General features: G+C 38.1%; 1 protein-coding gene and 2 pseudogenes across 1 annotated transcript; all 3 read left to right on the top strand.

Moving 5' to 3' along the window:
* The first annotated feature begins 22979 nt into the window (after positions 1–22979).
* On the top strand, positions 22980–25112 carry LOC100671423 (olfactory receptor 5V1-like; annotated as a pseudogene).
* Positions 25113–39283: 14171 nt separating this feature from the next.
* LOC100671137 (olfactory receptor 12D3-like) lies at positions 39284–40231 on the top strand. Its single transcript, XM_064295977.1, has one exon. The coding sequence runs from the start codon at positions 39284–39286 to the stop codon at positions 40229–40231; it is 948 nt and encodes a 315-aa protein (XP_064152047.1).
* Positions 40232–43739: 3508 nt separating this feature from the next.
* LOC111749424 (olfactory receptor 5V1-like) lies at positions 43740–54062 on the top strand (annotated as a pseudogene).
* Positions 54063–71347: the final 17285 nt, after the last annotated feature.

Raw genomic sequence — 71347 nt, 5'->3', positions numbered from 1 at the left:
AAAAAAGCACAGACAGAAGAATACAGAATATTCTGTTGTAGATAGGAATAGAAAGTACTGTGAGTTCTAACCTAAATATAATAATAGCCCCAGAAGTAGGGAAAAAAAAGAAATTTAAACAATATTTGGAGCAAGGTTGCATAGTGGTTAAAAGCACAGCTACTATCGGCTGCTAATCAAAAAGGTGGCAGTTCAAGTCCACCAGATGCTCCTTGGAAACCTTTTGGGGCAGTTCTACTCTGTCATAAAGGGTCGCTATGGGTCAGAATTGACTCGATGGTAGTGGCTTCAGTTTTTGTTTTTTAAGCAATATTTGAAAATTTCCAAAACTGAAAAAATAATCCATTCTTCAAAAATCCCAACCAATCCTAGGCATAACAAATAACAAATCCCATTCATAGACAAATTATTTTGAAATTTCAGAAAACCAGAACCAAAGTAAATTTAAAAATAAAGAACCATGTTAAGCTTCAAAAACAATCTTTTTCAACAGTAACAATAGAATACAATCCATAAGAGAGTAAAATGATATCTTCAATGCGTGAAAGAAAATAACTGAGTCTAGAATTGTATACCTAGCAAAATGTTCTTCAAGAATGAAGTTTAAATAAAGACAATTTCAGAGAAAGAAAAATTCATACTTTTCACCACAAGCAGATTTACATTAAAGAAAGTATTGGAGGGCAGAATAAAAATGATCACAGATGGAAGATTTGCAGGAAGCAATGATGAGAATTGACAATTATGAATATGTGCATAAATAAGGGAAGTTTAGTGCATAAAACAGCAATAAAGATAATATTTTGTGAAGGCTGAGTATTCATGGGATTCTTATCTTTACAATAGCTTAAAAGTGAGGAGGGGTTAAGTTAAATCAGAGAGTCCTGATGGAAACCCTGGTGAAGTAGTGGTTAAGAGTTCAGCTGCTAACCAAAAGTTTGGCAGTTCAAATCTACCAGGCACTCCTCGGAAACCCTATGGGACAGGTCTACTCTGTCCTCTAGGGTCACTAGGAGTCAGAATTGGCTCGACAGAAAAGGCAAGATTTTTTCTGGTGGTGCAGTGGATAAGGGCTCGGCTGCTAACAAAAAGGTCAACAATTCGAATCCACTAGCCGCCCCTTTGAAACTGTATGAGGAAGTTCTACCCTGTCCTATAGGATCACTATGAGTCAGAATCTACTGGACTACAATTTTTTTTTTTTTTACGTATTTTTAAGGAGCCATGGTGATGCAATAGTTAAGAGCTTGGCTGCTAACCAAAAGGTTGATGGTTTGAACTTACCAGCCACTTCATGGGAGAAAGATGTGGCAGTCTGCTTCTGTAAAGATGTACAGGCTTGAAAACCCTATGGGACAGTTCTACTCTGTCCTATAGTGTCACTGTGAGTCAGAATCAACTTAACGGCAATGAATTTTTTTATTTTTAAGGTGTTTTTATTGAAGGAGGGTAAAATACCAACATTAGATCTTCATTAGTCAAGGATGCAATTTATCATTTCAGGCATAACAACCAAGAGACTAGCTAACTAGTATATAACTTCCAAACTGATAGAGATTAAAAAAAAAAAAGAAGAAGAAAAAATAAATAATACAGAATCAATCAAAGGAAAATTAACACAGGGGAGGAAAGAAATACAGGATATGAGGCAAGTAAAAAAATATAAAAGAAGATAGTAGATCAAATATTTCAGTTCTTTATTGCTGTTGTTGAAAATATACACAGCAAAATATACACAAATTCAACAATTACTGCATGTAAAATTCAGTGATATTGATTACATTTTTCAAGTTGTGCAACCATTCTCACCCCCCCTTTTTTTGAATTATTCCTCTACCATTAATATAAACTCACCGCCTCCTAAGCTTCCTATCCAACATTTCCACTGCTCTTGTCAATTTGATGTCATACAGGTAGTTCGGAGAAGAGCAAAAAGCTCAAGGCAGATATTTGTTACTAATTAAGCTAAACTATTGTTTGGTTTAAAGTCAGTCCTTACTTTAAACGTAAATGACCTTCAATTAAAAGGCCAACGTCGTCAGACTGGAATAGAAGGAAAAGAAAGAAACAAAAATCCAAAACAACAAACACCCATATGCTGTTTATAAGACACACATCCAAAACGTAAAGGCACAGAAAGCTTGAATGTAAAAGCATGGAAAAGTTATATCATGCAAACACTAACAAGAAGATATCTTGTGTATCTATATTTATACTATACAAAATAGTTTTTTAGGCTAAAAGGTATTACCAGAGAGGAAGAGGTTTGCGTAAAATTGATATGTGTTTCAATGTGCCTGGAAGAAGAAACAATTCTAAATTTGTATGCACTTGCTATTAGGTGGCCTCAAAGTATATAAAGAAATGATTTGCATAACCAAAATGAGAAATATACAAATTCATCATCATATGGTGAAATTATTACACTTCTCTCAGTAACTGATAAAATAAGCAGATTAAAATCAATAAAGACTCATATTTGAACAACACCATTATTACAACTGAATTAGTGGTCATCATAGGACCACTAGTGCAGAATATGTGTTTTTCAAATCCTACGCGGAACATTTGTAAAAATTGACTATAAATCGTATCAGGAAAATGTCTTGGTAAGTGAAAAGGATTGAAATTAAGTTAGTAATCAATAAAAAAAAGGTAATGAAAACAAAACAAAACCATATTGTCTTAGTCATCCAGTGCTGCCATAACAGAAATACCACAAGTATGGCTTTAACAGATAGAAATTTATTTCCTCAAAGAAAAGCAGGCTGAAAATTCATGTTCAAGGCGTCAGCTCCAGTGGAAGGTTTTCTCCCTCTATCAGCTCTGGAAGAAGATCTTGGTCCTCAATCTTCCCATGGTTGAGGAGCTTCTCAGGTGTAGGGACCCCAAGTTCAAAGGACACACTCTGCTCCTGGTGCTGCTTTCATGGTGGTATGGGGTCCCCAACTCTCTGCGTGCTTCCCTTTCCTTTTATCTCTTGAGAGATAAAAGGTGGTGCAGACCACGCCCAAAGGGAAACTCCCTTTACCTTGGATCAGGGAGGTGACCTGAGTCAGGGTAGTGTTACAATCCTACCCTAATCCTCTTAACATAGAATTACAATCACAAGATGAAGGACAACCACACAGTACTGGGAATCATGGCCTAACTAAGTTGACACATATTTTTGGGGAAACACAATTCAATTCGTGCGGCATATATTTATTAGGGAATTAACAGCTATACTAATAAACAACACATGGATCAATAAATATCATATTGGAAATTAAGAAGCATTTTGACATTAAAGATAAATTATAAAATTTCTCACTTTTGGGATTCTGCTAAAGCCATGTCTGTGAGGAATTTATAGCTTTCAATGCTATATTAGAGAGAAAGAAAGACTTAAAATTAATGATCTAAATATCCATCTCAAGAAATTAGAAAAAAGAAAGAAAAACAAATCTAAAGATTAAAGTAAAGAATTTTAAACAATAAAGATAAGAGCGCGAATTAATAAACTATGAAGCAAACATACAATAGTGAAGATTTACAAAGCGAAGTGTTGGTTCTTTAAAAAGTTAATAACATTTACAATTCCAGGCAATATTGATCAATTATAACGAGAGAAGGCACAAAAAATCAAAAAATGAAGAAAGCACTACCTCTAAAGATTCTCTTGACGTAAAATATGAATTGGTGTCAGGAGACTCAGAGATGCAGGGTCGTCTACGTTGGGTAATACCAGTGCTCATGGTAGTAGAAATGGAGGCACACAGTATTATTGAAGCCACTGGGCTGGTAAAGTTATCCTCACTCCTCTTTCTTTTCTTCCCTCTGCACATGCAGTGGCTGGTGAGATGACCAAAGAACAGATTGCAAGATTCATCTCTGTCAAAAATGATGATATCACTATAAAACAAACAATCAACCAAAACCCAGTTGCTGTTGAGTTGGTTCCAACTCATGTCAGAGTAGGACTGTACTCATTTTGGAAGCAGATCACCAGGCTTTTCTTCTGAAGCACCTTTGGGTGACCAACATTTCAGTTAATAGTCAAGCACTTAACTGTTTGCACCACCCAGGGACTCCATGATGACACTATTACAACAAAGGAAATTTGAACTTTCATACACTCTCTCTGTCGGAAACCGGCAAAAGTATACTTATAGCCAAAGAGGTGAACCTACCATTGATTTGACAGAATGTTTACCATGATGGCTAGAAAATAAAAAATGCAAAGTGAAAAAAAAATCCATGAGAATTTCTGTGGTTCTGAAAAGGGTCATAATGTTTAGATACTGCTGAGGCACAACTACATCACAAATGACAAATTTAGGGGCTGAAGGAGAAGAACAAGCAAATAGAAAGGCAGGTGTTATGGATTTTATTGTGTTCCCCAAAATTGTGTGTCAACTTCGTTAGGCCATGATTCCCAGTATTGTGTGATTGTCTACCATTTTGTAATCTGATATGGTTTTCCTATGTGTTGTAAATCCTACCTCTATGATGTTAATGAGGTAGGATTAGTGGAAGTTATATTAATGAAGCAGAATTCAATCTACAAGATTAAATTGTGTTTTAAATCAGTCTCTTTTACGATATAAAAGAGAAAAGTGAGCAGAGAGACATGGGGCTTCATACCACCAAGAAATAAGAGCCAGGAGAATAGCGTGTCCTTTGGATCTGGGGTCACTGAGCTGGGAAGATCCTCAGCTGGCAAAGATTGATGACAAGGACCTTGCCCCAGAACTGACAGAGAGGAAGCTTTCCTCTAGAGCTGGCACCCTGAATTTGGACTTCTTGCCTCCTAAGTTGTGAGAGAATAAATTTCTCCTTGTTCAAGCCATTTACTTGTGGTATTTATGCTATAGCAGGACTATATAACTAAGACAACAGGTATTGATTGAAATGGACAAGGCAGCTATGAAGAATTAGCAGAGATGATGATTTGAAAAGTCACACTTTCAACTCCTTCTCCTCTCCACTAAAATAAAATTAAATCTTTTACTTATCTCTTGCAAAATTAATTCTGGTCCAAACATACAAACTACCTGCATGTATTGTTTGGCCAACTCATAGAGACCCTATAAGGCCAACTCATAGAGACCCTATAAGAGTAGAACTGCCCCGTAGGGTTTCCAAGGCTGTGAAGTCCTTGTGGAAGCAGACTGCCACATCTTTCTCTCACAGAACAGCTGGTGGATTTGAACCACTGACCTTTCAGTTAGCAGCCTAACGCTTTAACCACTGTGCCACCAGGAGTTCCTTATCCCCAAATGATCAAACTACAATGAGTATTACACTACTTAAGTGTAAGAAAGTACTTAGAGAACCCCTTAAATTTATATTTGTAAATAATTACTTTTTGAGCTGCCCTGTTTTTCATTCCTACAATTTGACAGTTGAGCACAATAGAACAGTTTTAATAAAAATTAAAAAAGAAAAAAAACTCTTTGAATGGGTTGTAATTTAATTTGTGGTATAAGTTTTCACATATGCTTCACTAAAAAAAAATGGTTTAGGACCAAGATGATATAAAGTAAAATGAATGTAACCTTTTTTTTTTTTTTTTTGGCAGAGTAGCTCTTTTATATCTCAGTGTGCCTGGCCCAATAATGATAGTTTCTAAGCTTGGCTGGCATGCCCATAAGGAATCCTCGTGGTACAGTAGTTAAAGTGGTTGGCTGCTAACCAAAAAGTTGGCAGTTCAAACTCACCAGCTGCTCCCTGGGAGAAAGATGTTGCAATCTGCTTCCATAAAGATTTACAGCCTTGACTGAGGGCTGTGGGGACAATGGTTTTGGGGAACATCTAGCTCAATTGACAAAACATAGTTTATAAAGAAAATGTTCTACATTCAACTTTGGTGAGTAGTGTCCAGGGTTTTAAAAGCCTATGAGTGGTCATCTCCCCCACGTGTCTGTCAGTTTGTTGTACTGTGGGGGCTTGTGTGTTGCTGTGATGCTGGAAGATATGCCACCGGTATTCAGATACCAGCAGGGTCACCCACGGAGGACAGGTTTCAGCTGAGCTTCCAGACTAAGACAGACTAGGAAGAAGGACCTGGCAGCCTACTTCTGAAAAGGATTAATCAGTGAAAGCCTTATGAATAGCAGAGGAACATTGTCTGATATAGTGCTGGAAGATGAGCCCCCCAGGTCGGAAGGCACTCAAAAGATGACTGTGGAAGAGCTGCCTCCTCAAAGTAGAGTCGACCTAAATGACGTGGATGGAGTAAAGCTTTCGGGACCTTCATTTGCTGATGTGGCATGACTCAAAATGAGAAGAAACAGCTGCAAACATCCATTAATAATCGGCACCTGGAATGTAAGAAGTATTAATCTAGGAAAATTGCAAAATCGTCAGAAATGAAATGGAACACATAAACATCAATATCCTAGGCATTAGTGAGCTGAAATGGACTGGTATTGGCCATTTTGAATTGGACAATCATATAGTCTACTATGCTGGGAATGACAACTTGAAGAGGAATGGCATTGCATTCACCGTCAAAGAGAACGTTTCAAAATCTATCCTGAAGTACAACGCTGTCAGTGATAGGATAATATCCATACGCCTACAAGAAAGACTAATTAATACGAGTATTATTCAAATTTACGCACCAACCAGTAGGGCCAAAGATGAAGAAATAGGACATTTTTATCAGCTGCTGCAGTCTGAAATTGCAATCAAGATGCACTGATAATTACTGGTGACTGGAATGGGAAAGTTGGAAACAAAGAAGGATGAGTAGTTGGAAAATATGGCCTTGGTGATAGCAAAGTTGGAAACAAAGAAGGATGAGTAGTTGGAAAATATGGCCTTGGTGATAGCAACAACACCGGAAATTGAGTGATAGAATTTTGCAAGACGAACAACTTCTTCATTGCAAATATCTTCTTTCACCAACATAAACGGCGACTATACACATAACCTCGCCAAATGGAACACACAGAAATCAAATTGACTACACCTGTGGAAAAAGACGATGGAAAAGCTCAATATCATTAGTCAGAACAAGGCTAGGGGCCGACTGTAGAACAGACCATCAGTTGCTCATATGTAAGTTCAAGGTGAAACTGAAGAAAAACAGAGCAAGTCCATGAGAGCCAAAATATGACCTTGAGTATACCCTACCTGAATTCAGCGACCATCTCAAGAATAGATTTGACTCATCGAACACCAGTGACCGAAGACCAGAGGAGTTGTGGAATGACATCAAGGACATCATCCATGAAGAAACCAAGACGTCGCTGAAAAGACAGGAAAGAAAGAAAAGACCAAGATGGATGTCAGAGGAGACTCTGAAACTTACTCTTGAGCGTCGAGCAGCTAAAGCAAAAGGAAGAATCGATGAAGTGAAAGAACTGAACGGAAGTTTTCAAAGGCCCTCTCTAGAAGACAAAGTAAAGTATTATAATGACATGTGCAAAGAGCTGGAGATGGAAAACCAAAAGGGAAGAACACGCTCGGCTTTTCTCAAGCTGAAAAAACTGAAGAAAAAATTCAATCCTCGAGTTGCAATAGTAAAGGATTCCATGGGGAAAATATTAAATGACGCAGGAAACATCAAAAGAAGATGGAAGGAATACAAAGAGTCATTCTACCAAAAAGAATTAATCGATATTCAACCATTTCAAGAGGTGGCGTATGATCAGAAACCAATGGTACTGAAGGAAGAAGTCCAAGCTGCTCTGAAGGCATTGGTGAAAAACAAGGCTCCAGGAATTGATGGAATATCAATTGAGATGTTTCCACAAACAGATGCAATGTTGGAGGTGCTCACTCGTCTATGCCAAGAAATATGGAAGACAGCTTCCTGGCCAACTGACAGGAAGAAATCCATCTTTATGCCTATTCCCAAGAAAGGTGATCCAATCGAATGTGCAAATTATAGAACAATATCATTAATATCACACGCAAGCAAAATTTTGCTGAAGATCATTCAAAAACGGCTGCAGCAGTATATCCACAGGGAACTGCCAGAAATTCACGCTGGTTTCAGAAGAGGCCGTGGAACCAGAGATATCATTGCTGATATCATATGGATCCTGGCTGAAAGCAGAGAATACCAGAAGGATGTTTACCTGTGTTTTATTGACTATGCAGAGGCATTCAACTGTGTGGATCATAACAAATTATGGATAACACTGTGAAGAATGGTATCTCCAGAACACTTAATTGTGCTCATGAGGAACTCTTACATAGATCAAGAGGCAGTTGTTAGGACAGAACAAGGGGATATTGTTTGGTTTAAAGTCAGGAAAGGTGTGTGTCAGGGTTGTATTCTTTCACCATACCTATTTAATCTGTATGCTGAACAAATAATACGAGAAGCTGGACTATATGAAGAAGATCAGGGCATCAGGATTGGAGGAAGACTCATTAACAACCTGCATTATGCAGATGACACAACCTTGCTTGCTGCATGTGAAGAGGACTTGAAGCACTTGCTAATGAAGATCAAAGACCACAGCCTTCAGTATGGATGATACCCCAACATAAAGAAAACAAAAATCCTCACAACTGGACCAATGAGCAACATCACGATAAACCGAGAAAAGATTGAAGTAGTCAAGGATTTCATTTTACTTGGATCCACAATCAACAGCCATGGAAGCAGCAGTCAAGAAATCAAAAGACACATTGCATTGGGCAAATCTGCTGCAAAGGACCTCTTCAAAGTATTGAAGAGCAAAGATGTCGCCCTGAAGACTAAGGTGCACCTGACCCAAGCCATGGTATTTTCATTAACGTCATATGCATGTGAAAGCTGGACAATGAATAAGGAAGACTGAAGAAGAGTTGACGCCTTTGAATTGTGGTGTTGGCGAAGAATATTGAATACACCATGGACTGCCAAAAGAACAAACAAATCTGTCTTGGAAGAAGTGTGGCCAGAATGCTCCTTACAGGCAAGAATGGCAAGACTGTGTCCTATATACTTTGGATATGTTGTCAGGAGGGATCAGTCCCTGGAGAAGGACATCATGCTTGGCAGAGTACAGGGTCAGCGGAAAAGAGGAAGACCCTCAACGAGGTGGATTGACACAGTGGCCGCAACAATGAGCTCAACCATAACGATTGTTAAGGATGGCACAGGACCATGCTGTGTTTTGTTCTGTTGTGCATAGGGTCACTATGAGTCAGAACAGACTCAACGGCACCTAACAACAACAACAACATGAGTGGTCATCTAGGATACTCCTCTGATCTCACTCCTTCGGGAGCAAGGAATAATGAAGAAAACTACAGATACAAGGGAAGGATTAGTGCAAAGGACTAATGGACCACATCTACCACGGCCTCCACAAGACTGAGTCCAGTACAACTTGATGGTGCCCGGCTACCACCAATAACTGCTCTGACAGTGACCACAATACAGGGTCCCAGGCAGAGCTGGATAAAAATGTAGAACAAAATGCTAACTCAAAAAGAAAGACCAGACTTGTTGGCCTGACAGAGACTGGAGAAACCCTGAGAGCATGGCCCCCGGGTACACTTTCAGCTCAGTAATGAGGCCACTCCTGAGGTTCACCCTTCAGCCAAAGATTGAACAGGCCATTGGAACAAAACAAGACTAAAGGGGCACACTAGCCATGGGGCAGGGACTTGAAGAGAGAGGGAACAGGACAGGTGGTAATAGGGAACCCAGGGTTGAGAAGGGAAAGTGTTGATATATCGTTTGGTCGTTAACCAGTGTCATAGAACAATGTGTGTACTAACGGATGAGAAACTAGTTTGTTCTGTAAGCCTTCAGCTAAAGTACAATGAAAAATCTAAAAAAAAAAAAAAAGAAGAAGATTTACGGCTTTGAAAAGTCTGTAGGGCAGTTCTACTCTGTCCTAGAGAATTGCTATGAGTTGGAATCGATGACAGTGTGTTTTGGGGTGGAATGCCCATCTAATGTTGGGTTAACATTGCCTGCCATGATCTACAGAGGAAAAGATGTCAGGTCGCTACTGGAACCACACATTTAAAAAAAAATAAACCTCTACTAATGCATCATCTTTGTCGTCTGTTTTAAAAAAGTTTCCTCAATCATGAGTTGGATTCAGCAAAGTAGGCCGTAAACATCAGCTGCCTAGCAACATTGTTGTTCAAGAAATTATAATTTATGTTATTTCCAAATTAATACTATTCTTTTTCCTCAGATAAGGGATATAAACCTAAAAAGATAACAAGTGACTATTATGAATAACTTTGAGAACTCATAAAAATTTAGATAAAAATGACAAATTCATTGAATAAAAAACCCAACTTACAAAACTGACACAAGAAGAAAGAGGAACTTGAACAGTCATATAACAATTAAATGAATTGAATTTGTAATTAACACTATTTCACAAAGAAAGCTCAGAGTGGGAGATGGCTTCCCTGGTGAATTCCATCAAAATTTTAAAAAAGAAATGTCAGTCTTTCCAAAGTCTTTTAGAGGATAGAAAAAGCAAGGAGAATCCTCAAAACAATCAGTGACCTAACCAAAACCAAACCAAACCAAACCAGTTACTGTTGAGTGGATTCAGACTCATGATAACCCTATGTTTGCCAGAGTATAACTGTGCGCCGCAGTGTTTTCAGAATAGTAAAACGTTGAAAGCTTAACTTCTGGCTTGGGTTGAAAGATAAAAATTTCTTAGCCTTTTTTTTTAATTGTAAGAATTTCTGCTATAAACACCTCTGTTCTACAGTATACTGAAGATTGTAGCAAATGAATTAGTACAAAAATAATAACCATCTTAAAGATTAGGTAGGTAATTATGCTAAAATGGTATGAAAATCTAGGATAATTTTAACAATAGGTGAAGAAGACCACTCCAAGGAAAAGTATAAATAATACTGTAAGTAAACTAAAAAGGTATTAAGTGGAGAGAGAAACCATTTTAACGCACTTTAATATTTAACATGATTGAATATGATTCCTATAAAAAATCTCAGCCATTTTGTGGAACCTGAAAATATGATTCTAAATTTTATACAGAAATTCAAAATGCCAAATATAGCTAAGGATACTTTATTGACCAATACCATAGCCACTAATCACATGTTTAAATTTGAATTAAGTAAAAATATTCAGTTCCTTTGTGGCTATGTACACACACCCATTGCCATTGAATCTGTTCTGACTCATGATGACCTCATGTGTGTCTGAGTAGAACTGTGCTCTGTAGGCTTTTCCATGACTGTGGCCTTTCAGAAGCTGATTGTCAAGACTTTCTTCCAAGATGCCTCTGGGTGGATTTGAACTACCAACCTTTCAGTTAGCAGCTGAGCACTTAACTCTTTGCACCACCCAGGCTTAGTCACTATAACTACATTTATTTGGAAGATTTAGAAAATAAACTTATAGGACCCACCAGTTAAATCTGAATATCAAATAAACAGGGAATAATTTTCAGTGTAAATATGTCCCCAAAACTGCATGGGGACATATGTATACTAAAATTTACTTGTTTATCTGCACTTCAAATTTACCTGGTGTCCTGCATTTTATCTGGAAACACTATCAATAACTGATGTGGCCAATGGATATCATATTGGACAGTGAAGATACAGAACATTTCCATCATTGCAGAAATTTCTGTTGGACAGTGGTTCTCTAGGAGAAGAAGATTAAAGAACTTGCTTTACTGAACATCATAACCAACTATACCAAGTCAAACCAGTTGCTGTCGGGTCAATTCCAACTCCTGGTGACCCATGTGTTGCAGAGTACTACTGTACTCCACAAGGTTCTCATAGCTGTGACCTTTTAGAAGCAGATTACGAGGCCTTTCTTCTGAGGCACATCTGGCTCTGTTTGAACTGCGAACCTTTTTGTTATTAAAAAAAAAAAACCTGCTGCCATCAGGTCTATTCAGACTCATAACATCTCCATAGGAGCAGCTGGTGAATTTCAACTGCCGACATTTTGATTGGCAGCCATAGCGTTTAACCACTGCACTACCAGGGCTCCTTTGGTTAGTAGCCAAGAGCTTAAACATTTGCACTACCCAGGGACCCTACAGCCAATTATAAGTGATAGCCTTTCAAAGAGTATAGAAAAGAGAGAGAGAAAGAGGAAAAAACAAGTGATTACACAAAATAAGTAATAAGAAATCTCTAATCTATAGTGAAAGAAGTTGCTTTCTGTTCTATTTCTGATTAATTTCCTAATTTTGTATTAGGATTATTCTTAATTGATGAAGAAAGTTGTTATTATGCACCAAGGAAGGACAGAAAGAGTCCATTCAAAACCTGTCATATGAAAAAAACTAGGTTTAGCTTTAAGGCCACATCCTTCCTCCAAACCAGCCACTGGTCTTTGACAGGATGGACTTGCTACTGGAGCCTCCAATTTTCTTTATGATATCTGAAATTATCACACTTCCCTTTCTCCACACCCATATCAACTACGTCCAAATTGACTATGTTCTCCTGCCTTCATCCCAAAGAGTACAGCACATAGTAACTATACTCCTCAAGAAACCATGAGAGTTCTCAAGCTTTAATAGTAATACAACTTTTTTCACATAATTGATCAGACACATGTGCAACATTAAATTTCAAAAGAAATCTAGAAGGTGTAGCCAAGATGGTAGAAGAGACAAACATTTCCCGCGAGCCCTTTTACAACAAAGTCTGAAAAAACAAGTGAAACAAATATATTTATGACAAGCTAGGAGCTCTGAACATCAAAGGCAAGCTAAGAAAACCAACTGAGAGCAGGGGGAGGAAGAGACAGTTCAGAAGCAGACAGGACTTACTGGACTTGAATCGCAGGGAGCCCTCAGGCACCATTCCTGGGAGGGGTGTCAGTGGGCTGGTACTAGCATTCGGCTGCAGTTTCCTCAGGGAGAAGTAGCCAGGCACACAGCCTACTCACACCTCCAGAACCAGAGAAGAACGGCACTCTAGGCAAAAGTTAAGTACTTGCATATATTTCACTGTACCCCCCGCCCCAAGCCAGCTTCAGTAGCTGAATTCCCTGGGACTGACATAAACCCTGTTGAGCACCTAGAGCCATCCTCCTGGCCTTGGAGAAGGAATAAATTTGCAACTGGGGGAAAAGATAATTTGCCATCTCCACTAACCAAGGAAGCTCAGGACAGAAGTGGCTCCTGTCCAGACATAGAGAATCTGTGGACTTTGAGTACATTTCCCCCTGTATGGACCTGTGTGGGCCTATTTCAGCAGAACAGGCCCTTGTTGGCAGACTCCAACCATTTCAGCTGTGCGGTGGAGAGGCGGGTGTTCGATGTTTGGCATCGCTTTGCCTATTAAACAGGGTCCTCACCTACCCACATCAGGGGCCTAAGGACTGGTGACTCCACTAAGGCCACTTGGCCACCTGGGACAGTGGTCCAAGGATAACTGGTAGCTCCCAGTCCTTACACCCAAAAACATTGGGTGCCCATGGTCTGTCTGCAGAACCCACCCATCTGTATGTTCTAGTGAACAGGGACACGCTTTCCTCAGAGACACATGGGGAGGATTCTTCACCCTCTGCCTTGTTCAGAGTGTGACCTCTGCTGTAATCAGATACCAGTACCTACACCATTCACCCCTGCACCTCTAAGACTGCAGGACAGGGCCTGCACCACACACTTGATGATCAGCTACTTGGATACCTGAGCCAAATTCACACAAGAGAAGTGAATGGACTCCTAGACTGATATACCTGATAACAGCTCTAGCCATCTGGAGACAGGATGTCAGAGCTCCAAAGGTGAAAATAATCAAGCAAGCTCACTCAAGAAACCCATTTCAGCATATTAGAACAAAACAAAGCAAGAAGCTACAACACAGTGAGCAAACACAAAATAAACTAATACAATAACTTATAGATGGCTTGGAGACAACAGTCAATATCAAGTCATATAAAGAAACAGACCATGACCGCCTCAACAAACTCTCAAAACAAAGAATCAAGGGATCTTCAAGACAGCAGTGCCTTCCTGGAATTACCAGAGGCAGAATACAAGCAATTAATATACACAACCCTTTAAGGCATCAGGAAGGAAATGAGGCAATAGGCAGAACAAGCCAAGGAACACACAGATAAAGCAGTTGAAGAAATTAAAAAGATTATTCAGGAACATGATGAAAAATTTAATAAGCTGGAAAAATCCATAGACAGACAGCAATTAGAAATTCAGAAGATTAACAATAAAATTACAGAAGTAGACAACTCAATAGAAAGTCAGAGGAGTAGAATTGAGCAAGTGGAAGGCAGAATTCCTGAACTTGAAGATAAAGCACTTGGCACTAATATATTTGAAGAAAAATCAGATAAAAGAAATTTAAAAATGAAGAAACCTTAAGAATCATGCGGGACTGTATCAAGAGAAATAACCTACGAGTGATTGGAGTACCAGAACAGGGAGGGATAGCAGAAAATACAGAGAGAATTGTTGAAGATCTATTGTCAGAAAACTTCCCTGACATCATGAAAGATGAGAAGATATCTATCCAAGATGCTCATTGAACTCTGCATAAGGTAGATTTTAAAAGAAACTCACTGAGACATATTATAATCAAACTTGCCAAAACCAAAGATAAAGAGAGAATTTTAAGAGCAGGTAGGGATAAATGAAAAGTCACCTACAAAGGAGAGTCAATAAGAATAAGCTTGGATTACTTGGCAGAAACCAAGAAGGCAAGAAGGCAATGGGATGACTTATATACAAGATGAAGGAAAAAAATTGCCAGCCAAGAATCTTATATCCAGCAAAACTGTCTCTCAAATATGAATTTGAAATTAGGACATTCCCAGATAAAGAGAAGTTTACGGAATTCTCAAAAACCTAACCAAAACTACAAGAAATACTAAAGGGAGTTCTTTAGTTAGAAAATCAATAATACCAGGTATCAATCCAAAACTAGAACACTGGGGAGAACAATCAGAAGTCTACCTAGACAAGGAACTCACAGAAATAAATCAAGATTAAAAAAAGCTCAAAAAAGGGAAACAGTGATGTTATTCTGTAAAAGAAGAGAACATTAAAACAATAAAGGTGGACTAAGAAATGTAGTCATAGATCTTCCATACGGAGAGGAAGACCAAGTGATACAAAGAAATAAAAGTTAGGTTAAATTTAGAAAAAATAAGAGTAAGTAATAAGGTAACCACAAAGGAGACAAACTATCCTACACATCAAAATAAAATACAAGAAAAAAAGAGATTCAGCAGAAACAAAAGCAACAACAAAGAATAAGAAGAAAGGACAATAAATAATCTACTCAGCACATAAAAAGATAATCTACTCAGCACATAAAAAGAAACTCTCAGCAACACACAAAAAAAGACATCAAAATGATAGCACTAAATTCGTACCTATCCATAATTACACTGAATGTAAATGAACTAAATGCACCAATAAAGAGACAGAGACTGGCAGAATGGATTAAAAAACACAATCCCTCTATATTCTGCCTACAAGAGACACACCCTAGACTTAGAGACACAAACAAACTAAAACTCAGAGGATGGAAAAAATATATCAAGCAAACAACAATCAAAAAAGAGCAGAAGTGGCAATATTAATTTCTGAAAAAATAGACTTTAAAGTTAAATCTATCATAAAGGATAAGGAAGAATACTATATAATGATTAAAGGGACAATATACCAAGAAGATATAATGATATTAAATATTTAGGGACCCAATGACAGGGCTGCAAAATACATAAAACAAACTGTATCAGCATTGAAAAGTGAGAGAGACAGCTTCACAATAATAATAGGAGACTTCAACACATCACTTTCAGTGAAGGACAGGACATCCAGAAAGAAGCTCAATAAAGACATGGAAGATCTAAATGCCACAATCAACCAACTTGATCTCATAGACATATACAGAACAATCCACCCAACAGCAGCCAAGTGTACTTTCTTTTCTGGTGCACGTGGAACATTCTCTAGGATAGACCACGTGTTAGGTCATAAAGCAGGCCTTAGCAGAATCCAAAACATTGAAGTATTACAAAGCATCTTCTCTGACCATAAGGCCATAAAAGTGGAAATCAATAACAGGAAAAGCACGGAAAAGAAATCAAACACTTGGAAACTGAACAATACCCTGATCAAAAAAGACTGGATTATAGAAGACATTAAGGGTGGAATAAAGAAATTCATAGAATCCAATGAGAATGAAAACACTTCCTATCAGAACCTTTGGGACACAGCAAAAGCAATGTTCAGAGGTCAACTTATAGCAATAAATTGACACATCCAAAAAGAAGAAAGGGCCCAAATTAAAGAATTATCCCTACAACTTGAACAAATAGAAAGAGAACAACAAAAGAAACCCTCAGGCACCAGAAGAAAACAAATAAAAAAAAAATTAGAGCAGATCTAAATGAAATAGAAAACAGAAAAACAATTGAAGGAATTAACAAGACCAAAAGCTGGTTCTTCGAAAAAATCAACAGAATTGATAAACCACTGGCCAAACTGACAAAAGAAAAACAGGAGAGGAAGCAAATAACCCAAATAAGAAATGAGATGGGTGATATTACAACAGACCCAACTGAAATTAAAAGACTTATATCAGATTACTATGAAAAATTTTACTCTAACAAATTTGAAAACTTAGAAGAAATGAATGAATTCCTAGAAACATACTTCCTACCTAAACTAACACAAACAGAGTTAGACTCCAAATAGACCCATAACAAAAGAAGAAATTGAGAAGTTAACTGAGAGAGAGAAAGCCTTCCCCTGGAGCTGGACCCCAACATTTGGGCTTCTAACCTCCTAGACTGTGAGAGGAGAAACTTCTGTTAAAGCCACCTACTTGTGATATTTCTTTTATAGCAGCACTAGATAACTAAAACAGTCCCATTTGACTCCCAAGCACTTCCAGGCCAGGAGATAGTTGTAAAAACCTTTATTTTTCTTTAGTTTTCCAGAGTGTAAACCTTCCTAGATACATGTCATTCAGTAAAGATGGAATTACATTCTTAAATCATTCTGTGGTATTAGGGAGTAAATTGAGTAGAAATAAATGTGGAGGGAGGGAGGAATGAAAGTGATGATGGTGGAGAAATAATCTCTGAATACTTGTATTCTTGATCCAATTTTATTAAAAAAGAGAAAGAAAAAACTTTTTAGGACCCCCACTTCAAAATATTGTGTATCTTACAGAATGTTAAAATATTGTGTTTCCATTCTAGCTGAGGACTCAAAGACTAGAAGCAGATCTATATGTGCCTATTATTTTTATCCAAAAGCAAGGTGGTGGGTCACAACGTTAGATTTAGCTTGCAAAGAAGTGGACCTTTATGGGATTGATAGGTGGTTGAAGAGGATTTCTTTGGTGAGAATTGGTGTGCTGCAAAAGTTTCCCCCACCTCCATAAGGAAATGAGGGTCCTTCCCCTTAACTTAAGCTGAAAGAACCAGTTAGAGAGTTTGATGTCTACCCTGGAGATTTAGACCCCAATGACTGATATGCCCTGACATGACAGGAAAATGAAATAACCAAACCCCTTACAGCTGAGGTGATTCTGACTCAGAACAGCCCTATAGGACAGAGTAGAACTGCCCCACAGCGTTATCCAAGGAGCACCTGGTAGATTTGAACTGTGGACCTTTTGGTTACCAGCCAAAGCTCTTAACCACTGCACTGCCAGGGTTTCCTGACATGGCAGAGCAGCAAGAAATTAGAGGACTGGAGGATGTTTTTCTTTGGTCAGTGTGGGCCAGGAAAGGAAGGGTTCATCTGGAGAAGTTTTGATTCCATACAAGACTTCCTGAAGCAGAGCTATGATGGCAACAGAGCCACTGGAGGACAATCAATGCTCAGGGACTGAGGCAGGAATCAGAAGTGGCAGTCAGGACTTGTGCTCAGTGGTCCCAGTGCGGTGTCTCCATGGCCCTGGGAAGGGTCCCACGAGATGTGTGGATTTCTGCATCCAGAAGGCATTGTCATTGCCCACTCCAATCCCATGCACTGGCCTTCAAGGTTTGAGGAGACCCTTGATGCTCAGCCCCAAGGCCCCTCTCTCAGGGAGATGCAGGCACAGACCCTCCAGAGACTATTACCTGCCACTTTCTTGCATTCATAAAAGCAAACTCACAACAAGGTTTAGATGCCTGAATGGTAACTTCTGCTCTTTTGCTATATCTTCTATCACAGGTTAAATATTTTTTAATCGCTTAGCTATGGTTTCATTGCTCTAGGAGGTATACTTTCTATGCTTTGCACTTTGGATGAGAAACTAAATAAGTGGGAGAGAAAAATGTAATGACTTGTTTGGTTCCTGGGGAAGGGTTAATCAAGCTGTCTGTTCCACGTTCTGGGTGGCAGGGGTAGGCTGAGTGTGTGTGAACCAGGGAGTTTCCCTTATTGCAGGCGATTGTGATATCATTCAGAATGGTCATCAGCTGATTCACTAATTTTTTTTCCTATTTTTCTAAAATAGTATATTTTATTTTTGTTGTTGTTAAAAATATACAACAGGACATGCACCAATCCAACAATTTCTACATGTACAATTCAGTGACGTTGATTACATTCTTCAAGTTGTGCAGCCATTCTCACTCTCTTTCTCTGAGTTGCTCTCCCCCTTAACATAAACTCACCACCCCCTAAGTTTCCTATCTAAACTTTCAAGTTGTCCTTTTGATCTCATAGAGTTATTTTGCTGATTATTGAATAAAAGATAGTGTATTTCTTTCTATATATATATTTTAAGAGAGACTAAAATGCCATTGGATTGCAGAGTATCATAAACACACTTTTGTGTGAGTTTCTAACAAGAATTAGTCATTCATATGACTCTAATATCTTTGTGTTCTAGCTATGGAGCCCTTATTATATTTATTTTATGTATTTGCTATGCAATTTCAGTTATAAGTAAAGGATTGGACAGTATATTTTTGAGGATCATTGCAATTTAGAGTTTCTGCATTTTCCAAGTCCTTTTTTTTAGAACACCCTTTAATAAAGTGGCAGTGAGTCCCTTAGATAGGGTCCCTGGATAACGCAAATGGTTTGCGTCCCTCTGCTGACTGGAAAGTTGGCAGTTTGAACCTACCCAGTAGTGTTGTCAAGAGAGGCCTGGCAGCCTGCTTCTGTAAAGATCACATCCAAAAAAAAACCTATGGCACTCTATTCTACTTTGTAACACATGAAGTCACCATGAGTTAGAATAAGCTCAACAGCAATGGGTTTCATTGCCTTAGAAGGAAGTTTCCTTAGAAGGAAGGCAAACATCCTCCTTCATCTTCTGGGAGTCTTTCCTTCTGGGATCTTCACAGCCATTCTGAAGGTCTTATTATAATGCGAGTCCCTGAAAATATTTTCACTTTTTTCCATTCTATTGTATCAGGTTTTCTGGTGATGGGTAAGGGATGAAAGGGCAGTTTTTCTGTATTTATGTGTGAAGATATCTGTGCCTCACAAAGAGAATTATGCCTCATAGTCTGCTCTGTGTTTGGCACAATGCTATGCCTATGAGAGGCAGCCATCAACTTTGTAGAATTTTAGCAGATATTGTTCTAGATCTGGAGAGAGAAGAATATTTTTTTACTCTTAGTTTCAACGCTTGTTAATTGTGTAATCTTGTGAGATCAGCTGAGCTCTGTAATTTATATGATTGCTATGAGTATAAAGATAATATGTTAGGTGGAAATGCTTTTCCTAAGTTCTACAGCATTATGAGATGTAACAAGGGAAGAAATCTATTTTTTTTCCTGGACAATCTGCTCTAAGTGTTTAACACTACAACAGTAGTGATCCATTACTAAATATTACTCTATTATGTATGCGAGTATTTACTAATCTATTAAGAAATAGATGATTAAACAGGGTAAGTATCCCCAAAGATTTATGACCAAATAGGTGATCCAAGTCACACAAATTGTGTGTTAAGTGCCGTAGCTGAGATCTAAATGAAGGGCTGTAGATTTTTCAGGAAGAAAAAGAGATGTGGGGAAAGATGGCTTTTGAGCTGAGCTTTGAAGAAAATGAAGACTGGCAGGTAGAAAAGGGGCGGGAAGAAATGCATACAAGATGAATTAATATAAATCACTGAAATGATAGAGGGTATTCTTAAAAAAAAAAAAAAATTCTTGTTCCAAGGCAAATAATCTTAGAGGAGTAGGATGGTAATTGTTTAAATTATTTCATCTGGTCACTTTACCACATGACAGCTACCCCGGGGTTGGAACACAGAAAAGTTACGTTTTGAAGGAAAGAGGAAGACTCACAGGGTAGAGGAGACTTGGTTGGCATCCTAGGTGACAAAAGTGTTTTTTTCTCTGAATGCGTGTGAGACACTGCAAAGGGGTGCTGTTTCCTCCTTTACTCTGTTCGGAGGTCTGGCCTGCTGTTACCACCTCACCATCTCCTAATGAGCTGTATTTGTGTTGGGGGACAGTTGTCAGCAGGATAACTTTTCTTATGAAGAATAATCTGGCAAGAAAATTGGATACCCTGTCTTCACAATGTTTATTAATCTTAATACATCCCTTTCCCTGACTTCACACCCAAATTGTATAGATTTTATCTCCTAATATCTCTCAAATGACTTCATTTCTTTTCAACCCAACTCTCACCACTCTAGTCTTAACTACCAAACCATTTTTTGGTGTGAATAACCAAAATAGGGAACTCAGTGGGCTTGTTTTGTCTTGTTCTCTTCCAATTCATTGTCCATACATTTGCCAGAGAAATCTTTTTTAGAATATGAACATCTCACATCCTTGCAATATCTTCCCACTACTATCAGGTCCTCAGTGATTCCAACCCTTCCAGAAAATCCTCCTCTCATTTCTCCCTGCATTCCAGGCTTCTGGGCACCCCTTTAGGGCTCACGTTACATCTGACCTCAGGACATTTGCACAGGCTCTCCTTTTTGTCTGGAAAGTTTTCTGCACCCAACTGACTTTTGCTTAGTTAATTCCTGTTCATTTTTAGGATTATTCAGGTAAAAGACCTAATTTTTAGTAATAATTACCATCAAAGTACTGTGTTAAAGCACCTTGCCATTAAGAGACAAGAACACAAGCCATAAAAGTTTGTAAGTAACTAAAATAATCCAATTTTATGAACCAAAATTATTTTAAAAATCAGAGAAGTATTTAAGAGCATTCTACACCTAATCTTCACTTACCATCTTTCTCATTATCTAATATTTCACATTTACAACAATAGTAGAAAATCTACTATCTATTTTGCACGATAATGACGTATGTCTGGCAGTAGTGAGTGGTGAAGTGTGAGGCAGAAGTAATGCTGGCTGTGATGGTTAAGGTTATGTGTCAACTTGGCTGGACTGTGATTCTCAGTGGCTTGACAGTTATGTAATGATTTAATTTAGCAATTACGTTATGAGTCATGTTATTATGCATCATCCTCCATTTTGTGATCTGATGTAATCATTCCCTTTCTGCATAAAGCTGATTTTCACATAATGACCTGGCCTTTTGTACTTAATCATGTTGATAAGTGAGGAGTGGGTATATTGTTATCAGTTAAGAGAAAGTAAACTTTTAGTCACTCAGTGGATAATATGTTATGCCTGGAGAGGATAAAGCTCTTTCACCTGCTGACTGTGAACCTCTGCCAGATATTTGTATAGCTCAGACTCAGTGTTTTCCTCTAAAAATGAGAATAATATTATTACTGATCTCATAGGATTGATGTAATGAGTAATTAAGATGCTGTCTGGAAAGTCCTCAGAGTTTATCATACCCTTCTCTGTAGCATTTACAGTGATTTGGCCTCACAAACACTGAATCCAGCCATCAGCCAAATGGCTCCTGGGTTTTAAAGACTTATGGTCTACATCAGTAGGTCTCTAATTTTATTGGTATGAGTCTCTTGGAAAATTTATTAAAATACAACTATCCTGACCCAAATTTCAGGAAATCTAATTCAGTATGCTTATGACTGAAGTTCATAATAGCAAAAAGTAATAAATAAGACATTGTAAGTATCAAAAAAAAATTTTTTTTTAAATATCCATCGATAATGGTAGGATATGGTGGCACAGACAATTAAGCACTCAGCCACTAACTGAAAGGTTGGAGGTTCAAGTCCACCCAGAGGGACCTTGGAAGAAAGGCCTGGCAATCTACTTCCAAAAAAGATCACAGCCATTGAAAGCCCTATGGAGTATAGTTCTGCTCTGAAACACATTGGTTGCCATGAGTTGGAATCAACTCAATGGTAACTGGTTTTACTGGTATATGAAAAGTTTTCTGTGTTCATACGAAGAATTGTATATAACTCAAAGATCATGTTTCAGGAGTATATTAATTGCCATTGGAAGTGATGACAATATGGTGCTTAAGGAAGAAGGAGGTTAAAACGTCATGTACATTCTGATCCCCATTTTGAATACATATGCATAGCAAATAGATTAGAAAGACATACACTTAAACATTAGTAGACATTTTCTCTAGTGTAGATGTTAAGGCTTTTTAATGTTCTTATTTTCGTTTCTATATTTTTCAAATATTCTGAAAAAACACTATTAATTTTAATCAGAAAAAAAATCAGACAATAAAGTTGGGAAATACCATCTGCAGTGTGATGGATCAATTTCGTGGGGTCTTTCTAGGCATGGTCTTGTAACTTTCACCCAAGAAATTGGGCAGGTCTGTGCAGATTTGTTAATTGTGGCCAACCAAAGGATCCCACTGGGCTTGAAATGACCCATCCCAGAGGCAGGAAAGAGATGAATCCACCAACACAAAAGAAGAATAGCCAGATCATCCTTTGGACCTGGAGTTCCTGCACTGAGAAGCTCCTGGAACTAGGAGACAGTGAGAGAGAACTGTAACAGTAAAGGCAGTGAGAAGTGGCAGCAGAGACCCAATAGCAGAGATTTGAGAGCAGGAGACAGTGCAGTGGGCTTTCTGGCCAATGGAGAGAGAAAGCTGAGTGCTTTTGGGCAGAGGCATAGCACCAGAGAGAGGCATGTTTGCGAGCAGCGCTGGGAAGATGCTCTCCTGATGGAAGAACTGTATCCTTAAGTGTTTTTGAGCCTGAATTATGACTTGATACTTCCCTAATAAAACTGATTATCGTGAGTATGGTCCGTAATTCATTGCAATGAATTATTGAACCCAGCAGAGAAGTAGAGTGCCAGAGAAGGAATGGTTAGTGTCAGAATTAGTAAAGATGGCAGAAAGAGGAGGCATGTTTGACCTCTGCCTCATAGGAATCAGCCCTGAGCTGTTGATCTTGAGTCTCCTTCTCCCTTGGGAAGTTAGAAGAGGTCATACAGTGCCCCCATGCCATTTTTACACCATTTAAATATGAACCTACCATATCTCTCAAAACAACTTTACTCTAAAGCACTCTGTGGTCATGGGGCGAAAAAAAAACTCTCCCGTAATTTTTGTTTTTCTAACAATTTAGGAATTGGAAAAGTCATACGTAAAGAATGAACTCAGAATTTACATGTAAACTCCAAAACCGTTGCAGTCAAGTTGATTCTGACTCACTGCAACCCTATAGGACAGATTAGAACTGCCCCCATAGGGTTTCCAAGGAGCACCTGGTAGATTCCAACTGCTGACTTTTTGGTTAGCAGCTGTAGCTCTTTAACCACTATGACACCAGGATTTCTTTAATTTTCAAGGATAGTTGAGATATTAGATCATGTTGAGTTCATGACATTCTGTTTGGCCCAATTCTCTTTGCCATCAGAGTCTTAATAAGAGAGTTACTAAATATTCTAATGACGATACTGATAATATGAGTTGTTATTGAAGTGAAGTGCCTAAGAGTGGTTGGCCTGGGCCCCAGAGGTATGCTATTCTCATAGTTATCATGATTGAACAGAGAAGTATTCAGGAAAACCTGGAAATGTCAGAGTTAGGGCAAGAACACAAACTCAGGGAAATACATAGCTAATATGCCGTTATGCAAAGTTCAATGTTATCCTCTATAAAGCCATTTAACATAGCTACACAGAAAAGAGGTCAGGAAGGGAAAAAGGGAGAGGGGAAGAGAAAGAGACGTGAAACATTGGCTGTATTTACATCTACATGGGTGATAAGTAGGAGCTGTGGTTTGTGCAGGGGTGCTGCTCCTCTGGGTTTGAATCCGATGTAGATGGCGATGAGTTTTATTTTTCACATTTCTGTTTTTTTGTTTTGCAGACCATTGCTACTGACGCACATGATTACTGTAATCTGCACCTCTATTTGCCCAGTTCCCAAATGGAAACCAGGCAACATCACGGAAGGAAAGAATCAAACAGCTGTATCTGAATTCATCATCTTGGGATTCTGCAACCTAAAAGAATTATAGTTTTTACTATTAACCATCTTCGTTCTGACTTATATCTGTACTTTGGGAGGAAATATAGTCATTAATTTGGTGACTAGGGCTGATCCACACCTACACATGCCCATGTATTACTTCCTAGGGAACCTGGCCTTTCTTGACATCAGCTACATCACCACTGATATCCCCCAGATGATGGTGCATCTTCTATCTCAGAAGAAAAGCATCTCCTATGGGGGATGCGTGATTCAACTCTTTGCATTCATTTTCTTTGTAGTATCAGAGTGTCTCCTCCTGGCAGCAATGGCATATGATTGTTACATTGCAATCTGCAAACCTTTAAGGTATTCAGTTATTATGAAAAAAGTACTATATAGCCAATTAGCAGCCTCAGGCTAGACTGGTGGTTTTCTCAACTCAGTGGTGCACACAGTATTGACATTCTACCTGCCCTTCTGTGGCAACAACCAGATTAATTATTTCTTCTGTGACATCCCCCCTTTGCTGCTTTTGTCTTGTGGGGACACATCTGTCAATGAATTGGCATTGCTTTCCACTGGAGCCTTCATTGGCTGGACACCTTTCTTGTGTATCATCTTTTCCTACCTTTACATAATCTCCACCATCTTGAAAATTCAATCATCAGAAGGGAGGAAAAAGGCCTTTTCTACATGTGCCTCCCACCTGGTCATTGTCCTTCTCTACTATGGCAGCACCAACTTCACGTACGCAAGGCCCATCTCATCCTACTCGTTGGAGAAAGACAGGCTGATCTCAGTATTGTACAGTGTTGTAACTCCCATGCTAAACCCTATAATTTGCACATTGAGGAATAAGGACATCAAAGAGGTCGTGAAAGTTGTGGGAAGGGAGTGGCAGCCATCAAGCTCCCTCTTTTGAGATATAACCTTCACTTACCTGTGATCAATATTCTTTTATTAGAAAATTTGCTTTTTACCAGCTGGCTATTTCTAGTGACATTCAATTTATAAGTTGATTGCAATGATGAGACAGATATTGAACAGTTGGCACACTCAACCTTAGTGTACATATTCTTGAGCTTTTGTTGGTCCTGTGGCGAGAGACAAAGATGCTGACTTCTTTACTCCTTTTAGATGCTGCCTTCTTATGGATCCTTTCCATTCCTGAATTCTCTATCCAAAAGAGCAATATTTGTTTGATGGGCTTCATCTCTTGACACTTTCCTTCCTTTTCCATATTATTCCCTGTATGTTGAGGACAAGTGAAAGACTTTCTCCTCATGATTATCTTATATGTTAATCATATTTCTGTATATTTAAGTCATGCTTCTGACCTTTCTTTACTGCTGTCAAGTGCCATCAAGTCAGTTGTGACTCATAATGGCTGTATGTGCAACATAACGAAACACTGCCAGGGCTTGAACCATTCTCAAAATTGTTGCTACATTTCTCGTCATTGTTGCTGCATTTCTGGTCACTGTTGCAGTCACTGTGTTAATCCATCTCTTCCTATTTTTTGATGATCCTGCACTTTACCAAGCATGATGTCCTTCTCCAGGGACTGGTCCCACCTGATAACATGTCCAATGTACATAAGATGTTCTTCTTAATAAAGCATAATCACCAGTAAATTAAATTCATACATATTTACATAATTATATATGTATACATATATACTGATTTTGACAGAAGTATATGAATTATGAAGTGATGGTGCATCTCCATATATGCTGGCAATTAATTTTAGTTTTATTATCTACTGCATAGGCCAAAGGTAGTTTATCTTCATGTGGGAAGGAATACAGTCATAGTTTTACAATTCTACCAGCCTTACTTACTCTATCTAAAAGGTGGAATTTCCTAAAAGAATTTTTCCAAGAATAAGTCCATAGGACATGTTACTATTTTGTAAGGTATCTTAACTTTACAAAATTATCTTCTAAATATTTAGGAAAAAAAACAGCGAAAAATACATAGAAAAGCAGCATATTTTTTTAGGAGAATAAAAGTTCTACTACATAATAACTAAATTTAGAAAAAAAGAGTTGGAATTACATCTACTAAAAAGAAAAGCACTAAATCACTGCTTTTATGTTATGTACCATGTAAGGAACAGTTATGAAGGCGGATGAGAAGACACAGTGGTGCAAGAGAGAAAGAAATGCAAAAAGGGAGAAAAATGTTAAAGAAAAAAAGACTTAACAGATGACAAGAACGGGAAATAAATAACCCACAATGCAAGAATTTCAGAGATTGAAAGACAGGTAGGACAAAAGAGGTCCAGAGCCTGGAAGGAGATAAAAGACGTAGTATCTTCCCTCCCAGCTCTCTCAGTACCATCTTCTTCTCCTTATTCCTATTGTCTCCCTGTCATAAGGCCAATTTGTGGCTTACATAGTTTGCTGGCTCAGCATTCATTAATTCTTCCTCGTTGTCCTTTCATGTGCTTTCTGACACGGCCATTCGTATTTTGTCACAAGGTCTCTCAATATTTGTCTCTAACCAGCCCTCTGGGCCATGCCCTATGTGGTATCCTGTGATAAAAACTGATTACTATCTTGTAACCCAGTCTATTAACAGTCACTGTTAACCTTCCTGACCATGCCTCATGATTCCCTGAGATAAAATTTCTCCTTTTTCCTGCACTAATGCACTAGAAATCTTTTTAATTGACCAATAAGACTTCAGCACACGTAAACCCCGAGACTCAACCCTATTTGGCCTATACATGCCCACTACTGCAATTCCAGCTTGTAGTTGCTTTGTCTCTGAGTGGAACCCCTAGTGTGGCCTTGCATGGAGACATGTAATAGTTTTCTCTCTGGGACGTGTGAGTGCTAAATTCTATGTGTTACAGAGTAGAACTGTTCCATAGCATTCTCTTGACTGTAATTGTTAGGAAAGCAGATCTTTCTTCTGTGGTGCCACTTGATGGATTCAAACCACCAACTTTAGGTTTGTAGCTGAGCGACAATCGTTTGCATCTCCCAGAAAACTATACATTTTATATTCCCTACATCCCTTAGTTTGATATTTTATTCGCTGTAAGATATTATTCTAGGACATTATGTTTGTTGAATAGATGAATGGAGCAGAGAGGGGGGAGCATGATTTTGTTGGTTATAAAGTTTATTTTAATTTTAAGTTGAAGTAAACTTCTCTAGTTTCATTTGTTCTTTAGTTGATCAGACAGTTGTAGTCTTTTTTATTAACATATTTTACTTACCCATACCTCACACCATACACGAAAAGTAATTCAAACGGATCAAAGACCTAAATATAAAACCAAAAACTGTAAAGACCACGGAAGAAAAAATAGGGTCAAAGCTAGGGGGCTTAATATATGGCCTAAATAGGATACAAACCATAAAGAACAATACACAAACACAGAAGATAACCTAGATAACCAGAATCTTCTAGAAATTAAACATTTATGCTCATCAAAAGACTTCACCAAAAGAGTGAAAAGAGAACCTACAGACTGGGAAAAAAAAATTGGCTATGACATAACTGACAAAGGTCTAATCTCTAAAATCTATAGGAAAATCCAACACCTCTACAATAAAAAGACAAATAATCCAGTTAAAAAATGAGCAAAGTATATGAGCAGATTCTTCACCAAAGAAGACATTCAGGCAACTAACAGATACTGGAGGAAATGCTGCGATCACTAGCTATTAGAGAAATGCAGACTGAGACTGCAATGAAAGACCGTCTACCCCAACATTATTGTGACAGAGCAAAAAACCAGAAAATAACAAATATCGGAGAGGCTGTGGGGAGACTGGAACTCTTATGGACTGCTGATAGGAATGCAAAATGGTACAACAATTTTGGAAAATGTTATGTCACTTCCTTAAAAAGCTAGAAATAGACTTCCAGCTAACATGGCAGCATAGACAGAAACACCACCCCATAGCTCCACAGAGAAAAAACGAAAAACTAAGTAAAACAGAGACAAACGTCATTCCTAGAACCCAGAGTGTCAAAGGAAGAGGTAAAGAACTCAGCCAAACACCAAATGAAATAAGAAACTGACAGGACAGAGAGTGAGGAGAGATACATGTAGAAGTTCCTTATTACCTAACGCAGCACGGATTCACCATTTTGGACTCCTGTCGGAGGGAGGTCCGCTGACAGGGAGCACAGGAAAGCAGCTTTATGGAGTTCCCAGCAGGAGATAGAGCACCTAGTAAGCAGCGTTACATGCTTTCCCACCCCGCATGCTGTCCCCACTGCTCTACGTCCAAGCTTCCTGGCTGGCTGCAGTGGCTTGGCTGGCCAGGAAGTGTAGAATTTGTGCCACTTGGATTTGCCCCACCTACTTATCAGATCAGCATACAGGGTGTATGGGAAAGCAGCTTCATGAAGCTTCTAGCAGGAGAAAGAGTTCCCAGTAAGAGTGTTATATGCTTTCCTAACCCATCCCCCTCACTCTTCTCCTCCCCTTTCAAGCTTCTGTGCTTCCCACTAGCTGCAGTCTCTTGGCCAGGAGGCAAAGGCTTCTGCCCTGGGCAGCTTGGATTCACCCCTCTGCCAGGTCCCTGAGCTGGTGTTGCTTCCCTCCATTCCTTTTGGTTTCTTGCGTGCCTCCCACAACTTTCCCCTCCTTTCCCTCAAAAACATGCGTGTGCCATCTTTGCTTCTTCTTGACAGGATGTGAAGACATGTTTGACTGGGGAACCCCTCCCCTGGCCTGCAACACCACGCTGGTGGGATCCCTGGGGCTTTTTTTATTTTGCTTTGTTCTGTTTTGTTTCTTTGCTTGTTTATTTTCTCTTTTCGCACTTGGGAGCCACTTCTAGTCAGCTGCACTGTATGGTTTAGGAGCCACTTCCCCAATCTGCACAGCCACGTAGGCAGGATCCCTGGGGGCATTTCTTTTCCTTTCTTTCTTTCTTTTTCCTCTCTTTTTTCCCTTTCTGTCTTTCCTCATTTCTCATCTGTCAATATTTACTTTCTTTTCCTGTCTCCTGAATACCTGGTGCTGTGTGACATATATACCCCCTGAAGCCAGGCTATACTGCGCAGCCTGGGAGCCTCTGCTCTGTTCTTCATGGCCACACCAGTGGGACCCCTGGGGGCTTTTCTTTACTTTTATAATTTTTTTTTCCAAATTTTTATCCAGTTTTATTTTATTCTTCTGTCCCCCCCCCTTTTTTTTCCTTTTTGCTCTTCTCCTCATTTCTGCTCCTCTGACTTTCTTCTGAGTTGTCTAATTCTGTAATTTTATTGTTAATCTTCTAAATTTCTGATTGCTGTCTTTATGGATTCTTGCAGCTTATTAAATATTTCATTTTGTTCTTGAATAACCTTTTCAATTTCTTCAGCTGCTTTGTCTGTGTATTCTTTGGCTTTTTCTGCATTTTGCCTGATCTTATTCCTATGTCTTGAAGAATTCTGTACATTAGCCTGTTGTATTCTGCATTTGGTAATTCCAGGAAAAAAACCTTTCTCTGGAAGATTCCTTGATTCTTTGTTTTGAGAGCTTGTTGGTCTACTTCTTTATGTGATTTGATATTGACTGTTGTCTATGAAACATCTATAATTTATTGTATTAGTTTATTATATGTTTGCTTACTGTATCCTAGTTTCTTGCTTTTTTTGTTGTTGTTGTTATGCCCAGATAGACTGCTTGAGTGAGCTAGCTTGATTATTTTTCTCTTTGAAGCTCTAAAGTCCTGTCACCAGATGGCTAGAGCTGTTACCAGCTATAGGAATCCTGGAGTGCATGCACTTTTCTTGTATGGATTCAGCTTAGGTGTCCAGGTAGTTGTTCTTCAAGTGTGTGGCACAGGCACAGTCCTACAGTCTTAGAGGGGCAGGGGTGATTGGTGTAGGTACAGGAATCTGGTTGCAGCAGGGGGGTCATGCTCTGAACAAGGCAGGGAGCTGACAACTCTCTCCTGAGTGTCTGTGAGGAAAGTGGATCCCTGTTCCCCAGAGAACACAGGTGGGGGGGGGTTGTACAGCAGACCATGGGCACCCAATGCTTTTGTTTGTAAGGACTGGGAGGTACCACTTATCCTTGGACCCCTGCCTCTCGTGGTTAGGTGACATGGGTGGAGCTACCAGTCCTTAGGCCCCTGATGTGGGTAGGTGAGGACCCTGTTTAACAGGCAAAGCGATGTCAAACATCAAACACCCACCTCTTCACTGCACAGCTAAAACAGTTGCAGTCTGCCAACAAGGGCCTATTCTCCTAAAACGGGCCAATACAGGCCTATGCAGGAGGGGAAGATATTCAAAGACCGTTTGTGCCTGGAGAGAAGCCGTTTCTGTCTTGAGCTTCCCAGATTAGTGGAGCTGGCAGATTATCTTTTCCCCCAATTGTGAATTTATTCCTTCTCCAAGCCTGGGAGAATGGCTCAGAAGGATGTATGTCAGAACCCAGGGAAACTGTCAGCCACTGAAGCTGGCTTGGGGGCTGGGGGCGTGGTAAAATAAATGCAAGAACTTAGCTTTTGCCAAAAGCACTGTTCTTCTCTGGTTCCAGAGGTGTGAGTAGGCTGTGCAGCTTGCTGTCTGTCCCTGAGGAAACCGCATCAGGAACACTACCACTAGCCCCGCGGTGGTTGCACCAGGGAATGGTGCCTGAGGGTTCTGGGCTATTCAGGTCCAGTAACTCCACACTGCTTCTGATCCATCTCTCCCTCCCCCTGCCACTCAGTCCATTTTCTAATTTTGCCTTGATGTTCAGGTCTCCTAGTTTGTCTCATGTATAATCATTTCACTTGTTTTTTTGTGTCTTTTTGTAAGAGGGATCACCAGAAGTGTCTGACTACTCCCTCATCTTGGCCCCCAGGAACGTGCTTCTTAACTCAGTCATGTAAATGAGACCAAAAGGGCAAAGCCTGCCCAAAAGCAAAGACAAGAATGTTTGAAGGAGCAGGAAAACAGGGTGAATGGAAATCAGGAAACTGGAGTGAAGAAGGAGAGAGTGTTGATGCATTGTGGTGATTGGAACCAATGTTACAAAACAATTTGAAAACAAATTGTTGAAGAGAAACTAATTTGATCTGCAAATATTCACCTAAAGCACAATAAATAAAGTGCGGAGATGTAAATGCAGAGTGGAATTTCAAATTCTCATGGTCTTCAGACTTCCTGGAGCCATGAAGTTTGGATAAACCCCTGAAACTATTGCCCTGAGGTAATCTTTAAACCTTAAACCAAAACTACCCCCTGAAGTTGTCTTAAAACCTAACAATAGTTTAGCTTAACTAGTAACAAAAGTCTGCCTTGAGCATTATGCTTTTTTAAGAGCTATTGATATATGGGATCAAATTGACAACAGCAACTGGAAAGATTAGATAGGAACCTTAGGTGGCAGTGAGTTTATGTTAGTGGAAGAAGAACAATTCAGAAAAGGAGGGTGAGAATAATTGCACAACTTAGAGAATGCAATAAATGTCACTAAATTGTACATGTAAAAAATGTTCGATTGCTGTGTGATTTGCTGAGTATATGTGTTCTCAACAACAACAACAAAATAAATACAATTGCTTAAAAAAAAACTCTGAAGAAGATTTTTCACACCACATTCTTTCTCACCACACACACCAGTTGGTGTCAAGTCAATTCCAACTCATGGCAACTCCATAGTGTTTTTACTGGCTGTGATCTTTTTGGAAATAGATCACCGGACCTTTCTTCCAAGGTATTTTTGGGACTACTGGATTGCCAACCTTTAGTAGTTGAGTGCTTAGCCATTATTGTCGCCCAGCTACTCCACATTCTTTCTAGTAACAGCAAAATTTTGAGGAAATGCTTTTTGTTTTAAACAATTTACCTATGGTAATTGTTGAAAACCCATTTTTCCTGTATCAGTCTTTGAATGTGGTAGTGTGAATAAGTGTGTGTAGAAATGCCAAATGGTTCCATGTCAGAAGCCTTTGCCAATATATCTTTTTTTCAGAATGCTTGGTGTCGTGTGACTTGAGGATGAAGGGTATTAAAAGAGCATTGAAGACTTGGAAAGAAATTATTATTAGACTCTGTCACTCTTAGGAGCAGCCCTGGTGGCACAGTAGTTAAGAGCTTGGCTGCTAACAAAAAAATTGGGAGTTTGAATCCATCAGCCAGTTCCTTGGAAACCCTAAGCGGCAATTCTACACTGTCCTTTAGAGTCAACTTGTTGGCAACATGTTTGTTTGCTTGTTTGTTTTTGCATCTTCCTTGGGTAGAGCTGCAGAGACTAATATTGAACTGAACTGTCTCTGCTCTTTGGAAGCCCTGTGGGGCAGTTCTACTCTGTCCTGTGGAGTCATTATGAGTCAGGATCAACATGGCAGCAATAGGTTTTTTGGGGAATTGTAGGTTTCAGAGACTTCAGTTTCCTCTAGTGTCCTTGATTTTTGTTTCCCTGGCTGTCTTTGAAATTCCTTAGAAGCTCTAAGTAGAGTCTAAGCCTTGAAGTTCTTCAAACTGTGAAATATTGTTATTACATAGTAGTCTTGTTAATGTGGTAGTTAGGTGTGGGAGGAGGAGAAACACTCTATATTTTTATGATTAGGTCTGAGCCTTTCAAGAGGCCTGTGGCCCTGGGATGTGACTTTTGTAAGTACTTCTCAGTTTTTCTCTCCCTAGGTGAGACAGGAAGGCTGGAGTTGGCTGGAGTTGATTGGGCATTTTCCTTTCTCCTTTTGAATAGGGCCTTGGTAAAGTAGTTTCCCTTAAGAGAAGATCTTTGATATAAAAAATGCTCTGGCTTATTTCAAAAGAGTTACTTTTCCATTCCCCCTAACCAAACAAGAGGGGATTTTTCCTCTGATCTTTACTGTGAGAATCTAGTGGGTCCCCTGGAGGTAAAACCCACAAAAATGTGGTTCCCCCCCTCCCAGACTGGGCCCCATATAAGTTTCTGATTCTCAAGCTAGTCCATACTGAACCTTCAGCAATTTGTTGATGTTACCATTTGTGATGGTTAAGATTGTGTGCCAACTTGGCTGGGCTGTGATTCTCAACGTTTATATGTGATCACCTCCATGATGGGATCTGCTGTGAGTAGTCAGTCAGTTGAAAGGGAGTTTCTTTGGGGGAGCGGCCTGCACCTGAATATAAGCAGATGTTCTGCTTTTTGCCCTCTCTGGATCCTTCAGCTGCCTCCTGTCTGTCTGACCTCTGGTTCTTGGGTCTTGAGCAATCAACTTATCTGCCAATCTTGGGATCTGTAGATCTTCACAGCTTGTGAGTAGAGCCCTTCTTTCCAGCCTGACAATCTTGGGTTCGCCAGCCCCTGCAGCTACATGAATCAGGAGAAGCCTTGTGGTCTTGCCTGCCAATCTTGGGATTTGTTGATATTCACAGTCTGTTTTGTAGTTAAAATAGAGTTACAGCTATTGAAAAGGAAGAGGAATTTTAGAAACCTTTGTAGGTGTATATTATGCCTCTAATCAGAATGTAAAAACTATAACATTTTGAACTCTATAATATGCTTATAATTATTACTATATACATTGACTTATTCAAACATGGAGTTTGGCCTGCCCTACCAGATCACTTTTGTAATGATACAAAGACCCATTGCAAAACAGTCTCCCATTTGCATTGCTTTAATTAAGCCAAAGAATGAATTCTATTTAGTTAAAATAACATTAGACAGAGGCTTCTAGGAGTTTCCTTTTTGATATTTATACTGTAGTATTTATATAGTATTTATATTTGATGTTTATACTGTAGTATTTGTAAAGTGAAACTTTACTGTTCTCTTATTCAATAAGTCATCTCTGGCTTTCCAAAATTCTGGAGGGCAATTTTCAAAGGTGATAACATAGTTGTCCCTCAATACTGGTCTGTGTTTAATAAGTACTCTATGTTTAATTAGTTTACCTGTAACTAAATCATCTCCAATTACTTCTATTTAGTTTGAGAAAGCTACGTACTTAAGTTTATGCTTTCATAATTGTACAAGTGAGTGTTAAATTCACTTTTTTACTTCTTTCAGATCTCAGGCTAATAATAATTTGAATTTTATTAGACACAAGAAAAGTGTTAGAGAAAGATGATAGGAAAGTTGTAGCATCTATACTCTTAGTATTTTAAAATGAAGTAGTGCTAAAGTTCTATATTCCTCTTTTTTTCCCAGAGTAAATTATATATACATACATATATATGTGTATATATGTATATTTCCTATTATTTTGGTATTTTTATTACAAATATATTTCTTTTCTAATAATATAATCATTTGTAAGCTTTTCAACTTTAATTCCCCTTATATCGAAGGTCTGAATCTGACACAACAAAAATTAAACGTTATGCTTCTTACATTTATCCAAGCTGATATGTATGTGTGTGGGTGTATTATTCATAATGATATAGCTAAAAAAAAAAAAAAAACTGAGATCGACACAGAGAAAGGAAGAGCATTCTAGAAGGAAAAACTGAAAGTAAAATAAAATCTTTTATTTTTTTCCTATTCTTAATTGATCTAACAGATAAGTTTGTTCAACAATGAATTAGATGATTATTGCTTATGGATAAGTTAAATGAATGACAGAAATGTTGTAAGAGATGGGAGGGGGAATTAGGAATATTCTGCTATAAAGTACTTGCACTATTGCTGAGGTTGAATAGTGTTATTTGAAAGTGGTCTTGAGTTAATTTGTAAACATATATTGCAAACTCTAGGGCAACCCTGGGAAAAAATTTAAAAAGAAATACAATTGACATACTAATAAGGACAGAAAATAGAATCATATAAAATGTTCAGTTAAAACCAAAGAAGGCAGAAAAGTGTTGAAGAGAAAAAAATAAATAAAATAAAACAAGACCACAGGCAATGAACAGAAAAAAGTTACAAATATGGTTGATAATAATCCAACTATAACAATGCCCAAGCCCAGTGCCGTCGAGTTGATTCCGACTCATAGCGACCCTATAGGACAAAGTAGAACTGCCCCATAGAGTTTCCAAGGAGCATCTGGAGGATTCGAACTGCTGACCCTTTGATTAGCAGCCATAGCACTTAACCACTACGCCACCAATAGTCAGTGCAAATACGAATTGTCTAAGTACACCAATTAAAAGATAGACTGTCAGAATGGATACAAAAGAATATCCTTGTTGTCTACAAGAAACCCAGTTTAAATATAAAGACACAGATAGATTGAAAATAAAAGGCTGAAGAAAAAAAACATTTCACAACACTCATCAAAAGAAACCTACAGTGGCTATGTTAATTTGAGACAAATCAAACTGCAGAGCAAGGAAAACTGTCAGGAATAAAGAGGAGCATTACATAATGACGAATGAATCAATTCTTCAAGAAGACATAAACAGTCCTTAATGTGTATTCAAGGAGCCCTGGTTGTGCAACATTTAAGCACTTGGCTGCTAATCTAAAGGGTGCCAGTTCGAACCTACCCAGCAACTCCATGGGAGAAAGACTTGGCAATCTGCACCTATTAAGATTACAGCCTAGAAAACCCAATAGGGCAGTTCTACTGTGTCACATGGGGTCGTTAGTTGAAAATTGACTCAAGGGCACCTAATAACAACAATGTGTATGCACCTAACAACAAATCATCAAAATATATGAGGCAAAAACTCATGGAACTGTAAGGAGAAATAGAAAAATCCACTATTAGATTTGAAGACTTCCACACTTCTCTAACAGTAATCGACAGATCCAGCAGGCAGAAAATCAGTAATGACATACTTCAACTGAACTGCACAAGTAATCAACTGGGTATAATTGACATTTATAAAATACTTCATCTAACAACAGCAGAATTAGCATTCTTCTCAAGCTCACATGGAACACCAAGATAAGCCACATTCTAGGCCATAAAATCCACCCTAACAACTCTATAAGAATAGAATGAATACAAAGCATGCTCTCAGACCACAATGAAATTAAACTAGGAATCAAAAGCAGAAACAGTTGGAAAGTCTCAAAATATGTGGCGGCTAAACAACAGGCTTCTTAATAACAAATGAGTCAAAGAAGAAATCTTAAGAGAAATCAAAAATATTTTCAACTAAAGGAAAATGAAGGACAACATATCAGAATTGTGGGATGCAGCAAAAGCTGTGCATAGAGAGAGAAACTGAGAGCGTTGAATGCAAATTTTAGGAAAGAACGGTCGAAAACCCATAACCTAAATTTCCACCATAGAAAAGTAGAAAAGGAAGACAAATTAAATCAAAAGTAAGCAGGACAAATGAAAAGATGGAAATTAGATCATAAATCACTGAAAAAAAAAATAAATGAAACCAAAAGCTGGTTCTTTGAAGAAAAAAAAAAATCAATAAAATTTATAAGCTTCTAGCCAGCCTAACCAAGAAAAAAAGAGAAAACACAAATAGCTAATATGAGAAATGAAAGAAGACCATCCATACTGATCCCATGGACATTAAAAGATAATGAAAGAATAATGAACAACTGTATGCCCACAAGTTTGGTAACCAAGATAATACAGACCAATTTCTTAAAACAAAGAAATCTATCAAAACTCACACAAGAAGAAATAGATAACCTGAATAGGATACATCTGTTAAAAAATGAATTGATAATTAATAAGCTTCCAAGACAGAGAGCACCAGGGCCACATGTTTTCACTGCTGAATTTTACCAAGACTTTATAAGGAAAAGTTCTTTGCATTTTTTCCCAGAAACTAGAAGCAGGAGAACACTGTCTAACTTATTCTAAGAGGACTTCCTATTATCAAGACCAGATAAAGACATGGCAAGAAAGCAAATCTATAGATCAATCTCTCATGAGCATAGACGTAAAAATTCCCAACAAAATATTTGCAATTCGAATCTTACGATCTATAAAATGAATTATACACCATGACCAAGTAGAATTCATTCTAGGTATGCAAGGCCGGTTTCTTTGTTAAATAAAGCTCAGTGTTCTCCTCAAACGGAAATAAACTAATATGTATGGAAAGGGAAAATAGAATAAGGGCATTAAGAGGAAATCCCAAGACATCTATGCCTGGGACACAACTGGGATATTAAGAGGGGACTCAGCTCGTTTATTTTCTGGTTAGAAGAGGAATGAAAGCAAAGTCCTCTGAGATTTATTCCTACACTTAAATGTAAGCTGTTTGTCATATGAGGCTTTGAGCAGCCGAAAATCTCCTTGCTACTTTTATTCAAGGAGACGATCCATACATCCCAGGCCTGATTCCCTTTATTTCCTTGTGCACCAAAAAGATGCATTTATTCCAAGATATGTAGACAGGAGCAAAGGTTAGGGTGAATTGGTACAGGTAGTAGACAGAACAAAAGAAGATAGATTAGAATGAGAGTTTTTTGATGGAAAGGAATTGAAAAGGTGGATTAGAGTAACTGGGAAAACTCTGAAATTAGGCTGTGGAAATTTAAGGATGGAGTTAACAAGCATGCTTATGGCACAAATCAGTCTAGAAAAGCTTTTAATATTCTGATCTGTTTGATCATTCTTTGTTTAAAGTAGATATAGTTTAAAGTAGGTATAGTTGCATTGGGGCTTTATATGTATGTATTTGTGAGTGTTTTGTGTGTGTGTGTGTCTCTGAGTACAACATATATAGTGCTGCCTCATTTACTTTAAGATTTCTTTGCATTGAAAATTATTTAACCAATCCCACATGGCTGGACATTCTGTTTCTAATCATTTTTGTCTTGCAGTACTTAAATGAATATATAAATGAATGGTACATATATAATTTTTGACATGTAAATACATCTGAAGGACAAATTCTAAGAAGTAGAATTGTTAGTTCAAGGTCTCCGAGAGTTTCCAGTTTTGATAGTTGTGAAAATTGGTCTCTAGAGGTTGAATCAATTGGCATCCCCACTTGTGTATATAACCATCTCAAGCAAATATAACGTCATCATGAACATTTTGATCTTTGTCAAAATGCCATTTCATTGTATTTTAATTTGCATTTCTGTTTTTCGTATTTGTATATTCTTTGCCCATTTAAAAAAATCTGTTGCAGCTGCAATTTGAAACATGGTGTTGTAGTTTTCCCATTCTTCACAACCACGCTTTTCAGGTGAAATTTCCTCTGTTGAGAAATTATGATCTTTTATTTTTTTCTTCTTGTACATTCATAAGGATGCAGAAGTTTTTCCTATATATGGTTTGTATTTGAATAAGTTTTATTTTGGGGGACAAGTGATTAGCAGGAGATTCCTGTGGGCAGACGGGATGCGGTAGTTTTGCCAGGTTTTTGCCTCAAAGGCCCCTCCTCATTGCCATGCCTTTAATCTCTTTGCAGTCAGCAAGTTTTCTCTCCGGTTCCTCAGAGCCTGTACCCTGCCTTGGTCTTTCCTGATATTCCCATAGCAAATCACACTCAGTGGGAGGCCCTTTTTTTCCAAGGTTGGTTATTTTCTGGTGTTTTCAAAATCATCCTGTTACCAGTACTTCCCAGGAGTTTAGGTGGTTCCTTCCTGCACAGGCAGCCTGGTTGCTGTGGTGCACTGTGGTGACTACCCATGCCAGTTCTGCTAATTTGTAGCCCCTCTGCCTACATGTTATTTGAAATTCATGAGCTTTATTTATGTATTTATTTAATGTCTTCTAGTTTCAATGAAGGCAGGTTGTAGGAAAGTTTATTCTCCACTTTTTTTTTTGCTTTGTTTTTTGTTTTTTTGCCAAGTGGGAGGAGATTTGGGTCCAGGCTACTGCCATGCTCCTACCAGTAGCCAAAAATAATAACTGTTTCTATTACCTCCATTAAGAAAAAAAAAATCAAATTTTGCAAATGTGTCTTTGACAGACTTTAATTAGATACATTAATTTTAATGCCGTAGATGATGCTACTGTTGAGTCCAAATCTTGTTTTTAACATGTAATCTCTGAATATCTGAGTTTGTTCTGTATGAACTGCTTTTTAGGTTTAACTAAGCATTCTGAGTCTCCTTACTTCTATGGATCACTATTATCACAGTGACTCAGAATTTATCGTTTATTTGTTTCGCATAATTATGTTGCAAATGAATTCATTTCCAGAGTTCCTAATCATTCTGCTCACCATAGCTCATTCTGATATCCTCCCGGAAGATAAAACTTGCTTCACTTAACCCTGCAAAACAGACTGAAACCGATTTGCTAATTGTCACTGTTATGTTTCCTTTCCAAAGCAATGGAGAACATCACTAGAGCAAATGAGTTTCTTTCGCTGGGACTGACCCGTATTCAGGAACTGCAGCCGGTAATCTTCACGGTATTGCTCATTCTATACCTGATAAATGTATTTGGAAATGGGGCCATACTAGTGATAGTTATCTCAGAGCCAAGACTCCACTCCCCTATGTATTTTTTCCTGGGAAACCTTTCTTGTCTCGATATCTGCTATTCTTCGGTGATGCTACCCAAGCTCATGTTGAACCTCCTTTCCACTCGAAAGGCTATCTCCTTCCCAGGCTGCATCACTCAGTTACACCTCTTCCACTTCCTGGGCTCTACTGAGGCCATGTTGCTGACCATCATGGCCTTTGACCGATTTGTGGCTATTTGCTACCCACTCTGCTATGAGGTCATCATGAGCCCCCAGGTGTGCATTCTGCTGGTAGGTGTGACCTGGTTCACTGGCTTCTTTTATGCCCTGATGCATTCAGTCATGACTTCACACCTGAACTTTTGTGGCTCTCAGAAACTCAACTACTTCTTCGATGTCAAGCCTCTCTTAGAATTGGCTTGTGGTGACAAGAGGCTCAACCAGTGGCTCATTTTCATTGTCACTTGCAGCCAAGCCACGGCAGCTTGCTTCCTGACTCTCCTCTCCTACTTTTACATTATTGGCTTCCTTGTGTTCAAGCACCAGACCTGCAGTGCACTCCACAAGGCTCTGTCCGCTTGCGCCTCCCATTTCATGGTGGTTTGCATCTTCTATGGAACTGTGGGCCTTGTCTACATTCCTGCTACCTCCACCACCTCTGTCATACAGGAAAAGTTTGTGGCTGTCATACACACCACTGTCACCCCAGTGCTGAATCCACTGATACACACACCTAGGAATGAGGAAGTGACCTTGGCTCTGAGGAAACTCTTTGGAAGGAAACTGCCTAAGGACGGCTGGTGGCAACATTAGAACAAATGAAAATTGCATGTGATTTTATGACACTCATTTTATCATCTATAATAAATATATTTCTTGCATATTATTTTCCTTTTAGAACATGTGCCATTGGTAAATAGATTCTTCATTCATATTTGCCCAGTTATTATTCATTGCTATTCATTTGCAGAATCCCCTTGTTCTCTTTGAATGACTGCTTCTTGGTCTATGTACAGGTTCCTCATGAGTACAATTACGTGTTCTGGAATTCCCGTTTTTCACAATATTATCTATAGTTTGTTATGATCCACACCATCAAATGCCTTTTCATAGTCAGTAAAACACAGGTAAACATCTTTCTGGTATCCTCTGCTTTCAGTCAAGATCCATCTGACATCAGTAATGATAACCCTCAACCCAACTCCTTTTCTGAATCTGGCTTGAATTTCTGGCAGTTCCCTGTTGATGTACTATTGCAAGTGTTTTTGAATTATCTTCAGTGAAATTTGACATGCATGTGATAGTGTTTGATAATTTCCACATTCTGTTGGGTCACCTTTCTTTGGAATATGGGTCTCTTCCAGTCAGCTGGCCAGGTAGCTGTCTTCCAAATTTCCTCGCATAGATGAGTGAGTGCTTTCAGCGTTGCATCCATTTGTTGAAACATCTCAACTGGTATTCCATCAATTCCTGGAGCCTTGTTTTTCCTGAATGCCTTCAGTGCAGCTTGGAACTCTTCCTTTAATACCATCAGTTCTTGACCATATGCTACTTCCTAAAATGGTTGAATGTAGACAAATTCTTTTTGGTTAAGTGACTGTATGTATTCCTTTCATCTTCTTTTGATGCTTCCTGTGTCTTTCAATATTTTGTGAATACAGTTCTTCAGTATTGCAACATAAGACTTGAATTTTTTCTTCAGTTCTTTTAGCTTGAGAAATGCTGAGTGTGTTCTTCCCTTTTGGTTGCCTAACTCGAGGTCTTTGCCATTTTATTATAATACTTTACTTTGTTTTCTCGCGCCACCCTTTAAAATCTTCTATTCAGCTCTTTTACTTCTTCATTTCTGCCATTCTATTCAGCTACTCCACATTCAAGAGCAAGTTTCAGAGTCTCTTCTGACACTTATTTTGGTCTTTTCTTTTTAATACTCTTTTGCTTTCTTCATGTATGATGTCCTTGATGTCATCTCACAACTCATCTGGCCTTCAGGCATTAGTGTTCAATGCATCAAATCTATTCTTAAAATTCTTTGTTATGCTGAACAACCAGAGTGACCATTTAATTTTTGTCATATAATCAAAATAATTTCCTAGAATTCTGGAGTCAGCACATTTCCCTAATTTTATAAATCAGTCCTCTGAGTATCAGAAAATCTAAGTGACTTTCCTGAAATGAAAATGTAATTGGTGGCAGAGATAGGGAAAAATACTCTTGTCTCCTTACTCTCTTGTTCTGCCTCTCTCATCTCTGGTATGTTGTCTAAGATCAACCAATATGATCCTTATGCCATTCTCTTCAGTGAAACATCAAAAGACTATAATATGACCAGTAGCATTAAAATCCAAAAAATGGTCACTAGTACCCACTCTAGGAAATCATTTTCACAAAATACTTAAAGAGGACTCTAAGGATATTTGTTATTGTCATTTAGATGTTCAGTATAATATTAATTATAGCAACAAAACCTTTGATAAAAAAACTATTAAGAGGTATGGTACTTCAATATAATGGAATTATATAAAACTCTAAAAAATTATATTTCAAGAGAATATTTATTGACATGCATGCCAAGGTAAAGACATAAACCAAATTACTAGTGGAAGTCTTCTCTGGTGTGGGGATAATGGATTATTATAATATTTTATTTTTCTGTTTATCCACCCATTCTACAATAAACACATATTACTCTTGTAATCAGGAATCCTGGTGACACATGGTTAACTTGATGACTAACTAAAAGGTTGGCGGTTTGAACTACCCAGCCACTCCACAGGAGAAAGATTATAGTCTAGAAACATTATGGGTCAGTTATACTCTGTCAAATGGGGTCACTATGAGTCAAATTCTACTGGACTGCACCTAACAGCAATAACAACTTTTATAACCCCAAAAAATCCAAGTCAATTAATTTGGGGAATACAAACTAACCCTGCTCTCTGAACACTTTCCGTATCATAAACATTAAAATCGTCTTCCTATGGTTGACACTCACTTCCATTTTGTGTATTAATTTATAAAGAATAATTCTTCTTTCCATATCACTTTACAATCTGGAAAACACATTGTACAAAACCTCCGTTCTTATGACAATATAGCACATGCAGAAATTCACCAACAAATAAGGACCCAGATATTTATATAGTCACAAATGTAAATCTGTTAATCTATTTTCAAGATAATTTGTGTGTTCATTTAATTAGGTAGTTGGTGATGCTGAGTTTGTCACAGTTTTTGTTCTGATGTGCTTTGCCTCCTTTCTTTTTACTAGCATAGCTATGAAATATTTTTAATTAGCGATACAGTTATGATTACTACTGATGTATGAAGACCAGCATGATTAACCTGAACACCAGGATCTGGCTGGCCCATGTTCCTCATGACTGGGAAGAGTTGTTCAAGAGAAGCTAGTAGCAAGATAGAGGACAACCTTCCAAAGCTAATTTTATTGCTCGTATCCTCATTATCTAAGTTTAATTTTCCTTTGGTAGGGATATCTCCTAAAAATTCAGGTGTGAGTGTGTGTGTGTGTGTTTAAGAGAGAGGGAGAGATGGGAGTGAGAGCAAGAGCAACAAAGAGAAAAGAAGAGAGGCTGTGCTCTGGCAAGTATGTAAAAAAAAATCTATGTTCCAGAAAATATACTATTGAATGAAAAACCGTAGAATGGGGTATATTATAGGTTGAGTTATGACTTGGGGTATCTTCATGTAATTTATCCATACAGTGTTATAATGCAGTCTCTAACAATAGATCAGAATTGGCATGCAGGATGAGACATACCTGTCATCTTAGGTTGTTGAAAGAGCTCAGACTATGGGTCCAGACCTAATTAGCTTGGAATCATGCAACTGGTGATTATGAGCTTTGTGAACTTGGGCTAAGTTCCTTATTGCTCTGAACTCAATCAGGAAGCCAGAAAGAAAGGCTGTACTTTCAAGAGCGGTAGCCAATGGTGGGCTAGTAAACGTTTTAACAATACACATACACACTCACACACACAAATGTTTATAATAAATTTAACTAATATGAAGAATGTGTCATATACAATTTACAAGTAATAATAAAACATACAATACTCTTTATTGTCAATTACATATAGATAATTGATGCTTATGGACTGTTTTTGTTGATTTTTGCTGAATACTTGTATCCATAACCAAACTATGGTTGAAATCCAATTACGATTTGACAAAATTAGGCTGTAAATAAATGCTGGAATTCTATCCAGTTCAACAAATAAGTCACTCACATCATTGATGAATGCCATGGATGTTGGTTGATATTTTTCTTTATGTGAATAAGTCAGACAAAATTGAATCAATGGAGTTGTGTGTCTGGAATGCACTCATTGAGGACTTGAGTGACATTTTTGATAAAGCAGGTAACAGTTTCCGAATACGGGAAGAAAATCGCCTCATGGCTTTTTCAGTTATTCACAATGTAATTGCTTTGGACATGACACGTTTTAAAGTTTAACATGCATCATTAACATTTTCTCCATCATATTTCTTAAGCTTAGGAAGTCAACAAAACCATCAGTCAAGCCCTGATTTATAACATTTGACAAATTCTCTGGTGTAAATACTTCTGCCATGGCCAATTTCAGGCTAGCAGTGTAGTGTTGTGAACACAGATTTGGGAAGCGATGTGCAGTGACACGCTATCATATGGCATCGCCTTCCGATAGCTACAATAGAAGCCGTAATCCCAAAAGCATAGATAATAGTAAAATGTAAAATGACTAGAAAATGATGAGTTTTATGTATTTGTTACCTTTATTTTTAGTATAGTTTATTGAATTATGAGTGTATGTGATTTCATTTTTACGAATGGCTGTGTTTAATAACCAGCTTACAAAACTCTTGAAAATTTAACATGAGCCAGTACCAGAAGCCACTACCATTTCAGGAAAACAAAGCAGATGGGCCTTGGCTTCCTCCCATTAGCAGATTGCCCTTATGGTGCGTGTAGCCTTTTATGGTTTACTTTAAATTTCAAAACTGTGTGTTCTGTACATTTTAAGAGATTTGACCTACAGGTGAATGCCTGTGTTCACATTTATGCTGGATGCTAAATTGCAGAGTTCATTTGTTATGGGATTGTGAATTTTTACAACCACACCTGATATTGTTGTTCATAAAAAATTTTACTCTTTTTTTTTATTAACTTTTATCGAGCTTCAAGTGAACGTTTACAAATCAAGTCAGACTGTCACATATAAGTTTATATACACCTTACTCCGTACTCCCACTTGCTCTCCCTCTAATGAGTCAACACTTTCAGTCTCTCCTTTCGTAACAATCTTGCCAGCCTCCAACTCTCTCTATCCTCCCATCCCCCCTCCAGACAGGAGATGTCAACACAGTCTCAAGTGTCCATCTGATACAATTAGCTCACTCTTCATCAGCATCTCTCTCCCACCCACTGTCCAGTCCCTTTCGTGTCTGATGAGTTGTCTTTGGGAATGGCTCCTGTCCTGGGCCAACAGAAGGTTTGGGGACCGTGACCGCCGGGATTCTTCTACTCTCAGTCAGACCATTAAGTATGGTCTTTTTGTGAGAATTTGGGGTCTACATCCCACTGATCTCCTGCTCCCTCAGGGGTTCTCTGTTGTGCTCCCTCTCAGGGCAGTCTTCGATTGTGGCCAGGCACCAACTAGTTCCTCTGGTCTCAGGATGATGTAGGTCTCTGGTTCATATGACCCTTTCTGTCTCTTGGGCTCATAGTTATCGTGTGACCTTGGTGTTCTTCCTTCACGCTCGATCCAGGTGGGTTAAGGCCAATTGATGTATCTTAGATGGCCGCTTTTTAGCATTTATGACCCCAGATGCTACATTTCAAAGTGGGATGCAGAATGTTTTCATAATAGAATTATTTTGCCAAATGACTTAGAAGTCCCCTTAAACCATGGTCCGCAAACCCCCACCCTTGGTCTGCTGACCTTTGAAGCATTTGGTTTGTCCCAGAAACTTCTTTGCTTTTCGTCCAGTCCAGTTGAGCTGACCTTCCATGTATTGAGTATTGTCCTTCCCTTCACCTAAAGCAGTTCTTATCTATTAACTAATCAGTAAGAAACCCTCTCCCCTCCTCTCTCCCTCCCCCCCTCGTAACCACAAAAGTATGTGTTCTTCTCAGATTATACTATTTCTCAAGATCTTATAATAGTGGTCTTATACAATATTTGTCCTTTTGCCTCTGACTAATTTTGCTCAGAATAATGCCTTCCAGGTTCCTCCATGTTACGAAATGTTTCACAGATTCGTCACTGTTCTTTATCGATGTGTAGTATTCCATTGTGTGAATATACCACAATTTATTTAACCATTCATCCGTTGATGGACACCTTGGTTGCTTCCAGCTTTTTGCTATTGTAAACAGAGCTGCAATAAACATGGGTGTGCATATATCTGTTAGTGTGAAGGCTCTTATTTCTCTAGGGTATATTCCAAGGAGTGGGATTTCGGGGTTGTATGGTAGTTCTATTTCTAACTGTTTAAGATAACGCCAGATAGATTTCCAAAGTGGTTGTACCATTTTACATTCCCACCAGCAGTGTATAAGAGTTCCAATCTCTCCGCAGCCTCTCCAACATTTATTCTTTTGTGTTTTTGGGATTAATGCCAGCCTTGTTGGAGTGAGATGGAATCTCATCGTGGTTTTAATTTGCATTTCTCTAATGGCTAATGATCGAGACCATTTTCTCATGTATCTGTTAGCTGCCTGAATATCTTCTTTAGTGAGGTGTGTGTTCATGTCCTTTGCCCACTTCTTGATTGGGTTGTTTGTCTTTTTGTGGTTGAGTTTTGACAGAATCATATAGATTTTAGAGATCAGGCGCTGGTCGGAGATGTCATAGCTGAAAATTCTTTCCCAGTCTGCAGATGGCCTTTTTACTCTTTTGGTGAAGTCTTTAGATGAGCATAGGTGTTGGCTTTTGAGGAGCTCCCAGTTATCTGGTTTCTCTTTGTCATTTTTGGTAATGTTTTATATTCTGTTTATGCCTTGTATTAGGGCTCCTAATGCTGTCCCTATTTTTTCTTCCATGATCTTTATCGTTTTAGTCTTTATGTTTAGGTCTTTGATCCACTTGGAGTTAGTTTTTGTGCATGGTGTGAGGTATGGGTCTTGTTTCATTTTTTTGCAAATGGATATCCAGTTATGCCAGCACCATTTGTTCAAAAGGCTATCTTTTCCCCAATTAACTGACACTGGTCCTTTGTCAAATATCAGCTGCTCATATGTGGATGGATTTATATCTGGGTTCTCAATTCTGTTCCACTGGTCTATGTGCCTGTTGTTGTACCAATACCAGGCTGTTTTGACTACTATGGCTGTATAATAAGTTCTGAAATCAGGTAGAGTGAGGACTCCCACTTTCTTCTTCTTTTTCAGTAATGCTTTGCTTATCCGAGGCTTCTTTCCCTTCCATATGAAGATGGTGATTTGTTTCTCTATCATATTAAAAAATGACATTGGAATTTGGACTGGAAGTGCATTGTATGTATAGATGGCTTTTGGTAGAATAGACATTTTTACTATGTTAAGTCTTCCTATCCATGAGCATGGTATGTTTTTCCACTTAAGTATGTCCTTTTGAATTTCTTGTAGTAGAGCTTTGTAGTTTTTTTGTATAGGTCTTTTACATCCTTGGTAAGATTTGTTCCTTAGTATTTTATCTTCTTGGGGGCTACTGTGAATGGTATTGATTTGGTTATTTCCTCTTCGATGTTCTTTTTGTTGGTGGAGAGGAATCCAAGTGATTTTTGTATGTTTATCTTATAACCTGAGACTCTGCCAAACTCTTCTATTAGTTTCAGTAGTTTTCTGGAGGATTCCTTAGGGTTTTCTGTGTATAGGATCATGTCATCTGCAAATAGAGATAATTTTACTTCCTCTTTGCCAATCTGGATGCCCAGTATTTCTTTGTCTCACCTAATTGCTCTGGCTAGGACCTCTAGCACAATGTTGAATAAGAGCGGTGATAAAGGGCATCCTTGTCTGGTTCCCGTTCTCAAGGGAAATGCTTTCAGGCTCTCTCCATTTAGAGTGATGTTGGCTGTTGGCTTTGCATAGATGTCTTTTATTATGTTGAGGAATTTTCCTTCAATTCCTATTTTGCTGAGAGTTTTTATCATAAATGGGTGTTGGACTTTGTCAAATGCCTTTTCTGCATCAATTGATAAGATCATGTGGTTTTTGTCTTTTGTTTTATTTATATGGTGGATTACATTAATGGCTTTTCTGATACTAAACCAGCCTTGCATACCTGGTATAAATCCCACTTCGTCGTGGTGAATTATTTTTTTGATATGTTGTTGAATTCTATTGGCTAGAATTTTGTTGAGGATTTTTGCATCTATGTTCATGAGAGATATAGGTCTGTAATTTTCTTTTTTTGTGAAGTCTTTACCTGGTTTTGGTATCAGGGATGTGGTGGCTTCATAGAATGAGTTAGGTAGTATTCCATCTTTTTCTATGCTTTGAAATAACTTTAGTAGTAGTGGTGTTAACTCTTCTCTGAAAGTTTGGTAGAACTCTGCAGTATAGCCATCCAGGCCAGGGCTTTTTTTTGTTGGGAGTTTTTTGATTACCGTTTCAATCTCTTTTTTTGTTATGGGTCTATTTAGTTGTTCTACTTCTGATTGTGTTAGTTTAGGTAGGTAGTGTTTTTCCAGGAATTCATGCATTTCTTCTAGGTTTGCAAATTTGTTAGAGTACAATTTTTCATAAAAATCTGATATGATTCTTTTAATTTCAGTTGGGTCTGTTGTGACGTGGCCCTTCTCGTTTCTTATTCGGGTTATTTATTTCCTTTCCTGTATTTCTTTATTCAGTCTGGCCAATGGTTTATCAATTTTGTTAATTTTTTCGAAGAACCAGCTTTTGGCTTTGTCAATTCTTTCAATTGTTTTTCTGTTCTCTAATTCATTTAGTTCAGCTCTAATTTGTATTATTTGTTTTCTTCTGGTGCCTGATGGAGTCTTTTGTTGCTCACTTTCTATTTGTTCAAGTTGTAAGGGCAGTTCTCTGATTTTGGCTCTTTCTTCTTTTTGTATGTGTGCATTTATTGATAAAAATTGACCTCTGAGCACTGCTTTTGCTGTGTCCCAGAGGTTTTGATAGGAAGTATTTTCATTCTCGTTGCATTCTATGAATTTCCTTATTCCCTCCTTAATGTCTTCTATAACCCAGTCTTTTTTAAGCAGGGTATTGTTCAGTTTCCAAGTATTTGATTTCTTTTCCCTAATTTTTCTGTTATTGATTTCCACTTTTATGGCCTTGTGGTCTGAGAAGATGCTTTGTATTATTTCGATGTTTTGGATTCTGCAAAGGTTTGTTTTATGACCTAGTATGTGGTCTATTCTAGAGAATGTTCCATGTGCGCTAGAAAAAAAGTATACTTTGCAGCAGTTGGGTGGAGAGTTCTGTATAAGTCAATGAGGTCAAGTTGGTTGATTGTTGTAATTAGGTCTTCCGTGTCTCTGTTGAGCTTCTTACTGGATGTCCTGTCCTTCTCCAAAAGTGGTGTGTTGAATTCTCCTACTATAACTGTGGATGTGTCTATCTCACTTTTCAGTTCTGTTAAAATTTGATTTATGTATCTTGCAGCCCTGTCATTGGGTGCATAAATATTTAATATGGTTAGATCTTCCTGGTCATTTGTCCCTTTTATCATTATGTAGTGTCCTTCTTTATCCTTTGTGGTGGATTTAGGTTTAAAGTCTATTTTGTCAGAAATTAATATTGCTACTCCTCTTCTTTTTTGCTTATTGTTTGCTTCATATATTTTTTTTCCCATCCTTTAAGTTTTAGTTTGTTTGTGTCTCTAAGTCTAAGGCGTGTCTCTTGTAGGCAGCATATAGACGGATCGTGTTTCTTTATCCAGTCTGAGACTTTCTGCCTCTTTATTGGTGCATTTAGTCCATTTACATTCAGCGTAATTATAGATAAGTAAGTGTTTAGTGTTGTCATTTTGACGCCTGTTTATGTGTGTTGTTTACAATTTCATTTTTCCACTTACTTTTTTGTGCTGAGACGTTTTTCTTTGTAAATAGTGAAATCCTGATTTTCATAGTATTTGACTTTATGTTTGCTGAGTCGTTACGTTTTTCTTGGTTTTTATTTTGAGTTATGGAGTTGTTATACCTCTTTGTGGTTACCTTAATATTTACCCCTATTTTTCTAAGTAAAAATCTAACTTGTATTGTCCTATATCGCCTTGTATCTCTCTCCATATGGCAGTTCTATGCCACCTATATTTAGTCCCTCTTTTTGATTATTGTGATCCTTTACATATTGACTTCAATGATTCCCTGTTTTGAGCTTTTTTTTTTTTTTTTTTTTAGTTAATCTTAATTTGTTTTTGCGATTTCCCTATTTGAGTTGATATCAGGATGTTCTGTTCTGTGACCTTGTGTTGTGCTGGTATCTGATATTATTGGTTTTCTGACCAATTTCCTTTAGTATTTCTTGTAGCTTTGGTTTGTTTTTTGCAAATTTTCTAAGCTTGTGTTTATCTGTAAATATCTTAATTTTGCCTTCATATTTGAGAGAGAGGTTTGCTGGATATATGATCCTTGGCTGGCAGTTTTTCTCCTTCAGTGCTCTGTATATGTCATCCCATTGCCTTCTTGCCTGCATGATTTCTGCTGAGTAGTCTGAACTTATTCTTATTGATTCTCCCTTGTAGGAGACCTTTCTTTTCTCCCTAGCTGCTTTTAAAATTTTCTTTTTATCTTTGGTTTTGGTAAGTTTGATGATAATATGTCTTGGTGTTTTTCTTTTTGGATCAATCTTAAATGGGGTTCGATGAGCATCTTGGATAGATATCCTTTCGTCTTTCACGATGTCAGGGAAGTTTTCTGTCAGTAGATCTTCAACTATTCTCTCTGTGTTTTCTGTCCTCTCTCCCTGTTCTGGGACTCCAATCACAAGCAAGTTATTCTTCTTGATAGAGTCCCACATGATTCTTAGGGTTTCTTCATTTTTTTTTAATTCTTTTATCTGAATTTTTTTCAGCTATTTTGGTGTTAATTCCCTGGTCCTCCAGATTTCCCAGTCTGCATTCTAATTGCTCGAGTCTGCTCCTCTGACTTCCTATTGCATTGTCTAATTCTGTAATTTTATTGTTAATCTTTTGGATTTCTGCATGCTGTCTCTCTATGGATTCTTGCAACTTATTAATTTTTCCACTATGTTCTTGAATAATCTTTTTGAGTTCTTCAACTCTTTTATCAGTGTGTTCCTTGGTTTTTTCTGCAGTTTGCCTTATTTCATTTCTGAGGTCATCCCTGATTTCTTAAAGGATTCTATAAATTAGTTTTTTATATTCTGTATCTGATAATTCCAGGATTGTATCTTCATTTGGGAAAGATTTTGATTCTTTTGTTTGGGGAGTTGTAGAAGTAGTCATGGTCTGCTTCTTTATGTGGTTTGTTATCGACTGCTGTCTCTGAGCCATCACTAAGATATTGTAGTGATTTATTCTATATTTGCTCCCTGAGTCTTATCTTGTTTTGTTTTCTTTCAGTATAAGTGGATGGGCTACTAGAGTATGCTGTCTTGATTGTTGTAGCCCTTGACATACGTATGACATATTACCAGCTGGTTTGGGCTGTTGCCAGATATATATGCCTGAGTCTATTCACTATTCTTGAGTACAATCTGATTTTGGGTCATCAAGTGTGTGCTGCACCCTAAAACCTATCCACCTTGAGAAGTAGTGGTGATAGTTGTGTGCACCAGATTCTATTAGCAGCTGGGGTTCACCTCCAGGGGGGTCAGGAAGCTGACAGGCTTCCTGCAAATGTCAGTGAGGTAGGTGTGTCTCTATTCCTAAAGCACCTTGGTGGGAGGGCTCTGCAGCTGTACCTTAGGCCCCCAATGCAAGTACCTCTACAGATTTGTAGGTGTCACCCTCCTTAGACCCCTAAGCAAGAGGCTAGGCGGTCTTGGGGGAGCTTCAGCCCTCAGTTCCCTGTTGTGGATCAGTTAGGGCTCTGTTGAATAAGCAGAGTTATCAGACCTGGAAAACTTGTTTTTCCAGTAAATTCGCTAAAAAAAAATATGCAGTCAGATCCCTATCAGAAATGCCTTTGCGTTTTAACAGCCACCTTGTTCCGTGTAGGGATGAAAGCCCAAGGTATGGATCATATATGCTTGGCTGAAGCTGGTTCTGTGTTTTTAGTCCAAATAGGGAAGGATTTTTGGTCCCTTGGTTTTTTGTGGTTGCTTCTCTCAGGCCGGAAGAATGGGTTAGGAAAAGACAAAAAAAAAAAAAAAAAAGGGAAAAGCAAAGCCATGGAGCTGGAGCTGTTCTCCCTCTGGCTCAGGAAATTCCAATGTTAATGAAGCCGCCTGGGAAGGGGAGGGGAGCACTCAGAAAAACAGGAGAGAGTAGGACCCCGGAATGCTTATCTTGCTTGGGATGACTATTTTATCTGAGATTCCCGAGGGGCATGTCGCCTATGTTTGCTGGCTGTGTAGAGATTGTCCCCGAGGGTCTGGCCCGCTGAAGCCTCGGTCAGATCCTCCACTGCCAGTCCAAAGCCCAGTGTCAGGGTTCCCCTGCTGGGACGCTGCCCTCCCAGCTCCAAAATCAGTCGCTGCCTCCCGGGGACTTCTCCTGCCAGCCGCGTCGCCGCGCCGCCCACGCAGACCAGCCGGACCCCCTCCCCGGGTCAGTTCAGGGGGGAAGGGCTGTGCCCCGTGTTTGTGCCGTGGCCGGATTCCGTGTTCAGCTCCCCTGTGCTCAGTCCAAAGACCGGCGCCAAGGTTCCCCGGCTGGGGCGCTGCACTCCCGGCTCCAAAACCAGTCGCTGCCTCCCGGGGACTTCTCCTCCCACCAGCCGGATTGCCAGTCTGCCCGCGCAGACCGGCTGGGCCCCCTCCCGGGGTCAGTTCAGGGGGGTAGGGCTGTGCCCCGTGTTTGCGCTGTGAGCAGATGCCGTGTTCAGCTCCTCTGTGCCCCGACCTAAGCCCGGCGCCAAGGTTCCCCGGCTGGGACGCTGCACTCCTGGCTCCCAAACCAGTCACTGCCTCCCAGGGACTTCTCCTCCCAGCAGCCGCGTCACCACGCCGCCAGCGCTAACCAGCTGGGCCCCCTCCCGAAGTCAGTTCAGGAGGGTAGAGCTGTGCCCGGTGTTTGTGCCGTCACAAGATGATATGTTCAGCTCCTCTGCACGCAGACCTAAGCCCGGTGCCAAGGTTACCTGACTGTGACGCTGGCTCCCGGCTCTGAAAACAGTCACTGCTTCCCCGTAGTTGTTCGTTCTCTGTCTCTGTCACTCAGGTCAACTCTTTAAATCTGTGTTTGTTGTTCAGGGTTTGTAGATTGTCATGTATGTGATCGATTCACTTGTTTTTCCGAGTCTTTGTTGCAAGAGGGATCTGAGGTAGCATCTAGCTAGTCAGCCAAATTTTACTCTTTTATCTGTAAAGTTTTTTTTTCCCTTGTTCTGTAGACTATTTCTGGAGCAGTACATGATTACAGAAGTCTGTGGTTCCCTGTTCCCAATTGCAAAAAGCAAAACAGAGCCACCTTATTGAAGGAGAAAACCAAACAGCTCCATTCGAGTTTATCATCTTAGGATTCTCCAACTTAAATGAGCTGCAATTTTTACTTTTCACTATCTTCCTTGTAACTTATACCTATACCTTGGGAAGAAATATTTTCCTTATCTTGGTGACCAATGTTGATGCACGTCTACACAAACCCATGCATTTTTTTTCTGGAAAACTTAGCATTTATTGACATCTGCTACACCACCACCAATGTTCCTCAGATGATGGTGCATCTTCTGTCAGAGAAGAAGAGCATTTCTTATGGGGGTTGTATAGCTCAAATTTTTGCATTTATTTTCTTTGTGGGGTCAGAGTCCCTGCTCTTGGCAGCAATGGCATATGACCATTATGTAGCAATCTGCAAACCCTTAAGATATTCAATTATTATGAACAAGACTATATACAGCCAGTTAGCAGCTTCTTCATGGGCTGGTGGTTTCCTCAACTCAGTGGTGCACACAATGCTGACTTTCCACCTGCCCTTCTGTGGGAATAATCAGATTAATTATTTTTTCTGTGACATCCCACCTTTGCTGACCTTGTCTTGTGGGGACACTTCTGTCAATGAGCTAGTGCTACTCTCCATTGGAGTCTTCGTTGGTTGGACTCCTCTCTTGTGTATCATCCTTTCATACCTTTATATCGTTTCTACCATTTTAAGGATCAGTTCTTCAGAGGGAAGGCAAAAGGCATTTTCTACGTGTGCCTCCCACCTGGTCATTGTCCGTCCTTACTATGGAAGCTCTAACTTCACATATGTATGACCCATCTCAGCTTATTCATTGGAGAAAGACAGACTGATATCAGTATTGTACAGCATTGTAACTCTCATGCTAAACCCTATAATCTATTTTCTGAGGAATAAGGATATTAAAGAGGCTATGAAAGCTATGGGGAGAAAGTGACAGGTTCTATTTCTTTAACGTTTGACATATAAACTTTACTATTCTGAGGAAAATCATATATATCACAAAACTGTACATCTTATAGGAGCTGATTTTACTAATGACTCTTCAATAAAATTAAAAGTTAACTATAAATTTTCACTTCCAATAAAATTTGACTAGTTACTTTGTACAACCTCCCCCGCTAAAATAATTTACATGAAATATTTTAAAAAATATTTTTAAAAAATCAGTGAAATAAAAAGCTAGAAATCATGAGGACAAGATTGGACATAAGAAGAGAAAACAAAGTTTCGAAACTGGTATTTGGGGCTCTTTTTTTCTAGGACATTTGTTGATCTTGAAGAGGTGACTGAGATTGTGAATAGCTTATTGGTACCTTTGTAAGATTAGATGGTCAACAGTGGAATCCTGAGCTTCCCAAGAGGGCATCCCTAGTACACACACTATGCTTATGGGTGGGAATCTGAAGGGCTGCACCCCAGTTATAAGACTGAGACAGAAATTAGCCAGTCTTTACCTAGATTACAGCTATGCTTTGAAACATGTGGATGACTTAGAAGATTTCAAATCCTAAAGTTGATTAAGGTTATTTCAAATTGATAGTGTCCAGGCACCTAGAAGAAGCAAATTAAAATTATTTCTGAAGTGACATCATCACAATGCCCACCATAAAATTGAGGATAAGTAGACACACGAGTTGTAATGAAAAATGAAAAGAATCAGTGCAAAAAATACAGCAGAAACATAACCACAGTTACTGTAAGTGACTGAATTACCCTATACAGACTGTAAGACAAATATTCATACAATGCTAATAGAGATAAATTATAGACTTAGAAAAGCCAACAGAGAATTAGAAACTATCAATCATGAAACTTCAAATTTGGAAAACAACAACATAAAAAAAGCAACAACTAGAAATTAAAAATTTCAGAATGGAAAATCAAAAGAATCCAAATTAGGAACTGGGTGAATGGATTTAATAGCAAATTAGATATGGCTGAAGAGAAAAATAAGTGAATAGGATGACATTCTTCAGAAAAGAGCACAGACAGAAGAATAGAGTATATTCTGTTGTAGCTACGAATAGAGAGTACTGTGAGTTCTAAATTAAACATAATTTTAGCCCCAGAATTAGGAAGAAAGAAAGAAAGAAACTTAAGCTATATTTGGAGTACCAGAGGCACAGTGGTTAAAAGCTCGGCTGCTATTGGCTGCTAATCAAAAAGGTGGCAGTTCAAATCCACCAGATGCTCCTTGGAAGCCCTTTGGGGTGGTTCTACTCTGTCATAAAGGGTCAGAATTGACTTGATGGTAATGGCTTTGGTTTTTGTTTTTTTAAGCAACATGTGAAAATTTCCAAAACTGAAAAAATAATCCATTCTTCAAAAATCCCAACCAATCCTAGGCATAATAAATAACACATTCCATTCGTAGACAAATTATTTTGAAATTTCAGAAAACCAGAATCAAAGTAAATCTAAAAAAAAAAAAAGAACCATATTAAGCTTGAAAAATCTTTTTCAACCGTAACAATAGAATGCGATCCAAAAGAGGGTAAAATGATATCTTCAATGTGTGAAAGAAAATAACTGAGTCTAGAATTCTATACCTAGCAAAATGTTCTTCAAGAATGAAGTTTAAATAAAGACAATTTCAGAGAAAGAAAAATTCATAGTTTTCACACCAGCAGATTTACATTAAAGAAAGTATTAGAGGGCAGAATAAAAATGATCACAGAGGGAAGATTTGCAGGAAGGAATTGACAATTATGAATATGTGGAAAATCTAAAAGAAGTTTACTGCCTAAAACAGCAATAAGGATAATATTTTGTGAAGGCTGAGCATTCATGGAATTTATATCTTTACAGTGGGCTTAAAAGTGAGGAAGGGTCAAGTTGAATTAGAAGGTCCCAAAGGAAGCCCTGGTGATGTAGTGGTTAAGACTTTGGCTGCTAACCAAAAGATTGGGAGTTCAAACCTACCAGGCACTCCTTGGAAACCCTATGGGACAGGTCTACTCTGTCCTATAGGGTCACTATGAGTCAGAATTGGCTTGACAGCAAAGGCAAGGTTTTTTCTGGTGGTGCAGTGGTTAAGGGCTCAGCTGCTAAGCAAAAGGCAAACAGCTCGAATCCACTAGCCACCCCTTTGAAACCCTATGAGGAAGTTCTACCCTGTCCTACAGGGTCGCTATGAGTCGGAATCGACTGGATCACAATGATTTTTTTTAAGGTATTTTTAAGGAACCCTGGTGATGCAGTGGTTAAGAGCTTGGTTGCTAACCAAAAGTTTGATGATTTGAACCCACCAGCCACTACTTGTGAAAAGATGTGGCAATCTGCCTCTGTAAAGATTTACAGGCTTGGAAATGATATACTGTCACAGTGAGTCAGAATCAACTTAATGGCAATGGATTTTTTTTTTTAAGGCATTTTTATTGAAGGAGGGCAAAATACCAACATTATACTTTCATCAGTCAAGGATGCAATTTAGCATTTCAAGCATAACAACCAAGAGACTAGCTAACTAGTATACAACTTCCAAAATAATAAAGGTTAAAAAAAAAAAAGAAAAAGAAAAATAAATAATACAGAATCAATGAAGGAAAAGTAACAAAGGGGAGGAAAGAAATATAGGACATGAGACAAGTAAAAAAGTATAAGATAATAGATGAAAAATTTCAGTTCTTTATTGCTATTGTTGAAAATATACACAGCAAAATATACACAAATTCAACAATTACTGCATGTACAATTCAGTGATATTGATTTCATTCTTCATTTGTGCAATGATTCTCACCCTCCTTTTTTTGAATTATTCCTCTACCATTAACGTAAACTCACTGCCCCCTAAGCTTCCTATCCAACCTTTCCGTTGCTCTTGTCAATTTCGTGTCATACAGATAGTTCCGAGAAGAGCAAAAAGCTCAAGGCAGACATTTGTTACTAATTAAGCTGAACTATTTTTTATTGTTTGCTTTAAAGTCAGTCCTTACTTTAAATGTAAATGGACTTCAATTAAAAGGCCAAAGTTGCCAGACTGCAATAGAAGGAAAACAAAAAAACAAAACAATCCAAAACAACAAACAACCATATGCTGTTTACAAGAAACACATCTAAAACATAAAGGCACAAAAAGCTTGAATATAAAAGCAGGGAAAATTTATATCATTCAAATACCAACAAGAAGATATCATGTGTATCTATGTTTATACTATATGACATAGTTTTTTAGGCTAAAAGATATTACCAGAAACAAAGAGGTTCACTGAAAAATGATATGTGTTTCAATGTACCTGGAAGAATAAACAATTCTAAATTTGTATGCACTTGCTATTAAGTGGCCTCAAAGTATATAAAGAAACAATTTGCATAACCAAAATGAGAAATATACAAATTCATCATCATATGGTGAAATTATTATACTTCTCTCAATAACAGATAAAATAAGCAGGTTAAAATCTATAAAGAGTCATATTTGAACAACACCATTATTACAACTGAACTAGTGGTCATCATAGGACATTGAATTCAATAGTGTAGCATACATGTTTTTGAAATGCTACATGAATCCTTTGTAAAAATTGACTATAAATTGTATCAGGAAAATGGTAAGTGAAAAGGATTGAAATTAAGTTAGTAACCAATAACAAAAAGGTAATGCAAATAAATAAATAAATAAATAAAACATATTGTCTTAGTCATCTAGTGCTGCCATGACAGAAATGCCACAAGTATGGCTTTAACAAAGAGAAATTTATTTCCTCATAGTAAAATAGGCTGAAAATTCAAATTCAAGGCATCAGCTCCAGGGGAAGGTTTTCTCTGTCTATCAGCTCTGGAAGAAGATCTTTGTCCTCACTCTTCCCATTGTTGAGGATTTTCTCAGGTGCAGGCACCCTGGATCCAAAGTACATGATCTGCTCCTGGTGCTGCTTTCTTGGTGGTATGGGGTCCCCAGCTCTCTGCTTGCTTCATTTTCCTTTTATCTCTTGAGAGATAAAAGGTGGTGCAGACCATACCCCAGGGAAACTCCCTTTACCTTGGATCAGGGAGGACCTGTGTAAGGGTAGTGTTACAATCCCACCCTAATCCTCTTAACATAGAATTACAACCACAAAATGGAGAACAACCACACAATACTGGGAATCATGGCCTAACCAAGTTGACACATATTTCTGGGGGAACACAATTCAATCCATGGCGCATATATTTATTTGGGAATTAACAGCTATTCTAATAAACAATACATGGGTCAATAAATATTATATTGGAAATTAGGAAGCATTTTGACACTAAAGAAAACATTATAAAATTCCACACTTTTGGGGTTCTGCTAAAGCCAAGTCTGTGAAGAATTTATAGCTTTCAATGCTATATTAGAGAGAAAGACTTAAAATTAATGATCTAAATATCCATCTCAAGAAATTAGAAAAAAGACAGGAAAACAAACCTAAAGATTAAAGGATATAAAACAAGGTCAGAATAGGAATTAATAAACTAAGAAGCAAACATAAAATAGTGAAGATTTACAAAGCAAAGTGTTGGTTCTTTAAAAAAAGTTAATAACATTTACAATCCCAGTCAATATTGATCAATTATAATGAGAGAAAAAAAAAAATGAGAGAAGGCACAAATAATCAATATCAAAAATGAAGAAAGTACTACCTCTAAAGATTCTGCTGACGTAAAATATGAATTGGTGTCAGGAGGCGCAGAGATCCAGGGTTGCCTAAGTTCGGTAATACCAGTGCACGTGGTAGTAGAAATCGAGGCACCCACAGTTATTCAAGTCACTGCCCTGGTAAAGTCATCCTCACTCCTCTTTCTTTTCTTCCCTCTGCTCATACAGTGGCTAATCAGATGACCAAAGAATAGACTGCAAGACTTATCTCTGTCAAAAATGATGATGACCCTATAAAACAAACAAACTCCAATTGTTGTTGAATTGATTCCAACTTATGTCAGAGTAGGACTGTACTCATTTTGGAAGCAGATCACGAGGCTTTTCTTCTGAGGCACCTCTGGGTGACCAACTTTTCAGTTAAATAGTTAAGCACTTAACTGTTTGCACCACCCAGGGATCCATGATGAAACTACTACAACAAAGGAAATTTGAACTTTCATACACTCTCTCAGTTGGAAACCAGCAGAAATATATTTATGGTCAAAGAGGTGAATATACCATTGATTTGACAGAAGGTTTACCATGATGGCTAGAAAATAAAAAATAGAAAGTGAAAAACAAATCCATGAGGAATTCTGAGGTTCTGGCAAGGATGATAATGGCTGGATACTGCTGAGGCAAAACTACACCACAAATGACAAATTTAGGAAAGAGACTAGTGGCTGAAGAAGATCAAATGATCAGAAAGGCAGGTGTTACAGATTGAATTGCGCCCCCCAAAATAGTGTGTCAGCTTGGCTAGGCCATGATTCCCAGTATTGTGTGATTGTCTACCATTTTGTCATCTGATGTGGTTTTCCCATGCATTGTAAATCCTACCTCTATGTCGTTAATGAGGTGAGATTAGCTGCAGTTATATTAATGGAGCAGGATTCAATCTACATATTTAGACTGTGTCTTAGATCAGTTTCTTTTGAGATATAAAAGAGAGAAGCAAGCAAAGAGCCATGGGGAGCACATACCACCAAGAAATAAGAGCCAGGAGAATAGCGTATCCTTTGGACCCTGGATCCCTGGGCTGAGAAGCTCCTTGACAGAGGAAGATTGATGACAAGGACCTTCCTGCAGAAACGACAGAGACAGAAAGCCTCCCCCTAGAGCTGGCGTACTGAATTTGGTCTTCTAGCCGCCTAAGTTGTGAGAGAATGAATTCTCCTTGTCAAAGCCATTCACTTCTGTATTTGTATTATAGCAGCACTAGATAACTAAGATAGCAGGTATTGATGGAAATGGACAAGGCAGTTATGAAAAATTAGTAGAGATGGTGATTTCAAGATAAAGTCATACTTTCAACTCCTTCTCCCCTCCGTTAGAGTAAACTTAAATCTTTAACTTATCTCTTGCAAAATTAATTCTGGTCCAAACACACAAACCACCTGCCAGCTCATAGCGGCCCTATAATGTAGAAGGGAGTAAAGCTGCTCCATAGGGTTTCCAAGGCTGTAAAGTCCTTGCAGAAGCAGGCTGCCACATCTTTCTCCTGAGGAGCATCTGGTGGGTTCAATCTGCTAACCTCTCAATTAGCAGCCAAATGCTTTAACACTCTGCTGCCAGGGGTTCCTTATCCCCAAGTGATCAAACTACAATGAGTATTACATTACTTCACATGTAAGAAAGCACTTAGTGAACTCCTTAAAGTTCTATCTGTAAATAATTATTACACTTTTTGAGCAGCCCTGTTTTTCATTCCTACAATTTGACAGTTGAGCACAATTGGGCAGTTTTATTTAAAAAAAAAAAAAAAACTATTGAAATGGGTTGTCGTTTAATTTGTTGGTATAAATTTTCTCATCTACTTCACTAAAAAGAAAACAAATTAAATAAAATAAGTTTAGGATACAGATGATATAAAGAAAAATGGGTGTAACTTTTTTGAAGAGTAGTTCTTTTATACTTCAGTGTGCCTTGCCCAATAGTGATAGTTTTTAAGGCTGGCTGGCATGCCCATAATGAGCCCCGGTGGTGCAGTGGTTAAAATGGTTGGCTACTAATCAAAAAGTTGGTGGTTCGAACCCACCAGCCACTCCCTGGGAGAAAGATGTGGTAATCTGATTCCATAAAGATTTATAGCCTTGGAAACCCTATAGGGCAGTTCTACTCTGTTCTGTAGGATTGCTATGAGTCGGAGTCAACTTGATGGCACTGGGTTTTGGGGTGGCATGCCCATGCATGTTGGGTTAACACTATCTGCAGTGAACTACAGGGGAAAAGATGTCAGGCTGCTCCTGGGCACACACATTTTTAAAAAGAAATCTCTACTAATGCAGCATCTTTGTAGTCTGTTTGAAAAAAATTCCTCAACCACGGGTTGGATTTGGCAAACTAAGCTATAACCTTCAGCTACCTAGCAACATTGTTGTTCAAGAAATTATAATTTATGTCATTTCCACATTAATGCTATTCTTTTTCCCCAATTAAAGATTATAAACCTGAAAAATAATAACTGACTCTTATAAGTAACTTTGATAACTCACAAAAATTTAGATAAAAGTGACAAATCTGTTGAATAAAACCCGATTTATAAAACTGATACAGGAAGAAAAAGAAATTCAAACAGTCATATAACTATTAAATGAATCTGTAGTTAAAACTATGCCACAAAGAAAGCTCACGTGTGTATGGCTTCACTGGTGAATTCCATCAAAATTTTGAAAAAGAAGTAATGTCAGTCTTAGCAAACTCTTGTAGAGGGTAGAAAAAGCAAGGAGAATCCTCAAAACAGTCAGTGACACTAACCAAAACCAAACCGAACCAGTTGCCGCTGAGTTGATTCTGACTCATGGCAATGCCGTATGTGTCAGAGTAAAACTGTGCTCCGTAGGGTTTTCAATATAGTGAACAGTTGAAAGCTTGACTCCCAACTTGGGTTGAGGGACAAGAATTTCTTATCCTATTTTTTTTTTCTGATGTCAACACTTCTGTTCTATAGTATACTGAAGATTCTAGCAAATGAATTAAAACAAACAAAAATAATAACCATTTTAAACATTAGATAGGCAATTTTGCTAAAATGGTATGAAAATCTGGGATAATTTTAACAATAGGCGAAGAAGACCACTCCATGGAAAAGTATAAAGTATTATTGCAAGTAAATTAAAAAGACAGCAATGGAGAGATAAACTGTGTTAATGCACTGTGACATTTATCATGATTGAGTATAATCATCCATTTTGTGGAACCTGAAAATATGATTCTAAATTTTATATGGAAATTCAAAATGCCAAATATAGCTAAGGATGCTTTAGAATTTCATTGACCAATCCCACAGCCACTAATCACATGTTTAAATTTAAATTAAGTAAAGATATTCAGTTCGTTAGTCGCTATATACACACACCAATTGTCCTTCTGTTCTGACTCATAATGATCTCATGTGTGTCAGAGTAGAACTCTATTCTGTGGGATTTTCAATGGCTGCAACCTTTTGGAAGCTGATTGCCAGGACTTTTTTCCAAGGTACCTCTGGGTGGTTTTGAACAACCAAACTTTCAGTTAGCAGCTGAGCACTAATTTTTTGCACCACACAGGGTTAATCACTATGGCAACATTTATTTGCAGGATTTAGTAAATAAAAATATAGAATACCCTTTAGATTTGAATTTCAAATAAACAAGAAATAATTTCTAGTGTAAATATGTCCTCAAAACTGCATGGGAACAAACGTACACTAAAATTTACTTGTTTATCTGCAATTCAGATTTAACTGGTGTCCCGTATTTTATCTGGAAACCCTATCAATAACTGATGTGGCCAGTGTACATCATATTGGACAGTGGTGACATAGAACATTTCTATCATTGCAAGAAAGTTCCATTGGACAGTGGTTCTCTAGGAGAAGATAAAAGACCCTGCTTTACTGAACATCATAACCAAATACACCAAGTCAAACCAGTTGCTGTTGGGTCAGTTCCAACTCCTGGTGACTCATGTGTTGCAGAGTAGAACCGTGCTTCATAGGGTCCTTACACCTGTGAGCTTTTGGACGTAGATAACCATGCCTTTCTTTTGAGTTATATCTGGGTGTGTTTGAACCGCTAACCTTTTGGTTATTAAAAAAAAACAAAACCAAACCTGCTGCCGTCTAGTCGATTCTGACTCATAGAAACCCTATAGGAACACCTGGTGAATTTGAACTACTGACTTTTTGGTTGGCAGCCATAGCTCTTAACCACCGGGCCACTAGGACTCCTTTGGTTAGTAGCCAAGTGCTTAACCGTTTGTGCTACACGGGGACCCTACAACCAATTATAAATGACAGCCTTTCAAAGGATACAGGAAAGAGAGAGAGAAAGGAGAAAACAAGTGATTACACAAAATAACTTCACTAAGTTATAGAGAAAGAAGCTGCTTCCTGTTCTATTTCTGATTAATTTCATATTATGATTATTCTTAGTTGATGAGGAAAGTTGTTATTATGCACCAAGGAAGGAAAGAAAGAGTCCATCCAAAATCTGTGGTGTGAAAAACTTAGTTTTAGCTTTAAGGCCACATCCTTCCTCCTGCACAAGCCGCTGTCCTTAAGAGGATGGACTTGCTACTGGGGACTCCAATTTTCTTTATGATATCTGGGATTATCACACTTCCCTTCTCTCACCACCCCATTATCAACTACATCCGTTTGCCTGTGTTCTCCTGCCTTCATCCCAAAGAGCACAGCGGGTAGTGACTATGCTCCTCAAGAAACCATGACAGTTCTCAAGCCTTAATAGTAACACAACTTTTTTTTCTCAGATAATTGATCAGACAAATGTGCAACTTTAAATTTCAAAAGTGTCATCGAGGAGAACTGAATCATTAATAAAATATTTGCCTTGTGTCCTAAAAATCAGTTATTTATTCAATCAGGAGTACATGCCAGTTGCTGTGGTGGAACTTTGGAGGTTATTTATGATTCCGGCAGGAGCAGTTCTGGTAAATTTAATGGGCAGAATGCCAGCTGGATTGGACAACAAGAGAGACACAGCTCAGGCCGTCATGTGCAGGAGGTGCAGTGTGAGGTAGCGTGGTAGGACGTGCAGTGTAGTACAGCATACAAGCAGTGAATGAGAAATAACTATTAGGATGCTTATTATGAGAGGTAGCCTGGTGGCGCAGTGGTTAAGAGCTCCTCTGCTAACCAAAAATCAGCCGTTCAATTCCCTCAGCTGCTCCTTGGAAACCCTACGGGGCTGTTGGAATTAACTTGACGGCAATGGATTTGGTTCAGGTTTTATGATGAAAGACAAAGTACATGATACCATGTGAAGTGGAACCGTGGAACCTAACTCTTTCTGGGCGTGAATGACAGTCTCTTGGAAAATTGATACTTAAGGTGAAAGAAAATTACGTTGAAATTCAGCTACTGGAAAGCATAGAGGAAGAAACAAGTGCTCCAGTGAGAGGGATCAGGATGTGCAAAAGACATTAGGTACGTGATCTTGACACTTAAACTCAAAGAAGTCAAGCATGGTGGGAGCTTAGGGAGACTTGATAGTGTGGTGTAGAGAGGTTTAAGACCAAGCTGGAGAACTGGACAGAGGCCAGATCATGGTGCTTTTTCCAAGCGACACTCTAAGCACTTTTAATATATAAGCAAAGTAGGTACTTGAACAGTTTGTTAAAGCTGTAATTTAGAGTCCATAGCCTTCATTTTTTTTCTAATATTTTATTTTATTTTGTGTTGTTGAAAACATACACGACTGAACATACACCAATTCAACAATTTCCACTTCTTCTAACTGGGTGACTTTAATTACATTCTTGAAGTTGTGCAGACGTTTTCACCCTCTGTTTCCAAATTGTTTCTCCTCCATTAACATAATCTCACTGCCCCTTACGTCCTTTCTAACATTTCAAGTTGCTGTTGTCAATTTGATCTCATATAGATAGTTCTTTAAAAGACCACAATGCTTAAGGCAGACATTACTTATTAAGGTGAACTACTGTTTCGTTTAAAGAAGACTACAGGGGATATTTTGGTTTAAGGTTTAAAGGTTATCTCAGGGCAATAGTTTCAGGGATTCATCTAGCCTCAATGCTTCCTGGAATTCTGTATTCCAAGATACTTTCAAATACTATCCTTCATTTTCCCATTTTTGATCAGGATTCTTCTATAGAATCTTTGACCGAAATGTTCAATAATGGTAGCCTGGCACCATCCATTTCTTCTGGTCTCATGGCAAGGGAGGTAGTTGTTCTGGGAAGCAGTAAGCCAAGGCTTGCATTTCCTCCTCCTATTCCTAAATGTCCTTCCTCTGTTGCTCCAGGCAAATAGAGAGCAATTGTTGTACCTTGGATGGGTGCTCTATTGTTTTCAGACCTCAGGCACTACAAAACATCCTAGTAGGTAGAGCAGAAACACTAACCACGATATTAATCTAATTAGCTAGGATGCCCTGTGAAACTACGACCCTAAACCTCCAAACAAATAAACCAAAGTCCCTGAGGTGTCTGGTTGTATATAAGTAGCCTCAGAAGCTGCTCTTTTTATTTGTTGTAGTTGTAAATATATCTATCACACATTTGCTAATTTGGGTTTTTATACGTTTACAAATTATTGACATCAATTTCATTAACTAGTTGTGCAGGACAGCCATAATCAATATGAATTTTCAATCCAAAAAAGTTCAGTGCTCCATAAGCAATAATCCCCTTCCCCTCTCCCTCCTATCCCTGGTAGCCACTAATAAACTTTGGTCTCTATACATTTGCATGTTTTTTTTAATATGAGATCATACAATATTTGTCCTTTTGTGATTGACTGTTTCACTCAACATAACATCTTTGAGTACCATCCATGTCGTAGCATGTAAGAGGACTTCATTTATCTTTCTGGCTTTGTAGATTCTATTGCATGTATGTAGCACAGTTTGTTTATCCATTCATCTATTGATGGGCATTTCGGTTGTTTCTACATTTTGGCTGTTGTGAATAGTTCTACAAGGAACATTGTTGTACATGTGTCTTTCCTGTCGCTGTTTTTGTTTTTTTTAAATTTTTTTTATTGTGTTTTAAGTGAGAGTTTACAAATCAAGTCAGCCTCTCATACAAAAATTTATATACGCCTTGCTTTGTACTCCTAGTTGCTCTCTCCCTAATGAGACAGCACACTCCTCTCCACTCTATTTTCATGTTCATTCAGCCAGCTCCTGACCCCCTCTGCCTTCTCATCTCCCCTCCAGACAGGAGCTACCCACGTAGCCTCATATGTCTACTTGATTCAAGAAGCTCACTCTTCACCGGTATCATTTTCTACGCCATAGTCCAGTCCAATCCCTGTCTGAAGAGTTGGATTTGGGAATGGTTCCTGTCTTGGGCTAACATAAGGTCTAAGGACCATGACCTCCAGGGTCCTTCTAGTCTCAGTCAGACCATTAAATCCGGTCTTTTTACTAGAATTTAAGGTCTACATCCCACTGTTCTCCTGCTCCCTCAGGGGTTCTCTATTGTAAGGCTTCATTTTTTAAGACTGTTATAATATTCCCTGTATAAAAGTGGAGCCCTGGTGGCATAGTGATTAAGAGCTTGTCTTTTCACCAAAAGGTCGGCAGTTCAAATCTACCAGCTGCTCCTTAGAAACCCTATAGGGTGGTTGTAAAAGCACCTACCACAGCTTATTTAACTAATCATGTGCTGATGAATTTTTTTTTTCCCAAATCTTTTGCCAGTAAATACACTAAAAATAATATCACTGAACATCAGGAATCTACACTTTTATATATTATAAAACAGGATATGACCTTATTTTTCTCCTCATGGTATGAGGAGTTGATCTCCTAAACAGTCTTGTCATTTCACCACATATTTGTAGTGTCATTATTATATCATGCACACACACACACACACACACACACGTACACACAGGTCTTTTTTCTTAGTTTAGTATTCTTTTCCTTTCTTCCCTTTGTTCTTAAACCTATACCTATATTTAATAACTATGCACATGTTACAATATTTGCTTCATATATATTTTTTGCCAAATTATTTTTTAAAAAAGTTGAGGACATCATGTGTTTTACCTCTAAATACTTTAGTATGCATATCTAAAAATAAGACCATTTTTTATTTAACCACAATACCATTATCACACCAAAGTAATAATTCCATTAACGTACAAATCCAAGTCAATATTAAAATTTCTCATAATCCTCAAAATGTCTTTTTAATTTTTTTGTTTTAAATTAGGACCTAAACTAGTTCCACTATTGCATTTGTTGTTTTTTGTTGTTAAGTTATTCTGTAGGTTCTGACTCATGGAGAACCCATGTGTGTCAGAGTAGAACTCCTCCACAGGGTTTGCAAAGTTGTGATTTTGGGGAAGCAGATTGCCAGGTCCATCTTCCCAGATTCATCTGCATGGGTTCAAACTACCAACCTTATGGCTAGTAGTTAAGTGCTTAACCATCTGCAGCACCTAGGCACTTTGCTCCACCATTGCATTTGGTTATTATATATCTTAAGACTTTTATTCTAGAGCAATCTTTTCTCTTTTTTTTATACCATCAACTCATCGAATATGCTGCATTGCCTCTTCCTTGACCACACCTCTAAGCCTGAGGAAGAAAGCATTTGGGTCTTTTTTTACAGAGCACTCCACATGACGTGCTGACACTAACCAGGAGCAAAATGCTACAGGTTTACTGCCTCACTCTGGGAGTGACACTGAAGGCTGGAGAAAAAGAAAAATACTCTTAGTGAATCTTATAGTACTATTACTATAATCAACTCGATGGCAATAGGTATGGTTTTTTATAGTACTATTTGCAAGGAGGAGACATTGCCCAAAATACAGATCTACTTTGGGCAGAGGCTCAGGTATGGCTGGATGATTAACAAGTTCAAAAGAAAAAAATTGTGGTATTTTAAACAAGGTGATTTTGGGAGAAATCCTCTGGTTGGACGTCTCAGAATGAGCCCAGAGAGCGAGTGATAATAGTCCCACTTGATTTCCCTCCAATGGTATCCACTGGTGAGGAGGCTCCCAGTTAGTAGGTTAAAAACATGACTCATCCTGTGGATTTCTGGAATCTTCTTTCCCTAGTCACCACACTGCTTATTCAAAGAGATTGTGAACAACAGAGCCATGATGAGGTGTACAGTTTATGCATAAGGTTAATAACATTGGCTACTTTACCAGGTTTTAGACGGGATATAGAGTTACTTTCTTTGACTGTAATGCTTCTGTTAGCATCACAATATATGGATTATAGAATGCATTTTTCACTGTCAAAATATTCCACATAAAACTACTCCTAACAAGAAAGGTGCTTTGTAGCAAATAAAATTTGTCAAAGGGCTTACATCCAGAAGCAGTTGGCCTTATATGATGGTGGAATGGCCCATTGAAGACTTAGTCACTGTACCAGCTGGGAGACAACATTTTACAAGTTTAGGGTGGTCTCTTACATGATGGGCTATCTTATCTGAACCAGGGGCCAATATGAGGTGCTGTTCTCCCCATAGCTAGAAGATGTGGGTCTTGTAATAAAGGAGTGGAAGTGTGTGTGGCTTCTTTTACTATTACACTTAGGCAGAGTTTTGGCTTCCCAACCCTGTCTTGGGACTATTCTATGTATTAGTTCAGGAGGGAGGATTATTTCACCAGAGTGTGAAGAATGAAAGTTGAGGCTGACTCCCAGCCATTCTTGGCTCCTTATGCCACTGTGCCAGCAGATAAAGAAAGGGACACTCTAATAGTTAGGGTGATGAATTCTGATATTCAAGGGGAAAATATTTTTCAAGACTTTCAAGTGAGACCAGAAAGTAGTATGTTGGGACTCCTGGAGTCTCATATTTCTACCATATCCAGGAATAAGAGGCAATGGAAATCAGCTATCAATATCTAAAGGTAGTTTTCAAAAAACAAAAATAAATAAGAACACCTTCGGTAGGATCGATGAAGAAAAATAAAGACATAAATAAAGAAAATACAGAATTAAAGAGATAGCAACCATGGACATCAGAAAAATAAAAAATTAATGAAATAGCTTTACAGATAAATATATGCTAATCAACTGAAAGCCTAAACTAAAGTAACATTTCTGACAAATCATGAAATGCCAAAAAAAATTCTTTCTGAAAAAATATGATGCTAAAATTGATTCAAGAAGTGATATAAAATGTGACTAAATTAATAAGCATCAAATAACTTAAAATGATAAAGAATTTCCCTCCAAAAATGATTTAGGCCAATGGAGTTTCTACAGATGAGTTACATATAACACTTAAAAACAACAAGGAATTCTTATCCTACACAAATTGTTTCATAACATACACCTAGAGGAAATATTTTCTAAATCATTTCATGAAGTTAGTATAATCTTGATTTTGAAACAGAGTAAGGACATTGCAATCATAGGCTCATTTCACTTAAGAACATGCATGCAAATGACCTAAAGAAATTATTAGCTAGGAGAATCCAACAATGTCACTTTGAAATTGTGATGATCAAATAGTAGTCACACTTGAAATACCAAAGCTGGACAATGAATAAGGAAGACTGAAGAATTGGTATGTTTAACTTATGATGTTGGTGAAGAATATTCAATACGCCATGGACTGCCAGAAGAATGAATAAATCTGTCTTGGAAGAAGTACAGCCAGAATGTTCCTCATAAGCAGGGATGGCAAGACTGTCTCACTCACTTCGTACATGTTTTCAGGAGGGATCAGTCCCTGAAGAAAGACATCATGCTTGGTAAAGTAGAGGGTCAGTGAAAAAGAGGAAGACCCTTGACAAGATGGACTGACACAGTGGCTGCAACAATGGGCTGAAACATAGCAACAATTGTGAAGATGACAGAGACCCAGGCAACATTTCATTCTGTTATGTATAAGGTCACTATAAGTCAGAACCAACTCAACAGAATATAAGAACAACAACGTTCACACAAGGAATGTGAACCTGAATCAACATTAGAAAGCCTATCAACATAATTTAACACATTTGTAGATTATAAAGGAGCCCTAGTACTGCAAACGGTTATGAATTCGGCTCGTAATTGAAAGATTGGCAATTCAAACCCACCCAGTTTTTGACCTGCTTCTGTAAAGATTACAGCCAAGAAAACCCTATGGGGCAGTTCTACTCTGTCACATGGGGTTGCTATGAGTTGTAAACAACTTGACAGCACCTAACTGCAAGTAGACAATTAGGAAAAAACTTATGCTTTTCTCATTGGTCACAAAAAGCACTTGATGAAGGTCAATATGTATTTATGACTACAAAAACTCTAGGAAAATAGGAATAAATAAGAATTGTGTTGAGTTACTAGATGTTACATGTAAAATATTAGGGCAATTGTTACCCATAATGAAAAAACTACTTACGTATTCTCCTTTAAGACCGTAAATAAGAAAAGGGTATCCACTATCACTGTTACCATTTAATGTAGGTCACAAATCTTGGTTAATCCTACTAGGTAAGACACAGAAACATATGATGTAATGGTTAATAAGCAAATGCTAAAACTCTGTATATCCAGAGCCTTTGTATAGAAAAAGAAAGAGAACCAATACGCAAACTGCTCACCAAAGTTGTTGGATAATGATGTAGTAGAACAGGATACAATTCACCAAAACAATAAAGCTTTATCATATCTGGAATTAATATAATAAATATACATAAGATATCTATGTAAAAAATGTTAAACTCTTTAAAAAGGCTTAAAAGATTTAGGCAAATGAAGAGCCATCCAATGCCTTTGGTTGAGATGATATTAAAATGTATCAATTTCTCCCCAAAATAATTTGTAAATTCAATGTAATGGACTTGATAAACTGTTAAAGATTCTATGAAAGTAGTATTTTTCATAATTTTCTATACTAATTTTGGAAAAGAAAAGGAAGAAATTGTTCAATGGCATTAAGATATATCACAAAACCTATGAATGGAATTTGCGTGGAAATTTAATGTTAGGTAAGTGTGGCACTACAATGAATGGCGAATGTTTAGTGATAGTTTCAAACCACCAGATTACAACATTTTGGCAAAAAAATAAAATTAAATTCCTAACTTACGCCTTTTAAAAAGGTGAACTCTAAATGCCTTTAGAAACGAAATTGAAAACTATAAAGTTAAGAGAAGAGGGTAAGAGAATACCTTTGTGATCTACCAGTGAGAAAAGGCTACATAAACAAACCTGAAACTACACAACACCAAACCTAAGAAATTATGGATTGTATCATGACAAAATTAAGGATTTCTTTTCAATTAAGGATTTCTTTTTGAAATACAGATTACTAGAAGGCGTTTGTAAAACCAAAGCTTGTAATGACTGATGATGTCTAAAATAAATAAGTAACTCCTGCAAATGAATAAGAAAACATGAGAAACTTAACAAAGTCTGCATAAATATAGGCAGATTAATAGAAAAAGATACCCAAATGGCTGAGAAAAAATCTCCTTAGAGAGGAAACATTCAAAATTTCTAACAATCCAAGTAATGCAAACTGAAGCAATGATGAGCCACAACTTCACACTCATGAGATTGACAAAAATTAGGAAACTAGATCATATCAAGCAACACAAAGATTAGTAGTATAAAAGGAACCTTTATGTAAAATGTGGCCCAGTGTACAAAAAGTGAAAAAAAACTTAAAGGATGGTACAAATACGATAGAGGAAGGTGGTAGGACTTTGAAGATCAACTTTGTGTAATTTACAATTTGCTGAGAGCTGGTTTTGATCTACCCTAACTCATAATATTTGCTTTTGGAGAGGTCCCTGTTATGGATTGAATGTGTCTCCCCAAAATGTGTGTCAACATGGCTAGGACACGATTCCCAGTA

The sequence above is a fragment of the Loxodonta africana genome, chromosome 1 (assembly GCF_030014295.1).
Source record: "Loxodonta africana isolate mLoxAfr1 chromosome 1, mLoxAfr1.hap2, whole genome shotgun sequence".
NCBI classification, from domain to species: Eukaryota; Metazoa; Chordata; class Mammalia; order Proboscidea; family Elephantidae; genus Loxodonta; species Loxodonta africana.
This window is presented reverse-complemented; position numbering and strand designations above follow the sequence as displayed.

Excerpts from the sequence above, each read along its gene's own strand:
- LOC100671137 (XM_064295977.1), top strand. The coding sequence starts at position 39,284 with ATGGAGAACATCACTAGAGCAAATGAGTTTCTTTCGCTGGGACTGACC.